Below are 71,688 nucleotides of genomic sequence, written 5' to 3'. Positions count from 1 at the left end.
TCAAAATTGCGATCATTGCTGACTCTGATATTAAAGCTTCCTCCAGAGCCATTGGTTGCCACTGTGAAAGGCAGAGTGAGTTGTTTTCCTGGTTCCGCTGTTCCAACAGGTTCAGTCTAAGGGTAAGTAAAAAGAAAGTAAATATATTTTTTCAATAAAAATCTTTAAATGCCATTATAATCAGTCTTTGCAAACTTTGACTGCACATGAACAGTTTTCATGTGCAGTAAATAATGTGAACCAAAAGGAATGCTGGACGCCATTATACTCTGTGCTTAATAAACAGAATTCAAGAACCTTTTAGAATGGACACATTGACTCTTAGGGTGAGTATCAAGAAAATACACCGTTCCTCCTCAAAATGAGAAACTGTAAAAACCAGTATATATCAATTTTTGTGAACCACGATTGAATTTGATTATTTGCTGGATGGAAATTGCTACGCTGATCTCATAGTCCTTTGCAAATGTTGATTAATTAGCTTACATTATTATTATTATTATTATTATTATTATTATTAGTAGTAGTAGTAGTAGTAGTAGTAGTAGTAGTTTAAGAATATTTTTTTAATTTAAACTTACAGTAACGGTCACAGTTGATGCCTGGAATTGAGTTGGTGACTGTCTCTGAAAGGTGTTATCTGAAGATCTAGAGGAACCGATCTGTCCAACTACACGAACAGTAAACTCTCCTGCTGGGATGGTGTTGAAGGTCACCAAGTACTGCCCACTTGCTACGTCTTCTAGTGTCCCATTTAAAGAGTTTGAACTTGAGGCTTCGACCAGAGACAACTCTGTAAGCTTCACACTGCTGCCACCAATCATGGTCACCAACACCGTGACATTGGTTTCTGAATTAAGGAAAAATAGATTAGAAATATAATCAAAGTTTTTGCTCACAACCAAATTGTTATTATTACGATTATGGAGAGTTGTTCATTTACTTGTTGTAGGCCTGCTGTTTAATACAGCATAGCTTGGATGAGGCCCCTGGGAAAGTTCTACAAAGTCAGAGAGGAAGCTAACCTCACTTTGACCTGGATAGAAAAAGAAAGTAAATTACTCACACTGAACATTTTCATAACCATTAACATAATTTTATTTCCATAATTTATTTATTTAGGAAAGAGCTACAAAGAGAACTCATTTTACCAACAACTTTGATGGTGTAGGGCTGTGTTGAGTTTATACTGAAGTGCCACAGTCCAGTCTGCTCCGAGATGTTTGGTTGCACTGTATGGAAGTTACCAACTCTCTGAATAAGCCCCAACTCACCATTTAGTTCAGTGCTGCTCTGTGAGACTCCTGGGTTAGACAATAGAGAGCATCATTATAAAAGCTTAGCATAGTATTGTGTAATATTGACCTTGCATTAGTTTCTGGGTGTTGTGGTATCTCAGAATGTGATTTTGAGTTAACATAACAATCTACACACCTGATGGACTAGTCAACAAGTAATTTGGAGAGTTGCCTGTGATGTAAATTGTCAGGTTTTGCACAGAAGAATCCACAAAAACTGAGAAGTTTTCAGCTTTGGCTGGGTTTCTTATGGCCTGAAAAAGAGTGACCTGAAGAAGCAGAAACATGAGCGTTACTCATTATATAATATAATATGATACTCATACGACTGTGCTGAGACAATTCCAGCATGTGTGCTGAATTTTACTGATAACATTACAATCCAAAGTTTAATCATAAACCAAACATAAGCATTCAAGGAACAAGCAACATTGCTTATCTTATTGCAGGGCTTGGCAAATACCAAAATAGGATATAGAATTTATATTCTGTAGTTTTGTCCAGTCTTATCCATAAAGAGTATCTGAGGCTGCAGGTTTTTGTTCTTACCAAACCAGAGCGTTTTTCTCAATTGCTTTGGCCCAATTCTCAAATGATAAATAATATTTTCAAAGCAACATGTGTAAATGTCTACACCACTGGTCACTTGTTCACAACAGATTTGAATCTATGCAAATGAATAAGGACAATTGTCTACAATTCGCACAATTACTAAATGTATATGTCTTGCTGATCAAAAATGTACATGTGTTGCTTCTCAGTGAAATAGTCATACTCTCCAAAACATATATGTATTCTTTCATTGTGTAAGTAACCACATGCACTATAGTACATTCAGGTGTCAAAATCTATCAGGCATATATATTTCATAAATATCACTGATATGGAATTTTTGTAGTATAATTTTTGTAAGTGAAATCCCTCACACCCTTGTGTTCATGGATGAGGCTGGGTTGAATCAGGCAACGTACGTGGCTGAAATGTCATACGCCACTGAGCCACAGTAAATGTACAATATAACAATGTGAGCTGCAATATCTGAGAGTGGTGTGAGTACACATATTCCCAATATTGGCCCAGACAACACCCAATACTGTTGGGTGGCCAGAAAGACAGGAGAGACAGGACTTCCAGTAATCCAGTAAATGTAATCACTCATCAGGTGTGGCTCCTGCTTAGTTTCCTGAACAGAAACCTGCAGCAACACCTGCCCTTTGCAGATAAGATTGGACACCCCTGCTGTAGTTGTTTGACTTAATTACTAAAGTAGGCAGAGTGAGGAGGACCAGTGGCTGGAATGATTTGTGCATGTTTTGGGAAGCTTATGCCAAAGAAAGGCCAACTACAATAAGTAAAAGCAGTTTTTTTCTTCTTTTAGTCATCTTCAGTAACATCCAGCCCTCTTCACAGTTGCAGTGGATCTAGAGCCTTATGAGGCAGCAATACACCCTAAATGGGATGCCAGTCCAAGTGATGCTTACAGTGCAACTGAAATGTAGCTGCTTGAGCCATATTTGTTTATATCATTTCTTTAATTACCAGTGTAGATCTGGAGGTAACTGCAATAATGTCAGTAGCCTGGGCCAGGGTTACTTTGGTGACCTCAATAGCCTGGCCCCCAGAGGCCTGAGCCAGGTCGTGGTAGACCTGGTTAAGTGGATTGAAAAGCCGAGTAGAGAATTGCTGTTGGCCATCTATAGCCCCAGCACTCCTTCTGCGACGCCAAGAACCAATGGCATTAGTTAGCATGAAGTTTACCTTCAGATTGGGAAAGGAAGAAGATTTTATCAGTGTTTGGCCCACATTATCTAGTCTTTATTTATATGTGTATAAATATATGATCAGTATTAATCAATAAGTGATCGGTATGGGTTAATTCATTAATTTTTTTTTTTGAAAAATTCTAAATAACGGTATCAGTAGTTAGTTGTGTGTATATGAACATTTGCATGCACTCACCTTAGACTTTGTAATCTCAATCAGTGCTTTCACAGTGCTTTTCAACCATGCATCTTTTGCATCAGCATCAGTGAAAACAAAAACCTCAGTCTGTGGTGGAGATCCAGTGAGGGCGAGCTGGAACACAACTTGTACTTAGTTAAGACTGTCTAAATAAAACAGGTATTAGACTACAGAGATTAGCCCTGCTGCCGCTAGCAAGTCAGCCATTAGCGTGTCTCCACCACTACGGGACTCTGTAATCTGTTTCTTACAGTTCGTTTGGATATTGAGTTCCCTGTTTGTGAGTAAAGACTGGGAACCTGCTATTGTTTATCTGCCTGTTGCTTTGTCCTTTGCATCAACTCTGCCGCCATTGACTGTGTGTAAACTGTTGTGCTCATTAAAGATTCTTAAAGTTGTATCTCTGTCTACATTCTCCGACTTTCTGACATAATCTGAGATGTCGTTGGGCTGGAAATTTTGCTGAAACCTGTCAACCCTGGTTAATATTACATTTAACACAGCTGAAGGTATATTTTAGATTTTACTTTTTACCTTAATCAACTTAAAAAGGTCAACTTTTAAAAAACATGTCTTTGTTAATATCTTTTTAGAATCAAAATTACTTTTTTATTTGAAACGCTAAAAAGATTTTTTTATTCTGACAAATATATAATACAAAAAAACAAGGAATCGTTAATGACATTAAGAAGCTTATTTTAACAACATGACATTTAAAGAACACCCAACAACAGATTACTGTTTTATTGTATCATACCTGGAGTGCTGAGAGACACATTTCAGGAGCATCTCCTCCACCAGTAGCTGTAAGTGCACTGAGATGCTGTTTAAACACATTAGGATCAGTTGTTCTTATAAGTGGGCCATAATCTGAAAGAATGTGTAAGAACAGAGGAACTATTTATTTATTTATCTATTTATTTATCTATTTATCTATCTATCTATCTTTGTTTATTGTTTGAACAGTATTATGCTTTCTCTTCATGATTTTAGCCCTGCTTATACAAAAGCATAGTATCTAATGTTTTTCTTTATACCATGGGCACAGAAAATACTTGTTCCTGATTGCCAGTAAAAATGTTTGAGACCAGAAATTTACCTTAATAAAAAACACAGAGAAATTACTTTCCTATTTTCATTTTCATTCATTTGTAAGTAAGAAAAATGACAACACTCAGTACATAAATGATAACACTCAGTACATAAAGCAACACTGAACACAATGCTATTTTTAACCTTCATGTTTTCGTTGTTCTGTGATATCAGAAATTCTACGTCAGATGTTTTTTTTTTTCTTTTTTTCTTTTTTGCATATACTACAGAGCTCCTTAAATTCTGGAATCTGATTGGTCAGAAAGTGTTGATTAATTAATTTTTTAACAGCAGTTCTGATAGTAGTTCAGGCTACAAGGCAAATCACAGGTTTATATTAATTAATTAATTATATTATTGTACTCGATCTAATATGTTATCATTTAAATAGATACAGTAAATGACCAAAAGTATGCGGACACCTGACCATCATAGCCATATGTGCTTGCTGAACGTGCCATTCCAAAGTTGGGCCGTCCTTTGCTGCGGTAAGCCTCCACTCTTCTGGAAAGATTTTTGCTAGATTTTGGAGCATGGCTGTGGGGATTTGTTTTCATTCAGCCACAAGAGCATTAGTGAGGTCAGGCACTGATATTGGGTAAGGAGCCCTGGGGTGCAGTCGGTGTTCCAGTTCATCCCAACAGTGTTCAGTGGGGTTGAGGTCAGGGCTCTGTGCAGGACACTTGGTTTCTTTCACTCCAACCTTGGCAAACCATGTCTTCATGCAGCTTGCTTTGTGTACAGGGGCATTGTCATGCTGGAACAGGTTTGGGTCCTTTAGTTCCAGTGAAGGGAAACTGTAATGCTACAGCATACAAAGACATGTTGTACAACATACAATTGTGTCCTTCCAACTATGCGGCAACAGTTTGGGGAAGAACTACATACGGATGTGAAGATCAGGTGTCTACGTACTTTTGGCCATATAGTGTAGATTAACCTATTTACCACAGATGTCTAATATGGTTTTCTGTAAGGAGATGTTTATTTAGAATTTATGGAAGGAAGGAAGTCTTTTCAGTTCCTCAGTAACATGACGAGCTATATTTTTTCTTATTAACTTTGTGAAAGCGGAAAAAAGAGGGGATGACTGTTTATAGCTGATACAATATAAGTGATAACAGGAACTCACTTGTTTAATGGAGATTCCACAACATTAACTATAACTACGTAACTATAAATTGATGCATTGATGCAGTGTAAGAGAAACATGATTATACATACAGTTGTAGTGTGCAAAGTAAGAATTTTGTCAGCACAATTATCTATTCCCTGTTCATATTACATTAAAGTCTTGAATCTTACCTATGCATCCAGTATGGTATGTACACCATATTGTAGTAATATAGCAGACTAGTTAGTATGAATATTTTATAAACAACAGCACTCCAAGAATCAAATTTACCAGGGTCATTAAATGGCACGAGGATGTATTCTGAAGGTTGAGCTGCTGTGCCTGTTTTATTGTCAATGATGGATGAAGTGACTCTTCTGACTTCGGCAATGTCATCAGACATGCTGCCAGTGGTGTCGATAACGAAACACAGCACTGAAGTCTGGCTGAGTCCCATTAGTCTGGTGAATGAAAAACCAAGAGGAGTGATGCACATAACTGTACTGAGCAGATAAACCTGGGTTTTCTACTAAAGACTAGGCAGAGGAAATAACTACGAATATGTAATATAAACCCTGACATCTTTAACACTATTCTTGAGGAATCATCAAAGTATTGCTGTGAATAACAGGTGGCAAGATTGAAGCCAGAAAACTACACAACGAGGCAAATGGACATGGCACACCTACTTAAGTAAGCAAGTACATAGTACATACTAAATATGTGTGTTTTTATTTATATCATTGCTTAAATCCTATTTTATACTATTTCTCAGATACCTAAGAAACTCAGAATCTCCAACTGCTGCTCTTATGTCCTGCAGTAGTTCTCTGGTAGCAGCAGTGGCCACTGATGCTGCCAGGTTATGCAGATAACCGTGACTGGAGTCTGAAGAATCCTTATTTATGCCACCTTGCCCCCAACTTGATAGATCAAATGTTCCTCCATGACTGCATTTTCCTTAAGATGAAATGAAATTTTGAAAATACAAAAGATTTCATATGTTTTCATTGTGGTTGAAAATTAAGCAGAATTTAAACAGAAGACAAATGGAAAAGAAATATGAATAAAACAACCATCAGACATTTTTCTGTATCTTCATCTCTAACAAATTACCTTAAACTATTTACCAAATTACCTTTTGGTTTGGACAAGCCAAAGTATCCTGATGTTAGTTGCTGCTGTGCGATGACCGCATCCAGGATGTTTCCTACGCAGACGTCACCATTACAAATCCCGCATGTTTTGGAATCTGGCAAAACAGATAGGAAATGTATGTTGTATGAAATCAGACTTCTCTGTTTTATGTTCAATACAACGTGGTCTGCTTATATATTCTGTGTTGCACAACCTAGATTATTTTCCACTCACTGGGCCTGTATGCCTTTATTTGTCACATATACAGTATATTACTGTACAGCGAAATTGTTTTCTTTGCATATCCCAACTTGTTAGTCGGTTGGTGTCAGAGAGCAGGGTTAGCCATGATACAGCATGATGATGCTATACTGAATCATTACACAACCCTCTAATTCTTAAGTCCTGCCCATCGCAGGGTGTAAGAATGTGCAGGACCTGATCAGGCTGTCAGCAAGAACAGTGCATCTGCAACTACAAATAATTTGCAGTCCTTAAACCCTTAAGTCCTTAAAATTATATAACATTTGAGAGGTCACTAGTGTTATGACCTTACTAGCCCCTAGATCTCGACCCAGTTGAAAAGCTGTGAGAGATTTTGGTGTGGTATGTTAAACAGGGCTCTCTACCACCATAATCAAAACACCAACCAAGGAAAAGTCTTTTAGAAGAATGATGTTCGTCATTCCTGTATAGTTCCAAAGACTTGGAGAATCTCTGCCAATGAGCAATGAAGCTGTTCTTGTGATTTGTAATAAACCGACATGTTACTAAGATACCAAGTTGTTTTAGCTTTACTTTGTCAACCGTCTGTGATTTACAGTATAGGTACATAGACAGACAAACCTACTAAAAACTGGAGTTGTTTAGTGGAGCATTTCATGGTTGACCAAAGTAGATTAGTATGTGTCCTACTGAAAAATCCAGCTTACTCTGACCAGCTACCAGCTGCCATAACACAGCCTAAGCTGGTGGAGCTGGTAGACCATCTTTGCTAGCTGCTAGGTTATTTCCCAGCCTGGTAGGTTATTTTTCTCCTATAGTGAGAAACATGATTAACCAGTCAGGGTTGTGCATTTTTCCATTTCTATTTGAAATACAGACAGGTCCACTCTGAGCTCACAGCAGATAGAAGTTTATCCAAGAGAAAAACAAGCATAGATCTAGAATTCTACTATTTCTAACACCTCATTTTAATCATGTTCAGTGGATCTGTATTGGAAAAGTATTTAAGATTGGTTGATGCCTTAAGAGGGCCTTGATTGATTTCATTACACATTTTTGCATTCACTACTGCTACTACTTTCTGTCATCCACTCAGAGTGCATAAGCTTGTTGCAATTGTTGATAGATATACAAATGTATAACTATATAAATATATAAGTGTACAAATGATCTCCTCCTCAAAAATTAATTCCTAGCTACACTGCTGAGCCGGTAGATGATCAGGCCAACCTGGATTCTTCAGCAAGGTGTATTTTCTTTTTCACTAAGAATAACTTCTTATCTTTTCAAATGTATATTATGCAATAGCACACACAAATTAAAACTGAATGTACTGTACATTCAACAGAAAAACCTGTAACCACACCAACAGAGAAACACCCACACAGTAATCATTTACCTGCTATGTTGCTGATTGGGGTGTCTGGTTTAATCAGGTTGGCATAAGGTTCTGTCTTTCCCAGTTCAATCCAGTTACTGTGACTGTAGAAATCCTTCGAGAAAGACACAAACCAGGGTCAGAATTACAAAATGATCACTGCAAATTCTATTAGGCTGTTACTTATTTATTGTGCCCTAAACTTTCCTATGAAGCATTCTGCTTAATGTCTCTTTAAACTAGGTAGTCTCTTTAGCTATTATAGCAATGTAGTGTAACATCTTTAAATTTATTTAAAAATATGCTATATAGTATCTTCACCTCAATTATTAGCAATACTGCTATTCTACAGTAGCATGGTGACATACCTGCAAAGTGTGTAGGATTTTACCGAGTGCCTCTCGGGCAGCTTGATACCTCTGCTTATTGACACTGTCTTTGACAGTACCAAGTCCTTTAGTAATAAGATCCCGTCCAGACAAAAACTCCTCGTTGTCAAAATGGTAACGTCCGCTAAAAAAATGCCAAAAGTCGACCCAGGCATTGTGATGATTTATCTTATTAATGCTGCTTTGAAAATCTTTGGCTGAATCAGAAGAGTGACAAGCTTCTGCTACTGACTCTACTGTCAGTGGGTCTGGCTGCAATAAGAAAGGCACACAAAGTCTAACTTAAAAATACATTTTTAATAGAAATAAACGTATATTTCAATAAATATAAAAAGTTTTATTAACCAGAATGAAACTTCCTCCTTCCTGGAGTGCTCGCGATCTGCAGATATCGGCCGTTGTCTGTAAAATTGCATCACGAGTTATGTCCTGATGCGTCTTGGGTTTTGACCACGAAGGTATAAAGGCCAGAGTCTGACTTGCCATGAGGATCATTATAAGATTCGGATAGATCAAAGTCTTGATGAGCAGATTTGTGAAAATCATCATCAGCACTGTGAAGAGAAAAACTTGCCATAAATAACCTCTAAAACAGACTTTATATCATTCTTTTACATGCTTTCTATATATTTTTGTCTACACTTCTCAATTAAATATATTAAGAAGCATTATAAGCATTATAATCATAAATCATTGTTGTATACATCATACCTTAAATCTTTAGTCTCTAGATGACTTTAGTGGATCTATGCCCTGTAGTAGTTAAAATTCCTTTGTGCTTTTATGAGTGTCAAAAGAGCGTATGAAAGCCACTCCCATGACCAAACAGAACATACCTAGCATTATGATAACATCTTTTGCTTTAATTTCATGCAGAAATGTGTGATGGTCTGCAATCTACAGACTTCCTTGAACTGAAATAGGTTTCTCTTTTGTATGTGTCTCAACCACAAGTAATATTAAAGTGTTCCCCCCAAAGGAGATAAGAAAGAAAATTGCATTTAAAAATATTCATAGATTTAGAAATAAAAGACATTAATGACACTAAGAACACTTTAAAGTCTTTCCAAATGGATAATTTACAAATGCACAAACAACCAAAACTGCAAGTACATCCATCACTGGGCGAACAGGTAAATACACCAGCAGAGAAATACCTGCAGAACCACACCCTGTTCATTTACTCACTGATCCCTAAACATTAAATCTTGTGTTTTCTTACTACCTAGCACCGAATGCCCTGTTAAACAATTTCATTTCTTTAGAAGAATTTTAAATAATCCATTATAACTCAATTATTAGCAATAACTCTATTCTACGGTAACATGACATAACATTATTCACTTGGCCCATTTTTTAAATACATTAATTGAAAATATTTTAATTTCAATCAGAAATGTGTGAAATATGATTCTGCAAATTACAGGTTTTCCTGAACTAAAAATTGTTCACTTTTTGCATGTAGAAGTAAATTTCTAGCATTTTAAAATCTGGCATTATAAAGAATTACCCCAAAAAGTAAAAATGGAGAAATTAAAGATTCAGTGGAACCACCACACTGACTGCATAAATCTATGTGTATCTTTATAGCAGACATTACCTAAGGTAAAAGACACTTGCGCAGTTTAAACACAAGCCTTAACATCATCATCTCTTCACTCAACTGATTTCTATTTACACTTGCAACTTCCAATTGATTTTCCATCAGTTGGTGTTTTGATAATGGTGGTGGAGACACCTGTCTAACATGTTTCTCCAAAACCTCCCAAAGGTGTGCAATAGGGTTGCAATTCAGTGTGTATCTTACTTAGATGAGACAAACTTGTGAATTAAGATTTACTTGCATTTTAAATTGTGCTATGAAATCTCACCTTGCTCTTGCACTGAACCACATGACTATTGAAAAAATTGCATAGATGTGCTAGTGCGTAGTCCTCCCACGAGCTAATGGTGTGTTCATGGTGCCTTGTAAATGGTAATGTGCAAATTGTAATAACATCATGTCCTGCATTGGGACGATTGATGTGTAAAGTGGAAAAAAAAAAAACATGGACATCTCCATGAAAGTGTGTATGTTGTTTGCTCTGTCATGGCATGTAAAGCTCATAAACAGCTACTTTAACTGCACTTTTACAGTTACAGGCCTGAGTGGCTATTGGCACTTTTCCACTAAAGTGAACTTTTAGGACAGCTGCTACAGCATAAGCAATAACAGGAACTAAGTTGTTTCGTGGACGTTTCACAACATTCAGCGTAACTATAAAAAGTGTCATGTGTCGTTCTTTAGTAAGTTTACCTTGTAATATTTGGCAAATTGTTGTGGGATAAAAGGAATAACACTCCAGGATGTAGGTAAATAATCAACCTTTGGGGGTAATAGTACTCCGTCGTTGATTATTTTCCTATAGCAGCACACCACGAAGTGCATTTTATTTCCTTATTTCATACAACAAGTATCAATTTAACTCCTAAGAAGCAGCTTGAACAAGATAACCTTGTTGCTGTTACCTGTTTACCTTCTCAAAACGGTGATTAGTATGGTCAATGTTATAGATTTAACCAAGTATTGTGTCTGTATATTAACAAGTATTGTGTCTGTATATTAACAAGTATTGTGTCTGTATATTAACAGGTATTGTGTCTGTATATTAACTGGTCTAAAGCCATGCATTATTTTTGCTCCTCATAAGTACTTTATTTGGAAAAACCATGATATTCTTTATAAAAATAAATCTTTATTCTTGAATAACTGGTTTAATAATAATATCTTATTAGTTACCCAATTATTCAATTGACAAGGATTTCTTCTTAAATATTCTGACTTTTTATCCATATATAATATCCCAGTTACCCCAAAATAATTTTCTGTGGTCATAGATGCTATCCCTCAGGATGTTATTTATGCCTTTGCGAAGAACCAGTGAAACATCCACTCAGATCTGTAATTTAGATCCACTTACAGTTTTTCTTGATCGATTTGACACATTTCTCCAAACCCAGGTCACTGCTCTCAAGCAATTAACACAGCCATCTGAACACTTTGCAATTCTCCTTAATAGATTGTAAGCTTTTGTCAGTTTCATACTTTACAAATTACTGGCATAATTTTCGCAAACCACTGTGTACAAAATTTTTCAAACTTTGCGCAGTAATTCGTATAGTCAACCAGAATTTTAATATATCAGGAAAAAAGCAATTGCAGCTTTTTTTTTTATTGGTTTAACACATTTATGTACCATTTTTCCAAACACAACAAAGAAAACTCTGTTATTTCTTAAATTCTCAGTTGCACATGGTATGTTCTCACTTAGTGCCAAATCGATATCTGCTGAGTTATTAATACACACAACACAGGAAATTAAAATTTCCTAATTGTTTACACTGCTATCACAACAACTATAAAAGGGGAAAAGAAAACAAAGACAAAGAATAACCATGAGAACAAGAACAAGAATGAGAAGGGGAAAAGAGAGAAGTAAGAGGTGGTGGAGAGGGTAGAGGACAGGTATTAATGAAAGGGAGAGGAAGAGTGGAAGAGGTAGAAAGAGATGAAGGGAGAGGAGTAGAGGTTGTCGGAAGAGGAGAAGGAGCAAGAAGAGTTGAGGGTGTAGGAAGAGTAGGAAGGGAAGAGTAGAAGGAGAAGAGATGGGTAGAGTGGAGGGCAATGGTGTAGTGGAAAGAGCAAGAGAAGAAAATGTAAGAAGACTTGAACAGAGAAGAAGGGGACAACAGGGTGGAAGAGGAGGGAGGACAGGTAGAAGGATAGGGTACAGACTGATTTCAAATGAAATGAGAGCCATCCTAATTGACCATGTAATAAATCATGGTCTCTTCTTGAGAGAAGCTGAGCAGAGAGTTCAGCCCAACATAAACAGATCCACAGCGGCATCAATTATCTGCACATTTCAGAGGGAAAGCCGGTAAGTAACTATGTCATTCTACTTCTATACTGTACTTAGAGTCTAGTAGTCTAGTTCTAGTTCCCTACTGTAAATGTTCCTACTTGTCCAAACATTTTAGAGAATGGAAGTTTGAGAACATGCAGGTGGACAAACAAGACTCTTTTCGGTTGAACAAGTGGTCCACAATAACGGCATCTACCTCAAAGAAATTCAGCAAAGAATAATACAGGACAATCAATGATTCCATAATATTCACCAGTGCAGTCTTGCCACAATTGAGTGCGTTGTAAGGAGAAATGCCGTCCAGTATCCTTTGAGAGGAACACTATTAGAGTGTAGGAGTTGCGATTCCAGTTTATAAGCCACACAATTACGTCACATTTACTAGCTTTGCAATATGTGTTTACACTACATGTGCTGTAATTGTAATTGTAACACACTTGAACAAACTGGAATCACAACTCCTACACTCTCATTGTGTTCCTCTCAAAGGATAATTCGTATACCTGCTTTTATATATATATATATATATATATATATATATATATATATATATATATATATATATATATATACACACACACATAATATATATATATATATATATATATATATATATATATATATATATATATATATATATATATATATTAGGTTTTTTTTTATTATTATTTTTTATTATTTTTTATTTTAGTTTTTTTATTTAAGATCATGTTTAGGTGGCTGTGTTAATTGTTTTGAAATCAGTTACATTAATTTGGAGAAATGTGTAAAAGAAAGCTCAAGAAAAAATTTTAATACTGTATGAGGGAAATTGTGCTTCATTTCTCTTCCCTTTGCCCAAAAGAGAAATTTTCAAAGAGAAATTACAACCCCTGGCAAAAATTATGGAATCACCACACTTAGAGCCTTTTTACTTTATAGCAAACAAACAAATCACAGATATGACACAAAAAAGGTTTTGTTCAATAGCTTAACATTTTGGCTTTGTGAAACATACAGCAAAAAAATTCAGTGACATTTTTTTTATAATGGCATGTCATCTTCCAAATCAAGTAGAGGAAAAAAGTATGGAATCACTCAATGTTGAGGAAAAAATTATGGAATCATCTTTTAATTTCCATTTCTAAAACAAATACCGGGACACGTTTAAACATGCTAATTAGTCAGCAGTTAAAAGGGAGTGCTTACACACCTTAACGAGCTGTTGGACTTGACTAATTGAAAGGAAACATGGCTCCAACGAGAGAGATGTCAATTGAAACATTGGAAGGGATTATAAAACTCCTTCAACAAGGAATTTCAACATGGAGTGTGGCCAAAGAAGTTGGTTGCTCCCAGTCAGCTGTGTCTAAAATTTGGGGCAAATATAAACTTAATGGGAAGGTTATAAAAAGAAAACATACAGGCAGACTAAGGAAGACGTCAAAGCATCAGGATAGAAAACTCAAAGCACTATGCCTTGAAAATAGAAAATGCACAACAGAACAAATGAAAAACAAATGGGCGGAAACAGGAGTCAATGTTTGTGACAAAACTGTAAGAGACCGGCTGAATGAAATGGGATTCACATATAGAAAAGCCAAACGAAAACCAGCACTAACACCTAAACAGAAGAAAACAAGGTTACAGTGGGCTAAGGAGAAGCAATCATGGAGTGTGGATGATTGGATGAAAGTGATATTCAGTGATGAATCACGAATCTGCATTTGCCTAGGAGATGATACCGGAACTTTTGTCTGGTGCCGTTCTAACGAAACATATGAAGATGACTGCCTGAACCAATCAAATTTCCCAACTCATTTATGATATTGGGTTGCATGTCAGGTAAAGGACCAGGGGAGATGGCAGTCATTACCTCAGCAGTCAGTGCACAGGAGTACACTGAAATTCTGGACACTTTTCTCATTCCATCCATAGAAAATAGGTTTGGTGATGATGAAGTCATTTTTGAGGATGACAATGCATCTTGCCCCAGAGCAAACAGTTTTAAAGCTTTTTTTCAGGAAAGGCATATCAACTCAATGACATGGCCAGCAAACAGTCCGGATCTCAATCCAATTGAAAATTTATGGTGGAAAGTAAAAAAAACTGGTCCATGTTAAGGCTCCACCCTGCAAAGCTGATCTGTCAACTGCTATTCGAGAAAGTTGGAACCAGATTGATGGGGAATATTGTTTTTCATTAGTGAGGTCTATGCCTCAAAGAATAAAAGCCAGAGGAGGAGCAACAAAATACTAATTGTGTTTTTTTGTTGATGATTCCATAATTTTTTCCTCAACATTGAGTGATTCCATACTTTTTTCCTCTACTTGATTTGGAAAATGACATGCCATTAATAAAAAAAATGTCACTGAATTTTTTTGCTGTATGTTTCACAAAGCCAAAATGTTAAGCTATTGAACAAAACCTTTTTTGTGTCATATCTGTGATTTGTTTGTTTGCTATAAAGTAAAAAGGCTGGGTGAACATCCTCTAAGTGTGGTGATTCCATAATTTTTGCCAGGGGTTGTATAACCATTCCATATCCAGTATAATATCCTGTTGGGAGAATTATGTTACAAATATTAAATGGAAAAAAAGACAGTTTGGACAATTCCTTTAAAATATTTTATTACAAATAAAATTTGAGGAATTAATTACAAATTACTACATAGAATTAATCATGCTAAACATTTCATGCAAAGATTTTAAAAAAGATATGAACACCAGTTGCTCATTTTGTGATGCTGATATAGAAAATGTTTAACATTTATTTTGGATCAATCTTTTCATAATTTTAGCTGTAAAGTTTCACATTCTTGAAAGCAAATGAAATAACAACCTCTCTTTTTTTGTTTATAAACAAGAGTTTAAACATTATTTGCTGAGTATCTCAGCTTCAGCCGGTGCTAAAGCATGTAAGACTCTTAAAGTTCTCTTAGGCGGGGAATTTATAACTTACCCTCGAGTTACGTCTTGCGCGCATCTTTGGTGCTATGCGTCAGGTGAACGCTGATTGGTTGGCTGGGAAGCTTATTGTCTGATTGTGTACCCAGAAATGGTTTGATGAGACATTGTGACATTTCTTCCAAGGGTTTAAAGAAATTAACATTAATATTGTTTAAATCAGAGTAATAGTGATCAAAGGACATCTGAAATGTAAACAATAAAATGTGAATTAATAAAGTGTAAACATTAAATTTTCCCTCATCAAGTACTTTCCATCTTCTGTAGACAAGCTCATGCTATGAAACTGCTTTCTGTAGTCTGTTTAAAACCATGAAAAGCACTTTGTAAAAATCTCAGTTTAAACATTTCCAGACGGGTGACTTTAATAAAAATTTCTTCTGTATGATAAAACTCTCGCACTGAACAGTGAGTATACATGAACACAAGTGAGTTTTCCCCCTGTGCTTTAATGTTTCCCATACAGTGATATGATCTGTATCATGATATTGTGTTAATATAAATATATTATAAGTGTGAGGCTCTTTACTGGTAGTAGTTCTTTATAATGGCCGGTTTAATCCTGCAGGATCGCACACTTTACTTTCTCTTTCTTCTAACAAATTCCTAATAAACACTCAGTGTAGGTGATGTAAACCAGAGCAACTCAATAAAAATAAAATCTAAAGCATCCGTCATTTAGTGAAGTGCTTTCAGTGAAAAAAAAAAATATTATAATCCTAACCAAGATTATATATTCTTAGTTCAGGTATAAATCCTGCTGTACTATCCTTACTTCTACCTAAATTAACACTGGGATTTAACCTATAATTCAGTACAAAAATATGTAAAAAGTGTAAAAAGTTTCTCAAAATATAGACAGTGATCAATATATAGTTTTGACAAAGTCATTTTAACCATATAATGGAATAAATGGTTAAAATGACCTTGTCATTATCTGTAAATCTCTTTGCACTTATATTTTGGAAACAAAATAGACTGTTTCTCCCTTATACAACTGCAAAGTATAGATAAATGGCATACTAATACTAAAAACCTTATAAGCCTATATTGCATGTATACATACTACACAGTAATAGTGAAGAACTTCAGAAGCTTTTTTTTTTTTTTTTTTTTTTACTTTGCATATGCATGACATTACCTAGTAATTTAAAAATGCATTCATATTTTAAACTTTTACAGCATGGGAAGAAGAAGAAGCCTTTATTTGTTACATATACATTACAGCATAGTAAAATTCTTTTCTTTGCATATCCCAGCTTTTTAGGAAGCTGGGGTCAGAGTGCAGGGTCAGCCATGATACAGCGCCCCTGGAGCAGATAGGGTTAAGGGCCTTGCTCAAGTCCTTAACCGTCAAACCACCACTGCCCCCATGAGTGTGTCAAAACTATTGATTAAAACAAATCTGCATGTAAAAGCCTTCTGATAGGTATTTAATTGACTAGCTTAACATAAGAGTTATTCATGTGCATTGACATTGAATTATTCACATTAAATAACAGCAGACCCTCAATAAAACACTAATACATTTAGAGTTGAAAATCACTGAGTATAGTAGGTAAGTAAGATTTCCTTCTAGTTACTTACTGACTTGGTTAGAATGTATTTCATATATTCGCTACTCACTCTGTATTAAAGGATTACTGAACAGATATTATGCAGAGCTAAATATGCTGATATTATTCCATTTAATTTTTTTTTTTAGAGCTGCATGAATCGGTAAATTGAGACTCCTATATTAAGCCAAAGGCAGACTGGTAAAAACAAGCAAAATTCTGCACCATAAGTGAGGATGCTTGGTGCAGCTGTAGATTTGAAGCAAGTGGCAACATTTCCCACTGTATCCACAGCAACCAGCTCCAAGTCTCGGAAACAGCAAGATGAGCTGTAGACTGCCGTAGTGACATTCACGCCTGTGGCATTGAGCACGCTGGTGGTGCTGAGTGTTCCTTTGCCCTTGAGGACTCTCACACTCTGAATACCTGACCCATCAGTCATGTTGGCAGTGAGGTACCATGAGGAGAGACTGCAGTTGTCTGAGCAGTTAGTATTTACGGTAACTGCCTCACATACTGGAGGAATAATATCTTTTACCTTAAAGAAGTAGAAAAACAGTTAAATTTCTACACAAGTTGTCTATAATGGCTATATATATGATGACTATAGATATGCTCTGAACACCCTTCATATGGGGAAATATTCACACCCACACACACCCACACACACACACAGTTCTGAAAACTACAAAAGTATGACTGAAATATGCTTTTTGCACATAACCATATAAGCAAAGTTATAGCATTTTAAATTCTCGTTAAAGTGGAAAGCGAGAAATGATTTAAAGATTTAATTCTGGCTGTGGCACAGGATCATCACTGACATCTTGACAGCTGGTATTTAATTACAAACTGAATTGATTAGGCTTATGTCAATTTCATTATGGAACATAGCTATCCAAAAACATCATCAAAGCATGCCATTACATTACATCTCTGTATGAGGAAATCACACATAGCTTGCAAGTTTTTATACATCTTTAGGCAGACTGATTATTTTTACCATCATTTTTACCATATGTTTTCTTCAAGTTGAGGTGTCAAAATATGGTATAGGCAGAAAAAAACGTTTTGTCCAAAATCTGATATTTTCTCATTTTTGAATGTTTGCCAGATTCCAGGCAAAGTGACATCCGCTGGGTTTTCCCAGACTGCCACGCATATCAGAAATGATCAGTTCAGCAATGGTAAGAAGGTGTAATGTAATGGTCAGCTTTGAATGCTAAATGGCCTTCTGTACAACAACTGAATTTAGGAAATTACAATTTTTCTGGCAGAATCCTGGAATATTTAATGTAATGTGAGTAATTACCGGAGCAACAATAGTAATGCGCTGCACAGCGTAGTTGAAGTCGCTTCCATCTGGTGCTTCAGCTTCAATTGTCACAGTGACGTCAGTTCCGGAGGAAGTATTTTCAGGAACAGTCAGAGTTACTGTACCATTCGCACTGCCCCCACTCTCGAGAGTTAAGGATGTGTTAAAGAGAGTGTCAAAATTGCGATCATTGCTGACTCTGATATTAAAGCTTCCTCCAGAGCCCTTGGTTGCCACTGTGAAAGGCAGAGTGAGTTGTTTTCCTGGTTCCACTGTTCCAACAGGTTGTGTCTGTCAGTATATAGAACGAAAGTAAAATTTTAATTTAATTTAATTTAATTTAATTTAATTTAATTTTAATTTTAATTTTAATTTTAATTTTAATTTTAATTTTAATTTAAAAATTAACATATGTATTATTATTATTATTATTATTATTATTATTATTATTATTATTGGTCAAACACAGATGTTGCATAGGAACCCTATTGTAATTGTATGTTTTCTTCTTCTTAGTATTATTATACTTTGATATGGGAGTCTTTGGCAGCCCATAAAACTCTTGGTATGCTTTTTATGAAATTTGACACAGTGAATTCTGAAGCATTGTTAGAGTATCCATTAGGATCTTGGTCACTTCTCTGACCAAGGCCCTTCTAGCCTGGTTATGGCCAACTCTAATAAAAGTCCTGGTGCTTCCAAACTTCTTCCATTTTACAAAGCTGGAGCCCACTGTGCTCCTGGCAATATTCAAAGCTTTAGAAACGGTTTTATACCCTTGCATAGATCTATGCTTTAAAAACAATTTAATCGTAGAGGTATACAGAGAGATCCCTGGATTTCCTAACTTGGTTCTTGGTTTTTGACACGTAATGTGAATTGTGGGATCTTATACGTACAGATGTGTGTCTTTCTAAATCATTTCTAATCAACAGAATTTGCCAGAGGTGGACTCCAGCTCCAGGACCCGAGCTCAGTTTGGATTGTCTTAGCCAAGAGTCTGAATACTTATCTGAATAAGATATTTCAGTTTTTGATTTAGAATTAATTTGAGTAAAATTCAAAAACATTTTTACTTTGTGATTATAGATGATTGTGTCTAGATAAATGTCCAATTTCATTTTAAATTGAAATTAAGTGAAGGTTTATCCCAGCAATAGTGTGGCATATTGAGACCAACTTTGTACATGAGTGAAGGACAAGGACCTAGAAGTTTTGACTAAATTTACCTCTATGGGGCGCTATAATTCAGAGATTAGTAAAACTGCTCATAACATTTGAATGGTTCAACATACAGTCTTGATTCTTCATCCTCATATTTAATTGCCAAGATAATCCATTTTTGTGAACCTTGATGTCATTTGATAATTTACTGGATGAAAGTACTGTTTTGATCTCACAGTTCATAGCAAATAGTTAATGGATTGATTGACTGGTTGATAGTTTTTTGTTAACAGTGAAAACATGAGTAAACCAAAAGTAATGGTGGACTTTATTATTATTATTATTATTATTATTATTATTATTATTATTATTATTATTAAGTTTGAGTGGGAATTTCTTTGGATTCGAACTTACAGTAATGTTCACACTTGATGTTTGGAATTGAGTTGGTGACTGTCTCTGAAAGTTGTAATCTGTGGATCGAGAGGAACTGATCTGTCCAACCACACGAACAGTAAACTCTCCTGCTGGGATGCTGTTGAAGGTCACTAAGTACTGCCCACTTGCTACCTCTTCTAGTATCCCATTAAAAGAGTTTGAACTTGAGGCTTCGACCAGAGACAACTCTGTAGGCTTCACGCTGTCCGCACCGACCATGGTCACCAACAGTGTGACGTTGTTGTCTGAATTAAGCAAAAAATAGAGAAGAAACATTAGTTCTAAATCAGAGTTAATTGATTATCACTTTTGACAAGTTGTTCACTTACTTGCTGCAGGCCTGCTGTTTAATTCAGCATAGCCTGCATGAAGCCCTTGTGAAGGTTCTACAAAGTCAAAGAGGAAGTCAACCTCACTTTGACCTGGATAGTGAATAGAAAAAATACAGTAAATTATTCGCTGACAATGTCTGAACATTTCTGGAACCATTAACCTTTTTTTTCCATTTTTGTCATTTATTTTTTCACAGCTGAGAAGGACATATTTACAAAGAGAATTGGGAAGTGAAACATAATGATTTTACCAACAACTTTGATGCTATAGGGCTGTGTTGATTTAATACTGAAGAGCCACAGTCCAGCTTGCTCTGCGACATTTGGTTGCACTGTTTGAAAGTTACCAACTCTCTGAATAAGCCCCAGAGCCCCATTCAGTTCACTGCTGCTCTGTGAGACTCCTGGGTTAGATAATGGCATCATTATAAAGGTTTAGCATAGTATTGCATAATATTGACATTACATGAGTTTCTGAGTGGTATCTCAGAATAAGGGTTTATTGGTTAATTTCCCAATCTACTCACCTGATGGACTAGTAATGGTGTAATCTGGAGAGTTGCCTGTGATGTAAATTGTCAGGTTTTGCACAGAAGAATCCACAAAGACTGAGAAGCTTTCAGCTTTTGCTGGGTTTCTTACAGCCTGGAATAGAGTGACCTAGAAGCAGAAAAGTGAATGTTCACTGAAAAAAAATAATTCATAGGGCAATGTATAAAAATTAAGGGTAGAATTTCCACTTAAGTAAAATAGGTAGCTTTTACATATTAATAAAGTCCATGTTACTACAATAAATTAAGTTCATAAATGTTTAAATTAATTTAAACTTAATTTAAATATGTTGACCCGTTAGTTATTTTTTCAGTATTGCTCATTACTCAATGCTAATATGAATCAGTTTAGTTAAAAACAACAACAACAACAACAAAAAAAAAAAACTTGCAGGTTTTTATTCTAACTATTCCATATCTCTTTCCACCTGTTAAATCAGCTGATCTAGGCCTTAAATGAATTCTATGGTGTGGCTCCTGTCTGCTTTGAACAGAAACCTGCAGCTTCACCAACCCTTTCATTATTTACTAAATAATTTATGCATGAATTAATAAAGTGAGGTGAAACAATGGCTGGACTGATTTTTGTTCGTGGGAAGCTAAGCCAAAGAATGTCAGCTTAAATTATTGAAAGAAAAACATCATCAAAGCATGTCAGTGATGGTAACATTCCTTCTTTCATTCATATACATTAGGTGCTATATCCTGTTCTGGGTCACAGTGGATCTGACACCAGGAATATACCCTAAATGGGGTGCCAGTCCAAGTCATGGTTATAATGCAACTAAAATTTAGCCACATAAGGTAGCATTATGCTATTATCAAAGTATTCCTTTAATTACCAGTGTAGATCTGGAGGTAACCGCAATAATGTTCATAGCTTGGGACAGTGTTTCTTTGGTGACCTCAATAGCATGGCCCCCAGAGGCCTGGGCCAGGTTCTGGTAGACCTGTGAATTGAAAAGCTGGGGGGAAACTTGCTGTTGGCCATCTGCGCGCTCGACACTCCTTCTGCGACGCCGAGAACTAGTGGTGTTAGTTAGCATGAAAGTCACCTTCAGATTGGGAATGGAAGAAGATTTAATCAGCATTTTGCCTACTTTGCCTACTTTATCTCATGTTTATATAAATGAATAATAACTGATCAATACATACTAAATCATTTAATAAAATTCAGAAAAATTCTAAATAATAGCATGAATAGTTGACGTGTGTGTATGAAGATTTTCATGTACTCACTACAGACTTTGTTCTCTCAATCAGTGCTCGCACAGTATTTTTCAACCCTTTATCTTTTGCATCAGCATCGGTGAAAACAAAAATCTTTGTCTGTGGTGGAGATCCAGTGAGGGCGAGCTGAAACAAAAAGTATGCAATGATTGTTACTTATATGTTTGTAGTTCATCAAGGCTTTGTAAATGTTACTAAACAGATATGACTGACTGACAGACTGAGTGAGTGACTGACTTATTGATAACCTGAGTAACTGACCGATAGACTGACTGATTGACTAACTTACTGAATAACTGAATGACTGGCCGCCTGACTGATTGACTGACTGACAGACCAACTGACTGTCTGAGTAACTGAGTAACTAGCTGACTGATCAACTGACTGACTCAGTGACTACATGACTGAATGGTTGACTGACTGAATTACTGACAAACTGAATGACTGGTTGACTGACCAACTGACTGACAAACTGAGAGACTGACTGACCAACTGACTGACTGAGTGACTGTCTGACTGATTGTCTGAGTGATTGACTTACTAACTGACTGATTGACTGATTGAGTGGCTGACTGAATGAATGACTAACTGGCTGACTGTGGGACTGACTATCCTTCTGATAAACTGAGTGACTGAATGACTTACTGACCAAGTGAGTAACTGACAGATTGACTGAGTGACTAACTAACTTGCAGTATGACTAACTGATTAACTGAGTGACTGGCTGACTGACCCACTGACTGACAAACTGACAAGTGGCTGAATAAACCAATTGTTGAAACATTCATGTGCAGGCATTTCTTGGCAGGAAAAGTCACTAGTGTACCCTGTCTATCTATAAAAACAAATGAAAGCAATAAAAGAAGTCAATATTAAATAAACAGTCTCAACTTTAAACATAAACAACCAACTTAAAAAAAAGTTAATTTTGCCTTGGCTTATTTTTGACATATTTTTCTACAAAGTATATTACATCTCTTTTTGAACATTAGAAGATTACTTTATCCTGCAAAATACATAATAGAAATGAATCCAGGAATCAATAATGACATTAAAAAAACTTATTTCAATAACATGATATTTAACGAACACTCAGCATGTTAGCATTATGATATCATACCTGGAGTCCTGAGAGACACATTTCAGCAGAATCTCCCCCACCAGCAGCTGTAAGTGCGTTGAGTTGCTCTTTAAACACATTAGCATCAGTTGTTCTGGTAAGTGGGCCATAATCTGAAAGAATGTGTAAGAACAGAAGAAATGTGTTTGTTTGTTTGCTTGTTTATATCAGTCCATTGTATTATGTTACTGCTTTCTCTTAATCATTTTGGCCCTGTTTAGATAATAATGTACTATCTAACATTTTTCTTTATATGATGGCCATAGATAATACCTATTCCTGATTTGCAGTGAAAAAGACAGGGACCAGAAAATTACCTTAATATATAACATAGAAATTGGTTTACTATTTTCATACAATTTTGTTTCATATTAACAACATATTGTTTTTAACCTTCAGCACTTCTGTTAATTTCTGATATTAGAAACCCTATGTTGGGTGTTATTATATTACTTAGATCAGAGCTGTCCATTCTTATACACAAAAGGCCAGTGTAGGTTTTCATTCCAACCAAGCAGAAGCCACACCTGAGTCTACTGAAAACCAAGATCAACTGATTAAACTGGTGGAATCAGGCGTGGCTCCTGCTTGATTGGAATGAAAACCTGCACCCTTACCGGCCCTTTCTGGATAAGATTGGGCACCCCTGACTTAGATAATACCTTAGATAAATTCAACGGCGCTGTAGAATTCTCAATTCTGACTAATTTGCTATAACAGTAGTTCTAACTGTAGTGATGGTGGTGACACTTTTTCCAGCTGTGGCTTCTTTTGGAACTAGTTTCATTGATGGCGTGAAAATAAACAAAATGTTGTGTTTGGACATATTGTGAAAAAATGGAATTGCGTAAAAACGGAACTCACTCCGTCTTTATCTACTCTGTCTAACAATATCTGCATGTTGGGAGAAACAGTAATGCTGTTTGTACATATGCTTGCTTTATATTTAAGTAAAGCATTGCTTATAAATATTTTATTAACTCCATCACACACTATGCTGTTACAAGAAGCTAAACTCCTTCCCCCAAACACCCTACAAACAGCTATAATATTAAATACAGCTATAAACAATCATTTCCTGACCAGCCTCTTTATTTTTTCTGTAGAATTAGAAATGTATTTTTAAAAAAGGATGTATTCTAAGAATCAAACTTACCAGGGTCATTAAATGGCACCAGGATGTATTCTGAACTTTGAGCTGCAGTTCCTGTTTTACTGTCAACAATAGATGAAGTAACTCTCCTGACTTCGTCAATATCTTCGGACATGCTGCTAGTGGTGTCGATAACAAAACACAGCACTGAAGTCTGGCTGAGTCCCAGCATTCTAGGGGATGACAAACAAGAAAAGTGAGACACATAACTATGTCACTACTGAGCAGATAAACCTGCAGAGGCAGAGGAAATGACTACAGTGCCACATGACTTTAAAATGTGTGATAAACCCTGACATCTTTAAGGTTATTCTCAAGGAATCAAAAAATTATTGTTGTGAATAACAGGTGGGAAATGTGACGCCAGAAAACATCACCCAAAGAGGCAAATGGACATGGCCCACCTATTTAAGTAAGCAAGTACATAGCTGTGGGTATGTGTGTGTGCTATTATTTATATCACTGCTTAAATCCTTTTTTATAAATTGAAAGACTTTCTCAGATACCTAAGAAACTCAGAATCTCCAACTGCTGCTCTTATGTCCTGCAGTAGTTCTCTGGTAGCAGCAGTGGCCACTGATGCTGCCACTTCATGTAGATAACCATGGCTGGAGGTTGTAGTATCCTTATTTATGCCACCTTGTCCCTGACTTGATAGGTCAGCATTTCCTCCATGACTGCACTTTCCTTAGGATGAAATGAGAATGTGAAGATACATAAGATGGGATATATATATTAAATTAAACTGAATTATTTTAGAGGGCAAGTGGAAATGAATAAAAAGTATTTGACAATTTTCTGTACCTTAATCTCAGACCTGTTACCTCTGACTTTATTTATCTGCATAAACTATTTAAAGCATTACCTTTCGGTTTGGATAAGCCAAAGTACCCTGATGTTAATTTCTGCTGTGTTATGACCTCCTGCAGGATGTTTCCTACGCAGACGTCATCAACACATTTGCTGCATGTTTCTGAATCTGCCAAAACAGAAATGAAAAGTATGTTGCATAAAATCTGATCACTCTGTTTTACTTTCATTACAACATAGTCCTTATATATTCTGTTGTGCACAACCTAGATTAATTTCCACGTAATGGGCCAATATTCAGGATACTTAGCTTGTTAGAGATTTTCAATACAAAGTTTCCATCGCTTGGAATGAAGTTTTAGAATATGCTTTACTGGTTTCTGGAAAACTTGTCTATAGACATTTTACAGTATCATACTATATTACATCATTACACAACCCTCAAACTCTTTCTTGCCACTGATACGGGGCATAAGAATCTCTGCCAAGGAGCATTGAAGCTGTATTGGTGGGTTGTGGTGAACTAACACCTTACTAATACAATTTATGTTGATTTTGTCACTCATCTATTTACAGGTAGACAAACAAACTGGAGATAGTGTGGTGGAGTTTTTCATGGCTGACCAAAATAGATTAGTCTGTGTCCTGCTGAAAAAAGTAAGTTATTTTCCAGCCTCCTTTTTTTTTTTAATCAAACTGATCAATACATGTTTGATATTTTTTAATTGCCCTACTGTTATGATATTTTCTTAAAATAATGTGCACAAGATGTAACATTAGAAGCTGTAATTCAGAAATTCAGAAACTCTTTCCTAAAACCAAAAGATATTCTGCCAGTTTGACCAACTCGGTCTGAATTCTTTGGCAACTGGTACAGAGGCATATGTTACAACAGTTTCAAATGCTTACCTGTGGATAAATAACATAACACATATATAGTTCAGCTTATTATATTTGTGTCAAATAGCATTGTTTTATGAAGTAATTGCGCTATAATGATGAACAAAAAAATTATGATTCCATTAACCGTCCCAAATATCAAATAAATGCCTCTCTTAGTTTATTTAATCACATTTTACTGGCGAACAGCTGCTATGGTGAAAAACAGAATTAACTAATTAGAATCATGAATTTTTCAGTTTTTCAGTGTCTGCTTGAAAGCTACTAGCTAGCTCCAGTCTGAGCTCAGGAATATCAAGGTAACAGCAGGTAGAGATTTAAACAAGAGAAGAACAAGGGCAGACATAGCTTTATGAGATAAAATGTCATTTTTCCATATCTAGCATTCCTCTTTCATTCATTTTCAGTAACCTCTTTATCCTGGTCAGGGTTGTGGTGGATCGGGAGCTAATCCTGGGGACACTGGGAGGAAGGTTGGAAAGTAACCTCTGATAGGATACCAGATTTTCCAGCAGATTGAATCTTCTTTTACATTAAGAATACCTTAATGTCTTTTCAAATGTATAATTTGAATAAAAATAGAACACAGAAACCAAAACTGAAAGTACATGGTAGTGATAGAACAGGAGAAACAGGTAAACATATGAGCAGAGAAACACGATCATTTACCTGCTATGTTGCTGATTGGGGTGTCTGGTTTAATCAGGTTGGAATAGGGTTCTCTCTTTCCCAGCTCAATCCAGTTACTGTGACTGTAGAAATCCTTAGAGACAAACCAGGGTCAGAATTACAACACAGTTACTGCATTACATCTTTAAATTTATTTTATAATACTCAATATATCTTCATCTCAATTATTAGCGATTTTGCTCCTTCTACAGTAACATTGTGACATACCTGCAAAGTGTGTAGGATTTTACCAAGTGCCTCTCGGGCAGCTTGATAGCTCTGCTGCTTGACACTGTCTTTGACAGCAGAAACTCCTTTAGTAATAAGATCCCGTCCAGACAAAAACTCCTCATTGTCAAAATGGTAACTTGCAGTAAAAGGATGCCTAATGTCCACCCAGGCATTGTACATTATTATCTCATCAAGGCTGCTTTGAAAATCTTTGGCTGAATCAGATGAGTAACAACTTCCTGCCACTGACTTTACTGTCAGTGCACCTGGCTGCAATATGAAAGGCACACACAGTCTAACATAAAATATATTAGAAATATATTAGAAATATATTTCAATAAATATAAAAAGTTTTATTGACCAGAACGAAATTTCGTCCCTCCTGGAGTGCTCGCGATTTGCAGATATCGGCCGTTGTCTGTAAAATTGCATCACGAGTTATGTCCTTATGCGTCCTGGATTTCGACAACAAAGGCATAAAGGCCAGAGTCTGACTTGCCATGAGGATCATTATAAGATATAGATGGCTCAATATCTTGATCAGCAGATTTGTGAAAATCATCATCAGCACTGTGAAGAGAAAAAACACTTGGCATAAATAACATCCAAAACAGACTTTATATCATTCTTTTACATGCTTTCTATATATTTTTGTCTACACTTCTTAATTAAATATATTAAGAAGTATTATAAGCATTATAATAATGTACCTTACCTTAAAGCTTTAGTCTTGAGATGACTTTAGTGGCTCTATACTCAGTAGTAGTGAAAATTCCTTTGTGCTTGTGCCTTATGCAATCGTTATGAGTGTCAGAAGAGTGTCTGAAAGCCACTCCCATAAAAAAACATAACATACATAGCATTATGATAACATCTTGACCCTTTTAAGAATACACTGTTTGAACATTTTAATATGAATATTTTAATTTCATGCAGAAATGTGTGATGGCCTGCAATTTATAATTTACAGACTTCCTTGAACTGAAATAGGTTTCTCTTTTGTATGTGTCTCAACCACAAGTAATATTAAAGTGTTCCCCCCAAAGGAGATAAGAAAGAAAATTGCATTTAAAAACATTCATAGATTTAGAAATAAAAGACATTAATGACACTAAGAACACCTTAAAGTCTTTCCAAATAGATAATTTACAAATGCACAAACAACCAAAACTGCAAGTACATCCATCATAATGGAACTGGGCGAACAGGTAAATACACCAGCAGAGAAATACCTGCAGAACCACACCCTGTTCATTTACTCACTGATCCCCAAACATTAAATCTTGTGTTCTTTTTAAATTTATTTTTAAATACCCAGTATATCTTCATCTCAATTATTACCTATACATTATCCACTTGGCCCATTTTTTAATACATTATTTGAAAACATTTTAATTTCAAACAATAAATGTGTGAAATATAATTCTAAAAATTACAGGTTTTCCTGAATTTAAAATTGTTCACTTTTGCATGTATCTCAGGCAGAAGTAAATTTCTAGCATTTTAAAATCTGGCATTTTAAAGGGTTACCCCAAAAAGTAAAAAAAACAGAGAAATTAAAGATTCAACTGAACCACCACACTGACTGCATAAATCTATGTGTATCTTTATAGCAGACATTAATCATAGCCTATAGACTGACAGGCTACAAGTCCCGCCCATCCAAAACAGTGTCTGTCTCATTACCTGAGGTAAAAGTCACTTGCAATTTCCTTCCTTTTGAACCATTCTGTTGTTCATCTACTTGTATTTTGGGTCGCTGTCTTTTTTGCTTTATCCAACATTCATCAAGGTGATGGAGCACTACCCGCACATAGATGCACACAGATAGCTAGGTAGCTACTGTAGTTTTATATAGCCTTTATGCAGCTGGACACCTCGGTGTGTGTTAAATATGGCCAAATTTCTGAATGGAGAATGGACTGTGAGAAGATAAGGATTCTCGGTATCGTAGTATTTGTAATTGCAACATAGGAAGCTGATGGTTAAAACTAGAAGAGTGCATTTTCCTGAAGAATATGCAGAGTGATTGTGCAGCATAAGCAAGGTACTGCTGTCACTAATGTGGGTGTTGCTAAATGGTCGCTATAGTTTTCTAGGTGCTTGATTGGGTGTTGCTAGGTAGCTGTTGTGGTATTCCAGGTGGTTGCTAGGGTGTTGCTAGGTGGTTGCTACAGAATCCCAGGTGGTTGCTAGGGTGTTGCTGTGAAATTCCAGTTGATGGCTAGGTGGTTGCTAGGTGGTTGCTAGAGTATCCCGGGTGGTTGCTAAGGTGTTGCTAGGCAGTTGCTATGGTATCACAGGTGGCTGCAAGGTGGTTGCTATAGTATCCCAGCCGATTTCTAGAATGTTAGCCTGTTAGGAGCCGTGGCTCAGCTAAATGTTTTACCATAAATGTTAAACCATGTGACATTTTTAGGGTAGAGTATCTGCTAACTTTCATGATTTGCTTCTTTCAGATGGTAGACGAAACTAGTCAGTAGCTGTTGTGAACAAGTCATTATTCATAAACATTTAACGCAGTGGTTCTCACTGCATCTCAGGGTCGTGACCCTAAAGAGGGTCGTGGGCCCTTTATGATTGGGTTGCGGACTGCTGGAAGGAAAAAAAACATTGCTAAATGCAAATGATAAAACATGAAAATTGAAAAAAGAAAATGGAAAACCGTAGAAAAACATGGTGCCAATTCATCTGTAAACAATTAGTGCTAGCATCGATAAACAGTGAAATTCCCTCTTCCTCAAAAAATATGGAAAAATGGTAAATGAAAATATGACCTGGATTACATAAAATATTGCTTGCACAGAAGATAAGCATGGTTTATGCAGACCACAGATTCAAATGGCATTTAGTGACAAAACACTCAAGCCATAAAGACATAAAGCCTGTTGAGGTTTTCAAAAGAAGGCAATGGGATCTGGACACATCTCAAAAAATTTTCAAAAATGTGTGCACTGTTCAGGAGAAAACACTTTGTACACTGTACAAACTCACTCATCGCATTGCAAATTTAAAATTGCAAAAGAATCATCAGGTTTGCCTTTGATTTGCACAGGCTATGATTTCAGCTCTCTTCTTGTTAAATCTCATTGTTATGTTTATGCATTTTAATAGTCGTGTTTTTTTCAGACTGGATGTACAATTTGTAATTCAATATTTGGGTCAGTGTTTGTTTTTTAGGCTAGGTAAATTGCACTTACTCAGGATTATGTTTATGCATAAATTTTATGTTTATAGTGGCCCATTTTCATATTACTGTCATGCGAATAATTAATTTCGCACTGTATTACGCATATGCATTGCATTTAATAAACTGATATTTTCCATTGTAAATATTTATGAGGCATGTGATGTAAATGACTTATTTCCTGTTATCTCAGGTGGTAAATTAATATTTTCCCACTTTTTTAGCCCTATGCAATGGATAATTATTAGTAGTATTAATAACATTCATATGATGTCCAGCATAACATTTTGGTCCTGAAGCAAATCCAGTTGAGAACCACTGATTTAATGTATGTCATAGCAAATCAAAAGAACATAAAGTACAAGAATGCGAATGAAAAGAAGACAGGAAAAATCAAGATGTAGAGAAATTAAACACAGTTAATGAATATGCAAAACATGGCTCAAATAACCTTATACGAGTTAAGTAACATCCAATCATCACCATCGTCATCATCTGTAAATCTGATTTCAATTATAGTGCCAGCATGTAATTGTTTAATTAAAAACTAAATGCACTTACATTTTAATAAGAGACTGTTTATCCCTCATACAACTACAAACGTTAACTCTATACTAGAACCTACGAGATTAACTCTAAACTAGAACCTGAAACCTTAAAACCCTACACTGCATGTAGGTATACTACATGGTAATAGCAATGAACTTTTTTATATTTTACACTTGTCATATAAAACTTAAAATTATAACTTGGCAAAACAGGCAAAAAACTTTTGATATCTCTTTCTTTCACAAACTTAGCATTTACTGCTTAATATATAAAAGCATTACTGAATGGGTATTATATACACCCAAATATTCTGATCTTATTCACATTCAGATATTTTTTCTTAGAGCTACGCGAATTGGTAAAGTGAGGCTCCAATATTAAGCCAAAGGCAAACTGGCAAAATCAAGAAAAATTCTGCACCATAAGTGAGGATGCGTGGTGCGGCTGTAGCTCTCAGAGATTTGAAGCAGGTGGCAACATTTCCCACTGCATCCACAGCAACCAGTTCCAACTCTAGGAAGCAGCAAGATGAGCTGTAGACTACCGTTGTGACATTCATCCCTGTGTCACTGAGCACAGTGGTGGTGCTGAGTGTGCCGTTTCCCTGGAGGACTCTCACACTCTGAATACCTGACCCATCAGTCATGCTGGCAGTGAGGTACCATGAGGAGAGACTGCAGTTGTCTGAGCAGTCAGCATTTACAGTAACTGCCTCACATACTGGACGAGTAATATCTGTTACCTTAAAGAAGTAGAAAAAAAGTTCAGTTTCTACACAGTTGGTCCCCAGTGACTTGTCTGTAATGACTATAATGTGTGGCAGCCTGTGAAAACCCTACACATGGTGAAATTTTGACATTTTAAATTCTGGTTAAAGTGAAAAAGGGAGAAAACTTCAAGATTTCCTTCCAACTGTTGCACAGGAACATCATTTTGACAGCCGGTGTCTGGTTACAAACTGAATTAATTAAGCTGATATGCGTTTTGTTATGGCATGTGGCTATCCAAAAATTATATCCAATATAATTTCCAATAGTAGGATATCCAATATCTAAGTATGACATTCACTGTGTTAGGAAATCACACTTAGCTAGCTAGGTTTAAGACATCATTAGGCAGACTGACTGTTTTTTGCCAGAATTCAGCCACAGCGACATCCAATGGTTTTTCCCAGACCGCCACATATGTAAGAGATGAGTATCAGTTCAGCAGTTATAAGAAGTTACTAATCAGCTTTGAAATCTTTGAAATGACATTCTGTTCAACAACTGAATTTAGGCACTGATAATTCCCTTCATAGAATCCTGGAATATTTAATGCAATGTATGTAATTACCGGAGCAACAATAGCAATGCGCTGCACAGCGTAGTTGAAGTCGCTTCCATCAGGTGCTTCAGCTTCAATTGTCACAGTGACATCAGTTCCGGAGGAAGTATTTTCAGGAACAGTCAGAATCACTGTACCATTTGCACTGCCCCCACTCTCGAGAGTTATGGATTTGTTAAAGAGAGTCTTAAAATTGCGATCATTGTTGACGCTGATATTAAAGCTTCCTCCAGAGCCCTTGGTTGCAACTGTGAAAGGCAGAGTGAATTGTTTTCCAGGTTCCACTGTTCCAACAGGTTGAGTCTGAGGGTAAGTAGAGAAAAATTAAATATTTCCCTAAAATTAACATATTAAAATTTTTGCAAACTTTGATTGCACTTGATAAATGATTATTTTGATGTCATAACCCACACTGATTGACTGGTTGTTTTTCATGAACAGTAAATAATGTGCACCAAAAGTTACATTTACACCATTTGGCAGACACCCTTATCAAGGGTGACTTACATTTATCTCATTTATTCAACTGAGCAGTTAAGGGCCCAGCAGTGGCAGCTTGGCAGTGCCAGGGATTGAACTCATGACCATCCAAGCAGTAGGCCAACGTCTTAACCACTGAGCTACCATTGCTGAAAGCAATTAAGGAACAAGCAAGGGTCATCGGCACCCTATTGTAAATGTATGTTTTCTTCTTCTTCTTCTACTTTGATATGTAAGTCTATAGTGGTCCATAGAACACTTCATATGCTCTAGCACCACCAATAGGGCAAAGTTGCATGTATCTTAATACAGTGGGTTCAGAATGTATTCAGATCCCTTCACTTCAATTTACTATATAAAATAACAAATGTTTAATGGATCTGGGCTTTAGCTGGGCCACTCCATGACATTCTGGGACTTGTCCGTAAGCCATTCCAGCATTGTCTTGGCCATATAGTGTATACTGTATATACAGTGGGGGAAATAAGTATTCAACACCTCAACAATGTTTTTCTTAAACATACTTCCATTGCAGCTATTCACATGAAATCTAGATCAGACATTGGTATTAACTCAGTAAAACTACATAGTTAAAGAAATCTTAATATTCATTCTATAAAAAAATGATACTGATACATGATCATGAATTGTGATAGGATGTGCTGTATTGTCTGAAATGTTGAGAATTATAGAGTTGTTCACAAGGAAGAAGTTTATATGAGAAAATGATTGATGCAGGGGTGAAAATTAAGAATATTCTCTTGCTGTCCTTCTAAATCATGTTCACTCAATTGAATTTGCCACCAGTGGACTACATTTCTCAAGTTTTCAAGTCATCTCATGATAATCAAAGCAAACAGGAACTGATCTCAATTTGGAGTGGCTTAGCCAAGGATAGGAATACATATCTAAATAAAATATTTCAGTTTTTGATTTTTAATAAATTTGCTTTGTAAATATGGATTATTGTGTGTAGATTAATGGCCAATTTAATTAACTGAATAGAAGTGAGGATATATCTCAGCAACAGTGTGACATATTCAGACCAAACCTCATACCTGAGTGAAGGACAAGAACCAAAGGGACTCCAAGAAGGTTTGTCTAAATTCACCTCAAGAGGGCACTACAATTCACAAATTAGTAAATAAGTTCTCATACTGTAACTTCAGAACTGTTCAACCTCAAATAATGATTCTTCTTTCTCTTCTTTCTCTGGAAAGTGCTGAATGTTCTCCACGTAACAATTTTGTGATATGCCAAGCAGGGTGCTAGCCATTTTGAGTCTTAGCAAAAACTTTTTTTTGCTTCTTCTCCACTAAACCATCATGAAATTTGGATCATGGAAATATCAGACCAATCTAATTTTTTTTATATGTATGATGGTTTGTCCATAATGTGCAAACAGGTTTAAAAGTGAAGTGGCAAAAAAGCAAGAGAGGACATATCTAGGCAATTGTCTCAGCAATAGTGTGATCCAATAGGAAAGGTGTCAACAAAAGAAATTTTGGAAGAGACAAGAAAGAAGAACAAAAAAATACATATATCAGTTTGGAAATGGTTACTAAGACTCTGGGATTCCAGCAAACCACAGTGAAGAACATTGGGCCAAAATTCTCCAAAATATCTCCAGTTTTTGGAACTGTTTGGTTACAGTTGTTGCTGGTTGACTTCTGCAAGCATCCCTCTGCCAGCCAACCCCTTAGTCAAAGGCTCAGCTGTGCCCAAGGTTGAGTCTTTCAGATTCTTATAGACCACCATCACTCACTCATTGAAATGGGCCAACAACATAACCACCATCCTCAAGAAAGCACAGCCAAGTCTGTTCTTTCTTTGACAACTCAGGGAGCTCAGTGTATATTGGTCCGGAAAAGACTTTACTAAGTCATCATAGAAAGTGTGCTCACTACCTCCATCACAGTCTGGTTTCCCTCTGCCTCTTCCATCTGCAAGACCAGACTGCAGGGAACTCAACAAACTCCCCAAAATTAAGGACCTATACACCATCAGGGCAAATTGGAGGGCAGTGAAAATTGCTGCTGACATGAAACATCCAAGTAACCACCTCTTTGTCAAGCTGCCATCACAGAGGTGTTACAGGTCCATCATCTCCCAAGCTATACGCCACCTTCAGTTTCTTTCTGGACACTATCCATTTACTCAACCACTCCATTCCATAGCAACTCTTACTGAACCATAGCAACTCTTACTGAACCAATTTTTTGCATTGCAGTTTGCACACACTGACATCTTGTCTTATGTCCTGGATCTGGGCAATCATTTGTGTCTACTGCACTGTCTGATCCTGCTACACTGTTTTTGTTGTACTGTCTATTGTTGTTGCTGCACTGTATGTTTGACATGTGCTAAATGTTGTACACTGGCACCAAACCAAAACCAATTCCTCTGCAGGCCCCAGAAAGCCAATATTGCTTAAACTAAAATAAAAAAACAGGTAACCTGATTCATTCACACACTCTGCATCATTGGACTTCTGATCACAATTAAAATCACAAACACTTCATAGTAAATAAAGTGTTTCTGATTTTAATTGTGATCAGAAGTCCAATGATGCAGACCGTGTGGAAGAATCAGGTTACCTATTTTTTTATTTTAGTTTTCGTAATATTGGCTTGCCGTGTTGAATTTTGGAATTCGGAGTTTGAGACCAGTGGTGATGTAAAAGAACCCCACAAAGATCTCACTTGAGCTGAATTATTCTTGGTCTACATCTGGGGCATGGGCCTGGACCATCAGGATGTAGGAAATTCCTGATGGATCAATGGATCTAGAATGCCAGAACCCAACTGTGCTCCTCTGGGACATTCCCTTTCCAGTCAATGAGTCCAGGATCTCCTTAATAAACATGCTGGTTGAGTAGGTCCCTTTGCTAGGGGACAGTGGACCATAGGGTTTAATCAATACACATGGAATGTGGGTGTAGGCAGCTGTGACAAGTTGACATGCGACATCATTGATTCATTGGAGAACCTTGAATGGACCAGTGAACTTGTGAGACAGTTTTCTATAGCTTTGATCCTAAAGATCTCTTGTGGAAAGCCAGACCCTGTCCCGTGGTTCATACCTGGTGTTTCTCCTGTGAGGCGATATGCGACATCCTTGTAATATTTTGCTACATGCTTGAGATGCTGGTGCATGGTCTCCCTAAACTCTTCACTCCACTGAAACCACTTGTTAACTGCAGGGGAGTCAGTGGGATTCACATGAATGACATTTTTTTTGCTCTGTTTATTTCTTGATCAGTGTCCCAGGAAATGGCACCAACAAATAATGACTCTGGCAGAATTCTCTGGAAGAATTCTGTACCCTCCTTTCTGGGGCCTGCTGGGTAAATTTGTGACAGAACATCTACTTTTGTCTTCTTGGAAAAAGGAAGATATGAGATTGTGAACTGGAGTCTGGAAAAGAATGAGGCTTATTGGGCCTGTCTGGGGATTGGTCTCTTAGCAGTCTCTAAGTACATGAGATTCTTATGATCAGTATGATCAGCTCACCCTTTTGAGCTGATTCTGCTTATCAATGTCAGCTACTCCAATTTAATAAAGGCCTTTTATGCTTAACCATGTGAGTGCCTTGGAATATTTTGTTGTTTCATCTGATATTTACCTCTCATATATCCAATGAGCACCAGTGGCTACACAATTGTTTACACCCCTGTAGCACACCCAGTTGTTTTGTTTTGGAAGAATGTCTAGTGTATGTTTGATGAGTTACAGGTGTAAGTGATCAGAGGTTTGGTGATGGAAAGCGGGTGAATAAATCGGATGACCTGGTTTATAGATCTTGGCATTGATGGAAAATTGATTTTGGCCATATAATCTTGCAGCATTGAATTCTGACAATTGGAGTTTGAGCCTGAACTCAGCTCTGATGTGATACCAGTATAATCAAGTCTTGTGAAACTTTCTTTCATTTCATTCTTTCGATAATTTACTAGTTGGAAATTATTATTATTATTATTATTATTATTATTATTATTATTGTTATTATTACTATTATTATTATTATTATTATTATATCCAGTATGTTTGAGAGAGGATATTTTTTTATTGAAACTTACAGTAATGGTCACATGTGATGTTTGGAATCGAGTTGGTGAGTGTCTCTGAAAGTTGATATTTGTAGATCTAGAAGAATTGGTCTGTCCAACTACACGAACAGTAAACTCTCCTGCTGGGATGCTGTTGAAGGTCACTAAGTACTGCCCACTTGCTACCTCTTCTATTTTCCCATTAAAAGAGTTTGAACTAGATGCTTCGACCAGAGACACCTCTGTAGGCCTCACACTGTCCGCACCAACCATGGTCACCAACAGGGTGATATTGGTGTCTAAATGAAAAGGAAAACACAGCAGAAACATAAGTTTTTATTTAGAGTTGACTGATTATCACATGTAAAAGGTCGTTCACTTACTTGCTGCAGGCCTGCTGTTTAATACAGCATAGCTTGAATGAAGCCCTTGGGAAAGTTCTACAAAGTCAAACAGGAAATCAACCTCACTTTGACCTGGATAGTAAATAGAAAAACAGTAAATATTTTTGCTGACAATGTCATTTTTGTAATTTATTCATTCATAGCTAAGTAACAGAGTTCTACAAAGAGAACCGATTTTACCAGCAACTTTGATGCTATAGGGCTGTGTTGATTTAATACTGAAAAGCCACAATCCAGCTTGGTCTGAAATATTTGGTTGCACTGTTTGAAAGTTACCAACTCTCTGAATAAGCCCCAGAGCCCCATTCAGTTCACTGCTGCTCTGTGAGACTCCTGGGTTAGATAATAGCATTGTTATAAAAGTTTAGCATAGTATTGCATAATATTGACATTACATGAGTTTCTTAAAGGTATCTAAGAATGACAGTTATTGATTAATTTCCCACCTGATGGACTAGTAATGGTGTAATCTGGAGAGTTGCCTGTGATGTAAATTGTCAGGTTTTGCACAGAAGAATCCACAAAGACAGAGAATATTTCTGCTCTTGCTGGGTTTCTTACAGCCTGGAATAGAGTGACCTAGAAGCAGAAAAGTGAGTGTTGATCATTAACTTAGGAATATATATATATTTTTATTTTAACACAGCATATCAGCTCATGCAAGTGTGCTAAGCTTTAATGATAACAGCAAACTGTACAGAAATGCAGAAATCAAGCATAAGCAGAGAAGAAAGAGTGTGCATGATATGTCAAGACTTAGTACCAATTATAGGATATACTAAAATACCAAAATAGGATATAGAATTTATAGTCTGTAGTTCAATCATGTCCAGTTTTATTCTTAAAGAGCTGGTGAAGCTGCAGGTTCCTACTGTTTAAATAAGCTGATCTAGGACTGTTTGTCTGGTTGCTTCATAATTTCCTCTTCAAAACCATCGACTTGTGTACTAGACCCCTTAACGACACATTTCCTCATACAGATACTTCCAGAAGCAAGCAAACCTCTTTTGAAAATAATTACCTCCTCCCTTAACACTGGCTATGTAATTTTTTTAAACTAGCAGTTATCAAACCCTTGATTAAAATACCTAATTTTGACCCTTGTCAGCTGTCTAACTATAGTTACTCCTGAGGATAGCCCCACATGGATAGCCTAATGTTTGCTGTGAGATTTACTGTGAATGGTAACACATGGATACCCTAAAGACTGCTGTGGATGGATTCACTTGCACAAGATTTCACTTACTGAAAACAGTCTACAATGAAAAAAAAAACTCATTGAATTTTCTTAATTCAAATGCATACATCAGTTCCAAGTAAATGAACTGAGTTAGATTAAAGTAATTTGTTTTCATAAATCCAACATGATTTGATCATGTATTTTCAAAGCCCTGAATAAAATCAAACCCTGCACCCTCATGGCTCATTAGCATGCTGAGGCAGCAGCGTTACCACTGCACTGTCATTCCTCAAATGAGCTAATCAGGTTAATTTAATACTGTATTTATTTCTTCCTGTCAGTGCCAACAACCTCATGAGATTTTAATCAGATTTAATTCAATCTAGTAATTAGAAACTTATTTAAATTAAATTTAGTATAAGCACTGAAACTAAGTTTTGATGAGAAATGTAATTTTTATGTAAACTGTATGTAATATGTTCTCTCAAATCTGATTGACTACATATTCCCTTTTTTCAGTGTCTTATTCATTATACAGACTTAAAGCTAAAAACTCTAATGAAGTAAAAATGATGCTCATACTGAAGATCCTTTCAACACTGTCAGTATTGTTTGAATTAATAGTATACATTTGTGGATGAGTAATGACTCATGATTGCACTATCTGATGTCACCCAGAAGAGGATGGGTTCCCTTTTGTGCCTGGTTCCTGGTTCATTAGGGATCTAAATCTAAGTTAATATCCATTAAATATTGTTGAAAACACTATAAAAATAAAATTTTATTTAATTTAATTTACAAAATAATTTATGCATTATTTAATAAAGTAGGCAGAGTGGATTGGAACAGTTGCTGGACTGATTTTTGCAAGTTTGTGGGAAACTAAGCCAAATAATGTCAACTACAATTAACTGAAAGAAAAACATCAACAAAGCATGTCATTAATGGTAACATTCATTCTTTCATTCATCTTCAGTAACTGCTATATCCTGTTCAGGGTCACAGTGGATCCGGAGCCTATCCCAGGAACACACCCTAAATGGGATGCCAGTCCAAGTGATGGCTATAATACAACTGATATTTAGCTGTATGCATTATGCTATTATCAAAGTACTTCTTCAATTACCAGTGTAGATCTGGAGGTAAACTCAATAATTTTAGTAGCTTGGGACAATGCTCCTTTGGTGACCTCAATAGCATGGCCCCCAGAGGCCTGGGCCAGGTCCTGGTAGACTTGTGAATGAAGCTGAGAGGAAACTTGTCCATCATGCTGAGAACTAACTGTGTTAGTTAGCATGAATGTTACCTTCAGGGAAAGCAAGAAGATATAATCAGTGTTTTGCTTATATTGTTTCATGTTTATGTAGATATGTCACAATGAAGGCAAGATGAATACATGATTGGATATACAGTTTATAGTTTAGATCATTTTATAAAATTTAGAAAAATTCTAAATCAACAGTATCAGTAGTTTGCTCGTGTGTATATGAAAATTTGCATGTACTCACTACAGACTTTGTTCTTTCAATAAGGGCCTGTACAGTATTTCTCAACCTTTTATCTTTTGCATCAGCATCGGTGAAAACAAAAATCTCAGTCTGCACTGGAGACCCAGTGAGGGCAAGCTGGAACAAAAAGTATGCTATGATTGCTACTTGTATGCTTGTAATCAGTCAAGACTAAACAGGTATTATGCAGGGGCCAGCCTAGAACAGGAATTAGACTGATTGATGGACTGACTGACTGATAGAATGAATAACTGAAGGTGAGACTGACTGACTGATGGAATGACTAACTGAGGGGAGACTGACTGACTGATCAAATGCTTGAATGACTGACTAAGTGACTGATTTACTGACTGTTTAAATGACTAAATGACTGACTGACATTACTAAGCAAGTGAGTGAGTGAGTGAGTGAGTGAATGACTGACTCACTTACGCACAAATTGAGTGACTAACTGACTTACCTACTACCTGAATGACTGGCTAACCCTAACTCTAACCCTAACCTGGCAGACTAACTGACTGACTGAATGAGAAAGTGAGTAAGAACAGACTGACTGAGTGAGTGACTGACTGAGTGAGTGACTGACTGAGTGAGTGACTGACCGGATTAATGACAACCTGTGCAATTGGCTGACTGACAGACTGAATGAGTGGCTGAATGACTGAGTGAGTGAGTGAAGAACTGATTGATTGACTGACTGAGTGACTGAAGGACTGAGTGAGTGAGTGATTGACTGACTGACTCAGTGAATAACTGACTGATTGACTGAGTGAGGAGCTGACTGACGGACTGAGTGAGTGACTGCCCTACTGACAAACTCAGTGACTTACTAACTGAAAGACTGAGTGATTGACTGACTGACTGACTGACTAAGCCTAAGTGCTCAGTTCTATGGTAGCTTAAAGGGCTAGACACCCCCAAAAAAGAAAGTCAACTTTAAATAAAACTTAAATAAAAAGTCAACAGACACCTTAAAAAGTCAGCTTTAAATAAAAAGGCTAAACTTTAAATAAAAACAGCCAACTTAAAAAAAATTGCCGACTTATTTTTAAAATATAAGTAACTTTTTTTTTTAAATGCCAAAAACAAAATCGAAATGAATTGAGGAATCATTAATGACTTTAAAAAGTTCATTTAAATAACGTGACACTTAAAGGGCACCCAACAGCTAAGCTAATTACTGTATCCTACCTGGAGTCCTGAGAGACACATTTCAGGAGAATCTCCTCCACCAGCAGCTTTAAGTACATTGAGTTGCTTTTTAAATACATTAGGATCATTTGTTCTTGAAAATGGGCCATAATCTGAAAGAATGTGTAGGCAGAGAGGAAATTTGTTGTTTGTTTGTGTATGTAAATGTATTGTACCATGTTATTGCTTTGTCTAAACCATGTTAGCCCTGTTTAAGTAAAAAAAAAGAGCAGTATCTAACACATCAGAAAATACTCTTTCCCGATTTGTGGTAAAAAAAAAAAAAAAATCTGGCAAGCAGAAAAACCCAACTAAGTAAAGCAGCATTCCATATCATGTTGTTTTTAACCCTCACCACTCCATTAATTTCTGATATCAGAAACACTGTGTTGGGTGCCATCTTATTATCTTACTTATACCCAGGGGCTTAAGTGAGCCAAAATGATCCAGAACAGTGTTCTGGCACCCTCAGTAACTTGGAGCATGGGTGTACTGCGGCATTATGGACAAAAGGAAACAAAATCATGGTCACTGCCTAACAGAAAACAATAAGGTCTGACTATGTTCCAGGAAGAATGTAAGAGTCGATAACGTTTCATCTTTAACTGTAGTCGTCTAGTTTATTGTCCACAGTGTAATCTGACCCGAGATGTGCACACACTGCTTTATTTAAATTTTTGCCAATCTGTATAAATTCATTCCAATTGCAGTTTCCTAAAATGTTTATATGTATCCTTAACTGAACAGTCTGTGCATGCAGGGAACGAGATTTAGCAAGGTGAGTGTTGCCAGTGCTTGAGGCTGTTGCAAGTTATCATGTTGCAAGTGTTTTTAATGAGTTTTAATTTATGTCTGTCTCAGAAAAACATCAACAAAATGTGATTATTGAGCAGACAGAGAATAGAAGAGTTATGACCAAAATAAAGTTGGTCAGCTTTTGATATTTTATTTTATTTTATTCCTCAGGGAAAGCATAGTGACAAAAAACATACCGTCCATGTGCAGAAGGCACATACAGATAGGAAAGTAATCAAACACAAAAGATTTACATAGCAGTTATTCTTATATTTAAAAGATGATTAAAATAATTATCCATATTTCAGTTGAATTGCTCTCTATTCCAATGACTATACAGTACATGAACAATATCTAAATTAAATATTATCTTTAATTAAGTCCTTATCATGTCCTTATCAAAATTGGTTTGGCTCCCAGACCTGCTACAGGTTTCCCCTGATCAAGCAGGGGCATACTGAATACCTGTGAGTATCCAAGGGAGTAAATATTATACATTGGTGGATTGTGGCTGTAATCAAATCTCAATCCACTGAAGTCAGTTTGAGGCATTGGGTAGAGCACAAAGGGTGAAGGTTAGATGTGCACACCCACTTGTGCCCATTACTGTAAATTTCCAGGGCCAAAAGTATACTATAGAGGCAGTTTCTAGTCCACGCCTCACCCATCCATTAATTCTGGGGACAAACTGGCCAAAATTCAAGGCACTGTTAAGGGGAATGCTTGTGGTTAGGTCCTGCAGTTAGGTAGCAAAGTGTGGGATATGTGCAGGTTTCCCTGCAGAGGCAGAGCTGGGACTGTCAGTGGCTGCTCCCAGACGAGAGGAACCAGGAAGTGAGGGAGACTCTTCGCCCCAGGGGATTTCCCCCTAGAGCAGTCCCTGAGACATCCCTTTGACCAAGTGAGTGTAATCAATGATCAATTAATACAGTTGGGGGTCACACTATCCTACCCATTCTCTTCTGTTATTAAAGATAGACTTTTTTAGGTGATGTAGGACACTCAACAATGGAAGAAAGCACCCAGTTGCTGGTGCCAAAGGGAAATGCTTTTCTGTGTGGTTCATCAGGATAAGACTTTAAACCTTCTCATGCCCTTTTGTATTGGCTGGGCATTCATGGCAGTGTCTGCAGTTGGTGTGTGGCATGCCATGAATGTCAGCTGAAGAATAGTCTGGCCACCCCAAAAAAGCCATTGCACCCCTGTCCATCAATTGAGGTCCACTTCAAAAGCGCTGTTATGGACATGCTCTTTTTGGAAAATAATCAACAACAGAGTGGTGTGATGTGGCACGATGCGAAGTTACTATTACCACCCTGAAGTGCAAAGGAAGAATTTCATTGTAGTGTGCAACTGTCTATACCCTGTATAAATTATAATAAAATCTTACATATGTATTTAATATGCACAGTATGCAATCCCATACAATTGTTCTCTCACCAGCCTCTCTTTTTCTCTCTGTTGAAGTTAATAATAGCAATTCAATATAGTATACTATTTAGAATGAATCACTTTTAAAGAGAAATCAAACTTACCAGGGTCGTTAAATGGTACCAGGATGTATTCTGAACGTTGAGCTGTAGTGGCTGTTTTACTGTGAATGATGGATGAAGTAACTCTCCTGACTTCTTCAATGTCTTCAGACATGTCGCTAGTGGTGTCGATAACAAAACACAGCACTGAAGTCTGGCTGAGTCCCATCAGTCTGAGGGATAAGGAATGACACATAACTGTGAAACTGCTGCTAAACAGGTGGCAGAGGAAATAATTAGCATATTAACTGCTAATATAAGTTTAAAATGTGTGATAAACCTTGACGTCTTTAACACTATGTTTGAGGAATCATCAGAATCCTGTTGTGAATAACATGGAAAAAGTAAAGCCAGGAAACATCACCCAAAGAGGCAAATGGACATGGCACACTTACTTAAGTGAACAAGTACACAGGAGTGGGTATGTGTGAATACTATTATTTATGTATATAATTTTTTAAATCCTATTTTATCAATTGAAAGACTTTCTCTGATACCTAAGAAACTCAGCATCTCCAACTGCTGCTCTGATGTCTTGTAGTAGCTCTCTAGTAGCAGCAGTGGCTACCAATGCTGCTGCTTCATGTAGATGACCGTGGATGGAGTTTGAGTCATCCTTATTTATGCCACCTTGCCCCCAACTTGATGGATCAAACTTTCCTCCATGACTGCATTTTCCTTAGGATGAAATGAAAATGTGAAGATAATATACAAAATAATTGATTTGTTTCTCAGAATGAATAAAATTCATATAAATATTTTTATTTTTATAAAAATTAATATTCTGGTTAAGTGACCACTGATGCGACCACTGCTCATCGGATTTTTGTTGTATCTTGTTTTTGCTTTATGATTATATTATTATTAGTGTTAGTCTTTTTTATGATTACTTCTTTTACTATTACACACATCACAAGTCCTATAATGTGCAGTCACTAATTAACCAGATTTTTCCATGATATTGTACAGGGACATCTCTTTATAAAGCTGGATTCACCCTTTATCTGGAGGTTACCTTCACCTTTAGGCCCCGTATTACTGGATTATGCCCTCTATTATTATGTAAACTGTTTCACAATTTCACAAAAATGGATTTTACTAAATTGAGCTTGCTAGCTACATATACGCTGTGCCTGCTACTTTACAGGTGTTAGCTGAGCCCTCGCCACTTCATTTCACTCTGTGGTGCCTGGCTACATATCAAGTAATTCTTCTCTTTCTTACTGTGTTGCTCTGCTCCTGTTGGTTAGTCTTGGGTAGGTGGTTTTGACCAATGGTGGTGGTAATGGTATAGATTATAGCTTGTTATGGCAGTTGCCTGAGGGAGACTCTGAGTGGTCGCATCAACATAAACCAATTTAAACTACATCTATGAATGCCAAGTTTGCCGTATTAAAACACCAGCTCATTGAACAATAAGGCACCACTTATTTCCTAAATAATTGTGAAACAAGCATTGACTTAATGTGTCTAACTGAAAGTTAGGCAATGGCCTAATGACTTCTTTGTTCTGAACCAATCCACATGCCCATAGTATCAGTATGTGGATAAACCATGTAATACTGGTTGTGGTGGTGGGACAGCGCTTGTGTTTCATTCTAGTTACAAATCCATGCCGGCTATTCATGTAACATCATTTAAGGGTCTTGCTTTTAATGTTACTTGACCTAAGCTGTTTTGGTTGTTTGGTTGTTTTAGCTTACCTTTCACCAAAAAGATCACTTGTTTTTATCAAAACGCTATCTGAACTTGTCATGGCAACCTTAGACATTTCTCCACCAAGCCACAAGATGGTGCCACCCGGACCGGTGCTTTACTCAGCATGTAAATTTTCCCACTAGCACTTTGGATATTGTGTGATCCCTAGGTATAGTGGCATGGATTATGCTATCTCTGATTATAAGGCTATACTGTTTAATTTATCTTTTCTCTCTACATCACAAGGACATCATAAGCATAATGTCATCATAATGTCACCTTCAGAAACTTAGCCTCTCTGCCTTAACGAACATGCTTAAGCAGTTTTTCAAACCCTGAGACTCTATCCCCAGAGCAATAATAAATCTATTACCCTAAATCAACTATCTTCCCTCAGAATAAGAGCTGTGACCTTCACTCATTCTGCCCCGTGGTTCATTCCTGAATGGCGCCAAATGAAAACACCTTGGTAGAAAGACAGGCCTGGCAGAACTTGTTTACAAAGACCATGTTTTACAGTTCAAAGAGGCAATTAAGAAAGCCAAGACTGACTACTATAACACTGGCAATGGAAATGCGCAGTCCAGATCACTCCGATTCTTAAAAAGCCAGGACTTGACACTGAAGATTATACAAACTTTAGATTCATTTCTAATGCACCTTTTCTGGGCAAGGTCCTCAAGCATGCTGGAGCAGCTCAGCTCAAATAACAGCTAAGAACTTGTTTGAGGACTTTCAATCTAGGTTTAAGTGATATCACGGTATTGAACCTGCCCTTGTCAGGGTAATAAATGACTTGTTGGTTGCAGCTGATTGTGCCTTGCTGAACATACACATTCTTTTAGACCTGACTGCTGCTTTTGACAAAGTATCCCATAATAAACTTATGCACTGACTGGAGAAGATGGTTGGCCTTACTGGTGCTGTACTCACCTGGTTTCTCTTTCTGACCAACAGCAATGTTTTAATTGATGGGTTTAGGTATGGCCTGTCACACCTCTCTCACGGTGTTCCCAAGGCTCAGTTCATGGCACTCTTGTTCATTTTATGTACTCGCCAATATCAGAAGTTGACATGGTCTGTAATTTCATTGTTATGTTGACGATATGCAGATTTACATGCATCCACCCCAGCTCAGGTTAGAAATCTGTGTGTCACTTTAGATTATATAGTGTCATATAGCATGAATCTCATATCAAAAATACTGCCAAACCAGCTTTCTTTCACTTTAAGAACATTGCCAGACTATGCCCCACCCTTTCCCTCTCTACCACAGAGACACCGTTCATGTGTTTGCCACATCCAGGCTTAATTGATGCAATGCTGTTGTTTGTGGACTGCTGGCCCAGGGTCTGAACAATCTGTAGTATGTGCAGAACTCAGCTGCTAGGGTTCTTACCACATTAGACTATGTGAACACATCACCTCCACAGTTCAAAAGCTACATAAGCTCCCTGTTTGGTTTCGTATACAGTACAAAGTACTTCTTCTGATATTTAACTCTGATATTTATATTTAACCAGCATGGTCTGGTCCCTGCCTACTTAGCTAGCCTCCTCCTTCCACACTCATCAGCACACACTCTCAGATCTTCAGCTCGTCTTCTCACTGTCCTTTCCTCTCGGCTCCGCACAATTGGAGATAAGGCTTTTTGTGTTGCTGTCCCAAAACTATGGAACCCTCTTCATCTCCATCCCTCCATGCCTGCACTGCCCTTGCCCAATTTAAACACAAAAAAACCCACCTTTGCCTTTTTGCTTTTCCACCTACCCAATGACATACAGCATGCATCTTTTATTCTGTAGAACACATTTTAGTTTGCTATCTTTTTTCCCCACATAGTTGTATAATATGCAATTTTTCCTTAATTCCTTTTTTTGTAGTTGTACTGTTATTGTATTGTTTGATTAATTCCTTTTATTTATTTATTTTTTAATTTTACTATTATTATATTATTTAACATTTTTTTTGTATCTCAGACCAATTACCTCTGTCTTTAATTAACTGCTTAATCTATTTTTCACATTACCTTTTGGTTTGAAGAAGCCAAAGTATCCTGATGTTAGTTTCTGCTGTCCAATGATCTCTTCCAGGATGTTTCCTGTGCAGTCTTTGCCAGTACAAGGCCGGCAGGTTTCTGAATCTAGCAAAACAGATGAGAAAATTTTTGATTTCCAGATAATGGGCCAGCAATTGAGATACCTTATGCTTAGCAATGGATACACTAAACAGGATTTTAAATACAGAGTTTCCATTGCTTGGAATGAAGTCTAAGAATAAGATTAACTGGTGTCTAGAATACTGGTGTCAGGGACCACTGAAGCTGTTCTGATAGATTCATAGTGAACCGTCACCTTACTAAGACCATTTACAGGTACAGGACATGGCTAGGATCCATGTGCAGGAGGTTTATTTCACACATACCCAACTCAAAAAACAGAGTCAAAACAAGCAAGGGTCAATACATATATACTGTATCACAGGGCAGTCTGAACAATTAGGGAGAGCCAAAGAATAATTAAAGTCTAGCCACAGGTCAATACATGATATCCACAGATATACCATTAAGAAAAATCCAGAGGCCAAAATCCAAATGGGTAAATGTAATTAATGTAGTGAGATTAACTGTCAGTAGTGCCTTAAATTAGTTGTCATTATGCCCTAAATGATTAAATAACACCTTTATGCCATCACTACTCCTACTACTGTATGAAGAAAAAACAAACAAACAGGTAAACACATCAGCAGAGAAACACCATATAACCACATGGGTAATCATTTACCTGCTATGTTGTTAATTGGGGTGTCTGGTTTAATCAGGTTGGAATAAGGTTCTGTGTTTCCCATTTCAATCCAATTACTATGACTGTAAAAATCCTTAGAGAAAGACATAACCAGGGTCGGAATTACAAAACAATCACTGCAAATTAAAGGAGGCCTTGTTGGTTATGAATTAAACCCTAAACATTAAGCCTTGTATTCTAATTAATAACTACCAAGTAATTAAACTAGGTCATCTCTTTAGCTATTATAGCAGTGTAACACCTTCAACGTTATTTTAAAATATGCATTATAGTGTCTTCATCTCAATTATTAGTGATTTTGCTCCTTCTACAGTAACATAGTGCCATACCTGCAAAGTGTGTAGGATTTTACCAAGTGCATCTCGGGCAGCTTGATAGCTCTGCTGCTTGACACTGTATTTGACAGCAGAAACTCCTTTAGTAATAAGATCCCGTCCAGACAAAAACTCCTCATTGTCAAAATGGTAACTTCCTGTAAAAGGATGCCTAATGTCGACCCAGGCATTGTGTTTATTTATCTTATCAATGCTCCTTTGAAAATCTTTGGCTGAATCAGATGAGTAACAACTTCCTGCCACTGATTTTACTGTCAGTGCACCTTGCTGCAATATGAAAGGCACACACAAGGACTAATATAAAAATACATTTTTATTAGAAATAAAGTTATATTTATAGACTTTTTATTAGAAATAAAGTTATAAATATAAAAGGTTTTATTAACCAGAACAAAATTTCGTCCCTCCTGGAGTGCTTGCGATCTGCAGATATCGGCCGTTGTCTGTAAAATTGCATCACGGGTTATGTCCTGATGCTTCTTTGACTTTGTTGACAAAATCTCAAAGGCTAGACTTTGACTTGTCATAAGGAACATCATGAAATATATACAGATCAATGTCTTGATCAGCATATTTGTGGGTATCATCATCAAATCTGTGAAGAGAGATAAAACACTTGGCATAAATAACTTCCAAACATAATAGGTGCTTTCTGAATATTTAAATACAGTGGGGTCCAAAGGTCTGAGATCACTAGTGAAAATGCTTCTGTTTTGCATTCTTTTCTAATTTACTACAATTTTGATTACAAATTATATCACTGACAGCAACTTGAATGAAAAGTAGAATCTTTGAAATATTTACATTAATTTCAGAGTTTCTTAGTATTTGGTACGTCCCCTTTTTTCTTTAATGACAGTGTGCAATCAAGCTGGCATGGACTCCACAAGTTTATACAAAAGCTTTTGATCCATTTCAAAGATCAAATCCATCAGCGTGTCGTCTGAACACATGATTTAATAGAAGAGATTAGGCATGAGGAAAACTGACCTTTTGTACAAAGCAGTTAACATGGTCAATATCACATATTTACTTACATTTAAATAGGGACCTAGAAATAGTGCAGAATTCTGAATATTAAATATTCAAAATTAAACATTTACCTATTTTGTTTTAAATATTTCAAAATTCAATGTGGTCTAAGACTTTTGGACCCCACTGTATGTATTTCTTAAATAATTACATTAATAAAACACTATATAGTAGTGTAAATCATACCTTAAAACTTAAAGTCTAGATGACTGCAGTGGACTTCTGTAGTAGTGAAAATTCCTTTGTGCTCTCGCTTTGTGCAATACTGTAAAAAAAACGGCTGTGAAAGCCACACCCATAACGAAACATGATAATATCACTTTATGATATCAATATATATTTTTAACCAGAATTTAATCATAGCTTACAGACTGACAAGATAATCAAGGCAAGTCAAGACAAGTCAAGTCACCATTATTTGTATATCACATTTAAAAGACAAAAAGTGTTGGCCAAAGTGCTGTACACCATCTCAGCAAAATCAAACAACAGTGAAATAAAACACTAAACAAAATTAGATGAAAGTATAGAAAAAAATAAAAACTAAAACGGTGTACCAAAGGAGAAATAAAAACATTAAAGACAAAACCTCTAAAAAGTTTATAAATTGGATTTAAAAATATCCACAGTGGGGCATGCCTGTTCCATAATTTTGGAGCTGTAACAGAAAAGTTCAGTCACCTTTGAACTTCATCTGGTTCCATGGAAAAGTTAAAAGTAGCTGGTTAGATGATCTTGAGGTATTTTTGAACACAAGGCATCCTATTTTTTTAGTACAAACTTTGTTATAGATTTTTATTTTATGACTTCTACATTACTGATTCAGTACAAAAACCTTTTAGATTTCCAAACATTAGTTCCCCTTCAGGAACTCGAGCTGCATCGAAACGCTATGGGAATACCTTCAGCGTGACCGCGCTCTGAATAACATGTGTAATCAGTCCAATGGATGGGCGAGACGTCACGGGCGGGGTGACGTAGCGACCCGGAAGCATAAAAGCCCGAGCGGCAAACGCCGCGCTAGCTTTCTGTCATTCAGCAAGCGATCTGTGTGATATTGTCTGTCTATTGTTTGTCTTTCTGTGTTGTCTGCGGCATGCCTAAGGCCAAGGACAAAACGAAACATAAACGGGGCGAGAGCGGACAGCATTTTAGGCTGTGTGTTCCTCCCTGCCCGCGTTATATTACCGGCGGGGATACACACAGTCTTTGCGTTGTCTGCTTGGGAGCGGAGCACGCAGAGTCGGCTCTCGAGGGAGCCGGCTGCTTGCATTGCGAGCGTTTGCCGCTGCGCGCGCTTCGCTCCTGGAAGGCTCTCTTCGAGGAGGGAGCCTTCACTCGCATGCCTCGCGGTGCCGGCCCCGCTTCTGCCGAGGCAGAGCGGCGGTTGCGCTCGTGGGGCTTGCAGATGGATCTGGCGGAGGGAATGGAGACGGGCGAGTCCTTTTCTCCTTCCTCACCCTCCAGATCCACTGTCCGCTCTCTGGGTTCGGAAGCCCGCTCTGCGGTTTCTTCCCCCCGGGGAGCGGGCCCGGCGCTCCACCTGTCTTCCTCCGAGGAGGTTGATGTGGAGGGCGCCGACTCTGATCTGCCGCAGTCTCCTCAATATGAGGAGCTGCTGGAGGTGGTTTCGCAGGCCGTTGCTAAACTTAGCATCGACTGGCCCGCTGAAACATGGGTTGACCCGCAGGGGTCGAAGCTAGGTGAGCGCTTCCTGCGCAGTAAACCGCCACCTCCACGCCGGAGCCTGCCTTTTTTCCCCGACCTCCACACTGAGGTGTCAAGGTCACGGAGGAGGCCTTTTTCGGCCCATTTATTCAGTCCCGCCTCCTCTTACTATGCTAACGTGGCGGGGCTGGACCATACTGGCTACAGGGCGATGCCCAGGGTTGAACAGACCCTAGCTAGCTATCTGTCCCCTGGTGCGGCATCGTCCCTGAAGGCTCAGCACTGCCCACCAAGCCAAGTGTTACAGGCGTACCAGGCCGACCTGCTCAAAGAGCTGGATGAGCATGGGGAGATGCCGTCTGAGCATGTGACGGAGCTCAGGCGGGCCGCAGATCTTTCTCTCCCCGCCACCAAGGAGACCGCCCGTGCTATCAGCCGGTCTATGGCAGTCCTGGTGGCGGCGGAGAGACACCTCTGGCTGACCCTGTCCGACATGAAAGAGAGGGACAGGGTCATTCTTATGGACGCCCCGCTGGCGCCCTCTGGTCTGTTTGGTGACGCTGTTAGCGGTTTCTCCCTCGCCGCTCTCTGGCTCGTGGGGCTGCTGGGTGGGGGCAGCCCCCTCCGTGTACTGCCTCCTCTCACAGGGAGGCACAGAAACAGAGGTGACACGAAGACAGATCTGAGGACTGTTCTTTTTTCGAAGAGGGCCGCGGCTAAGAAGCCCTGACGCCTTGGGCCCAGGGCTTCCGAGGGCGGGCCCCTCTGGGGCGGGACGGTGTACACCTCATTATACGGTGCCCGTCTCGCCTCAGTGCCCTCGGGAGGTCGATCTGCCAACCCTGCCACCTATGGTGCTTCAGGGCACAGCGGTCTCCGGCGAGTGTATCTCCCAGTTCTCGCCCGGGAACGTAGCGGGTCTGGGAGGCTTGCGGCCTCTTTGGAGGCCTTCGGAGCAGCTAGTTCGGTCATTCCCTGTCGGTTCGCCGCTCCAGGGCACCACGGTAGCTGCTCTCGCCATACCAGAGGTCAGTCTCGAGAGGCTGATCCCCTTAGTGAGCTATTTGGCAGTGTGGAAACTTCTGCCGAATGTGTCTCAATGGGTCCTGCGTACTGTAGAGAGAGGCTATTGAATTCAGTTCGGCTCTCCTCCGCCTCGCTTTTCCGGGGTTCTTCCCACTCTGGTGGGTCCCGAGCAGGCTCTGGTAATGGAACAGGAAGTACACACTCTCCTGAGGAAGGAGGCCATCGAGGTGGTCTCTACTCACGACAGAGAGTCCGGGCTCTACAGCCGGTACTTCATTGTTCCCAAGAAGGGTGGAGGGCTGCGTCCCATTTTGGACTTGCGGCAGTTGAACCTCTCAGTTCAGGATGCTCACGGTCACACAGGTCGTGTCTCAGATCAGCTCCGAGGACTGGTTTGTCACGATCAACCTAAGAGATGCTTACTTCCATATCTCCATCCTTCATCAACACAGGAAGTTCCTGAGGTTCGCTTTTGGGGGCGAAGCTTACCAATATCGGGTTCTTCCGTTCGGCCTAGCACTCTCACCCCGCACCTTCACGAAGTGTGTGGATGCTGCTCTGGCTCCTATGCGGCTCTGGGGCATCCGCATACTGAATTATATCGACGACTGGTTGATATTAGCTCGATCGGAGCAGATGGCGGTTTGACATCGAGATGTCGTTCTCGCCCATATGAAAGAGCTGGGGTTAAGACTAAACGACGAGAAAAGTGTGCTTTCTCCAGTACAGAGAATCACTTATCTGGGTGCGGTGTGGGATTCGACCACGATGCAGGCACGCCTGTCTCCTGCTCGGATCGAGTCGATCCTCACAGCAGTCATGAGAGTGAGAGAAGGCCGGTCACTCACTGTGAAGCAGTTTCAGAGACTGCTGGGTCTGATGGCAGCTGCGTCCAACGTAATACCTTTTGGCCTGCTGTACATGAGACACCTACAGTGGTGGCTCAAGACCAGGGGGTTCTCCGTGAGGGGAAACCCGCTCCGCATGATCAAGGTCACTCGGCGGTGCCTACGTGCCTTAGACATGTGGAGGGAACCTGGGTTCTTGTCTCAGGGCCCGGTGCTGGGAGCTCCTTGTCACCGCGTAATGCTAGCGACGGATGCATCTCTTGCCGGATGGGGAGCGGTCATGAGTGGCCGCTCTGGCCGTGGTCTGTGGAGCGGCCACCATCTCACTTGGCACATCAACTGCCTGGAGATGCTGGCTGTGTTTCTAGCACTGAAACACTTTCTCCCGGACCTAAGAGGTCGCCACGTGTTGGTGCGCACCGACAACACGGCAGTGGTCTCTTATATCAACCACCAGGGAGGTCTGCACTCGCGCCCCCTTTACAGGCTGGCGCTCCAGATCCTTGTGTGCTCCCAGGGGAAACTCCTCTCGCTGAGAGCAGTTTATATCCCTGGCTGTCTCAATATGGGAGCAGACGGCCGATGCCGAGGGAATGGAGGCTCCACCCCGAGGTGGTGGAGCAGATATGGCGTATGTTCGGCTGAGCTCAGGTGGATCTCAGGAGACGTCGCACTGTCCCCTCTGGTTCTCTCTGACTCATCCAGCTCCCCTAGGACTGGATGCTATGGTACAGAGGTGACCGAGAACGCGTCTGTACACCTTTCCCCCAGTCGCTCTGCTCCCGGGAGTTCTGGAGAGAGCGCGCCGGGACGGGGTCCGCTTGCTGCTAGTAGCCCCGTTCTGGCTGGGCCGAGTATGATTCTCAGACCCGATTTCCCTTCTCGACGGCTCTCCATGGGAGATTCCTGTCAGGAGGGACCTCCTCTCACAGTCGGGGGGCGACATCCTTCACCCCTGCCCGGAGCTGTGGAAGCTGTGGGTGTGGCCTCTGAGGGGGCACAACTCAGAGCTTCTGGTCTCTCAGCCGAGGTTGTTGAGACCATCCTCCAGTCCAGAGCTCCCTCAATGAGGAAACTGTATGCCCTGAAGTGGAAACTTTTCACTTCCTGGTGTGGAGACCGCCGGCTCGACCCTGTTCACTGCCCAGTTGCTACAGTGCTGGAGTTCCTGCAGGCCCGTCTCTTCACAGGGCTGACCCACTCCACCCTGAAGGTCTACGTGGCGGCTATTGCGGCCTGCCACGCCCCCCTTGGTGGTCAGTCAGTGGGCAAGCACCCCCTGACCAATTGCTTGTATGCTTTGGTCCCCCGAAGAGGGGTCTTCCTGCTACCAAGCAGACCCTCAGCCGGTGGATTGTGGAGGCCATTTCCCTGGCTTATGAGTCCTCATAAGGCGTTCCCATAGCGTTTCGAAGCAGCGTCTTGTTGCCTCAGGGAACCATGGTTACATGCGTAACCTGGAGACGTTTTCCAGCACAAAATTAAATGTTACAGAAAAATCTTTGTATGTCAGTAAAGAAAGCAGCATATTACATAAGAGACCACTTTTCAGACAAAAAAACATAATGAAGGCTGCTGGATTTTGCTGCAAAACTTAGAAGCAAATGTGACAGTCAAAGACTCCATGAGAACTGTGGCTGGTTCTGCAAGATGCTCAATGAAACTTACAGCTAATTTCCTTATAAAACTGCACAAATTGTACCCGAGACTACTATTTTTTTTTAAAGCAAAGGATCGTCACGCCAAATATTGACTTTGTTTCATTTATTACTGTTTACTGCTCTTTATAGTATTTTTTAATGTAGAAACATTTAGTTTCATTATATTTGAAGGCATCTTTGCTCTACAGCATTTCTTTGTATGTGCCTAAGACTTTTGCACAGTACTGTATAACTGGGTGCCAAGCTGTGCAGAGTTAACAAATGCTCAGATAACAAAACCTTGGACTCTATTCTGTATTTGACTGTGAAAGGAGGCCAGGACAAGAGAGATGCTCTCCCTATCATAATACAAAACTTCATTTTGGACCAGTTTAAAACTTTTACATTTTTAAAAATTGTGGGTCAGTCCATCTCAAGTGGTCCAATAATTGTAAAGTTGGTTGCTTGACCGTTTTTAATTTTTCAAATTTTTTTTTTGAGTGATTACCTCTATGTATTGGCATTGCAAAACCACCAGCTGCCATCTTTGTGTCATGGCACACAACACATTTTGGTTATACAGATGTTTAAGGAAACCTCAATATCTCGGCTCCAGATGGTCCTAGCAAAATGAAAACTGATCTCTAGAGCACATCACAATATAGTAGAAAATATAAACAATTGTTTCCCCAAGCTGCCTTTCCCATTATAAATTGAAACAAAAAGTGGAACTGTGAGCAATCTTGAGCATTATATTTAGACTTAAGTTCTAAGTCTAAGGATCAAGAATGTGCAAAATGTTTATATACGTACATGTACCTTGATCAGTTTTTGTTCCAAGGAGCTAAGACCACCCAGAGCCGAGATATTGAGGTTTTCGTAAACAGCTGTATAACCAAAATTTGACGCAAACATGGCAGCTATAGTTAAACTTGGTAAAAAAAAAAAAAAAGTGGTTTTGCAATACATAGAGGTAATCACTAAAAAATAAAAAAAAAAAAAAAAAAAAAAGGAAAATTAAAAATGGTCAAGCCACCTGTATTGGACCACTTAAGGTAGAATGACCCAATGGCAAAGCACATTTATAGATTTATAAATGTTTATAGATTATTATCAGTTGCTATTATCCATATTAACCTGCTTTAGTATTATCCTGAGCTGACAAGCAAATACCTCTATATTTGTAACATATTTGTAATTAAATGTCATTAGTAATACTGAGAACACTTTAACGTCTTTCCAAATGTGTGCTTTACAAGTGCACAGGCAAACTGAAACTGAAGGTACATCTGTAGTAACAGATATCTGGAACAGTTAGAAGAGATAAACACACCAGCAGAGAAACACCCGTATACCCACATTAAGAACATTAAGAACTATGTTCAGTTTACTACAGAGCAACTGATATCCCAATGAACCAGGTCATCTCTTTAGCTGATATACCTTAGATACACCTTTATCTCAATTATTAGCAATTTTCTTTTATTGTACATTAACATTGTGCCATGATAAGTCTTTGATAATGTGCCATGATAACACTCATTTGACCCATATTTTAAATATATTATTTGAAAATATTTTTATTTCAAACAGAAATATGTGGTGGCCTAGGAAAACAATTGTTAACATTTTCTACTATATACAGCATAATTCTGAAAACTTCCTGAAATGAAAAATGGTTCAGTTTTGCAGGTATCTCAGGCAGAAGCAAATTTCTAGCATTTCAAAATCTATCATTTTAAAGGGTTACCCCAAAAAGTAAAAGGGAGAAATTAAAGATTCAACTGAACCACCGCACTTATTACATAAACCTATGTGTAGCTTTATATCAGACATTAATCATAGCCTATAGCCTGACAGGCTCATCCACATCATATCCTGAGGTAAAAGTCACTTACGAGTTTAAACACAATCCTTATCATCATCATCTCTTCACTTGACTGATTTTTATTTACACTTCCAACTTCCAACAGATTTTCCATCAGTTGGTGTTTCGATAATGGTGGTGGAGACACCTGTCTAACATGCTTCTCCAAGATCTCCCACAGGTGTTCAATAGGGTTGCAATTCAGTGTGTGTCTTACTTAGATGAGCCAACTTGTAAATTAAGATGCACCCACAGTTTAAATTGTGCTTGTGGAGACTCCTATGAAATCTCACCTTGTTCTTGCACTGAACCACATAACTATTGAAAAATTACTGACCTTTTCACAAGTTTTTGAACATGTGTAGTACTTAAATGATTGTTTAGTGTTGGCGAAAAAAACAAAAAAACAACTGGTGATGGCAATAACATTTTAATACATTAAACAATTGATTGACAGTAACATCGGAAATTCAGATTATATAAATCATAATGACACTTGAATATGGACATAATATAAGTTTTTGATCATGTTTAACCAGTTACAGTCAAACTTTTCAAGTTATAGCAGGATGATATAACAATAAACTCTGTTGGTATTCTCTGTCTGACAGTGTCTAAGTACTTACTTACTCTCTGCTGTGGAATTCTCAGCCACATTTAACACATTCAATCTAAATACTTACCCACTTATTAACACAACACCTCGCCATCTCTTTACATTGCAGCACAGTAATAGTGTGTTGACATGAGAGCACTTCAAATCTATGTCTATCACAAACACATCTGATGCACATTGTAAATGATGTTTTACAGATTGAACTTAACACAAGGTGTCTGCAGTAAATGTGTGTATCCCCCCCCCCCAAAAAAAACCCTCATAATCCTGACCAAGGTCACATTCATTAACCTGTGTTTAACCTATGTCCCTGCTAAGCACAGATTTACTCCTATCTGCACTATGAGCAATTTCTTTTGAGCAAGACTTCCAATCATTTGATGTTCTGGAAATCTGATGTATGAAAACACGCCTCTTGGGATAAGCCTAGGAGAGTACTGTATATTGAAAATGAAGGTAAAATCAGTCGTGAAGGGTGGGATCCAAAACTTCATTCTGAATCTAACCTGATTTTTGTGCATCTCTGTTTATTTGGTCTTCTCTAAATCATTAAATAGCCTAAATGAATTGTAAGGAAGGAATAAAATACAATGGTGCATGCTTCAATCAACACTTTCTGACCAATCAAATTCAAGACTTCAACAATGCTGTGAAAGTTAATTATTTCAAATGAAGCTTGTGTTTGCAAAGATTTTATGTCATAGCAAATCAAAAGAAGGGAGAAATCAAGAAAATGAAGGAAAAAATTCCTAAAACATAGACAGTAATTAACATACAGTTTTGAGGAAAAAGGAAAATTAAACACACAATGCAATACATGGTTCAGATACCTTGTACCCATTATGTAACATCCCCTCATCATCTGTAAATCTCTGTAAATCTGTAGATTCAAGTGCTGGCATGTAGTTAGGTTTAATTAAAAAGTAAAAGCTCTTAGTACAGTTTGGTAATTAAATAGACTGTTTATCCCTTATAGAACTGCAAACAAGATAAATTCCATACCAGATCCTGAAATCTTTTAAACCTATGTTGCATGTAAGCCTACTATAAGCCTACTATAAGCTTACATTGCATGTGCATGACATTACCCAGTAATTTAAGAATTTTACTCATATTTTAAATGAGTGGTATAAAAGTGAAAATTACATGAGTATGCAATGATTAATGGCATGGAAATTAAATTAATGAATATCTATGTGCATTGAAATAATCGCATAAAATAATAACAGACCCTCCAACTAAAAATAATACATTCAGTGCTTTTTTAATTTATGCCATTATATTATATATATATGTATAAAATTTATTAAACAGTATTACATTCAGAGTTTAAACTCTGAGTAGAGTTTAGTTTTAAATTACTGAGTGTATTAGGCAAGTAGAATTTCCTTCTAGTACATACATGCAGACTTATAGTGATATAGATCAAAAACATTTATTGAAGATTGATGTGTGTGTATTTCATTTATAAGTTTGCTCCTCATACTGTATAAAAGCATTACTGAACAAGTAGTATGTAGGCCTAAATATGCAGATATTGTTGAAATTCAGATAAATGGAGCTTTGTTTGTTTGTTTTTCTTAGAGCTACATCAATTGTTAAAATGAGACTCCCATATTAAGCCAAAGGCAAACTGGCAAAATAAAAAAAAATTCTGCACCATAAGTGAGGACGCGTGGTGCAGCTGTAGCTCTCAGAGATTTGAAGCAGGTGGCAACATTTCCCATTGCATCCACAGCAACCAGTTCTAAGTCTCGGGAACAGCAAGATGAGCTGAAGACTGCCGTAGTGACGACCATGCCTGTGTCACTGAGCACGCTGGTGATGGTGAGGTTGCCATTGCCCTGGAGGACTCTCACACTTGGAATATCTGATCCATATCCACCAGTCACGTTGGCAGTGAGGTACCATGACGACATGCTGCAATCGCCTGGGCAGTCAGCCTTAATGTTAACTGCCTTGCATACTGGAAGGAAGAAATCTCTCACCTTAAAGAAGAAAAACAGTTAAGATTCCACACAAATTGTGTTTAGTAACTTGTCTGTAATGATTATGATGTGTGGCAGCCTGTGAAAACCCTACACATGGTTTGACATATACATGCAAATATAGAGAAGTAAAACTACAGATTTTTCTAAATAATAAATAATAATCCTATATCATCTGCATTTTAAATTCTGGTTAAATTGAAAAAGGCACAGACTGCATTTAAAATTTAAATATATTTTGACAGCCACTATTAAAATTACAAACTGAATTGATTAGACTTATGTCAATTTTGCTATGGCATGTAGCTATCCAAAAACATCATGAAAGCATGACATTCACTGAGGAAATCACACTTAGCTAGTAAGATTCTACACATCTTTAGGTAGACTCACTGTTTTTACCATTGTGTTTGTACCCAACATGATCTTTCTAGAAAGGTTAAAAAGTAAATCAAACATTGGTTTGATGGAATATATTTGCTTTTTTTAAATTGATGTATCAAAATAACATATTTTGAAAGAAAAACATATTTTGTCCAAAATCTTTGTAACATTTTTGGATAATTTCCAAAATTCAGCCACAGCGACATCCACTGGGTTTTCCCAGACTGCCACACATTTCAGAAATAATGATCAGTTCAGCAATGGTAAGAAGGTGTAATGTAATGGTTAGCTTTGAAACCTAAATATCCTCCTGTTCAAACAATGAATTTAGGCACTGACAATTCCTTTAACAACATCCTGGAATATTTAATGTAATGTGAGTAATTACCGGAGGAACAACAAGAAGACGTAGCACAATGTAATTGAAGTCACTTCCATCAGCTGCTTCAGCCTGGATCGTCACAGTGACATCAGTTCCAGAGGAAGTGTTTGTAGGGACAGTCAGAATCACTATACCATTCGCACTGCCCCCACTCTCGAGAGTTAAGGATGTGTTAAAGAGTGTGTCAAAATTGCGATCATTGATGACACTGATATTAAAGCTTCCTCCAGAGCCATTGGTTGCAACTGTGAAAGGCAGAGTGAATTCTTTTCCAAGTTCCATTGTTTCAAAAGGTTCAGTCTGAGGGTAAGTAGAAAGAAAATACATTTTTAAAGAAAACTTTGATGTTGCTTGGTAAATTACTATTTTGATTTCATAGCCCAAATTTGAAAGGTCAGTTGTGATGAGCAGAAATTAATGTGCACCAAAAGAAATTAAGGGAAAAGCACTTAAGACTTTTACCTGTCTAAATTCAACTGAAGGGGGTGCTATAATTCTTCACTTAATAAACCTGCTCATAACTTTTGAACTGCTTAACATCAGATCATGATTCAACTTTCCCTTGATACCCTGGATGTAACAAATATGTGTTTTGCCACACAAGAATTCAACCATTTTGAGTTTTAACAATATGGTTTTTGTTTTTTCTACTTCAAATTTTGTCCAATCCTCACAAACAAGTGCTGATGGTTCTGTCTTCTTGTCTTCCTCTGTCGCTATAGGGGTGAGGTGAGAGAGTGCCTATCTATCTATCTATCTATCTATCTATCTATCTATCTATCTATCTATCTATCTTTATTTCTTTATTTAAATTAATAACATTGAATCAAGACTGGCAAATTTTGAAAATAACTATCAAGGAAATATACTGTTCACCCTAAAAATGAGAATATTTATGCCAAGCTAATCAGTTTTTGTTACCCTTTTATGGAGCCTTGATTTCATTTGATAATTTACTTGATGGAAATTAGTATTTTGATCTCTTAGTCCATTTGACTGGTTGATTTTCATTAATGGTGAAAAAAAAAGAAAGCCAAATTGTAATGGTGCACTCAACTGTATAACAATAAGTGATATTATATATATAATAGTAATAATAGTGGGGTGAGTGGGGATTTCTTTGAATTCAAACTTACAGTGATAGTCAGTCTTGATGTTTGGAACCGAGTTGCTGACTGTCTCTGAAAATTCAAGACCACATTTGATAAGAAGCTGGCCTTTCCAACCACACGAACAGTAAACTCTCCTGCTGGGATGCTGTTGAAGGACACCAAGTACTGCCCACTTGCTAACTCTTCTAGTATCCCATTAAAAGAGTTTGAACTTGATGCTCTGACCAGAGACAACTCTGTAGGCCTCACATTGTCCCCACCAACCATGGACAGCAACAGGTTGATACTGGTGTCTAAATGAAGGGAAGGCAAGGCAAGCTTTTTTAAATAGCACATTTCATACACAAGACAATTCCAAGTGCTTACAAATAAACAGAAAGTATAGAAGAACAATTGATTTAAAAAGAAATTATAAAATTTATTAAAAATATAAACGTTAAACTGAAATGAATAAACATGACTAAAAAAGTGTCAAGTGCATAAGATAAAAGATAAGAAGATTGAATAGCAATGCAGTACCACCCCTGAGCTCTAACAACAGTGCTTTATACTTAAAAGTTTGATCAAATAGGTAGGCTTTTAGTGTCAGTTTAAAAATATCTAGTGTTGGGACACTTTTAGATATCTAATTTTAAAATAGATATGCAAAAAAGCACATTTTACTATCATTTCACAAAGAGGTTTATGCATCATGCATTCACAAGGGGCCCTCTTGTGGTGTGAAAAGAATAGGTAACTAATGTAACTAACGTCAGAAGATCACAAAGTGGCAATCATGAAGTGTTCATATCTGGGGCGAAAAAATGCAAAAAGAAAAAAGCAGAAGAGGAGAAATGGACCGAAATAATGGTAGGAAATTGATGCTGATTCATTGAATGTAATCAATTTGTCCATTTTTATGCTTCTGCTTATTGATATAGTACACAGTAGCTAGCTAGTATCTAGAGCATATATGTCAAACACAAGGCCTGCAGGCCAACAGCCTTGTTTCAGTTGACCCGTGTGAACAAAAACTATTACTGAAATGGCTCGTAGCGCAGTACTGCTCAACATCTTCACTCAATCCAGAATTTACAGCAGATCCATAACGTAGCAACTACCATTGTACAGCGTGCAAGCTCACATCTCTCAGTGCTTAACTAAAACCCTATATACGTGTTACATGGTTACTACATATACACGTTTTTTCTACCACGGCTGGCTTGACCAAGGTCTGAGTGTGGACTGTTTGCTGCACTTGATGTAAGTCACACTTACATTGTGTGTTGTGCTGGCAGTTGCGTAACCAGAAATGCATTTCGGTGGTATATTGAAATATAAAAATAGGCTTGTGAGATTGTGTATAAAATGCCATAGTCCTACAGTGGCCTCTTAATTATCACTGATAGACGATAGTATCGCCTGTGGCTTTGAGAGGTAAAGGAAGGGGGCATGTTAAGACATACATACATCATTACAGCGAAAAAAACACCAGAAACTGGTTACGAGTCTTAGCTGTAACTAAGCTCATTATAATCAAGTTACTTCAGTATGTGTTGAACAGCAGTGGAGATACTTATTGAATTCCTGTATACTGAAGTAGCCCTGATAAACAACACAAAATAATATCGCAACTGTTTTCCTGATCTGTAAAATTTAATTTGTAAGTGCGAAGTGCTCCTGCATTTCAGCTCGATGTCAGAGAGCAGTAGGACTGGTGATAATCATTAATCATTTAAGGCACAAACTACAGTCAAACAATCTATCTATATTAGTAATGTTTCCATAAAATATCTTTATGGCAGTTTCACTGAAAATGATTAGAACAACATGTTAATAATAGGGCAGAATTACTCCTTATATTACAAATCCTCATCTACTTTTCTTTTGCAGTAAACTTCAGCAAGCTACTTCACCTGCTCGACTTCTATATCTCTGTGCTTATAGTGGAGCTATAGGGCTACTAGCTTTCAAACAGAAACAGGAAAAATGCATCATCCCAATTGGCTAATCCTGTTTCCTTATCACAGAAGCTGGTATTGAATAATATGTGATTAAACAAAGGAATGCATTCATAAATCATTTATTATAATCACTACAATAAACATTATTAACTAATAGTGCATACACTTTAATAGTTTCTTTTAGCCCTTCTGTTATAATATCCAATTCTAGCCTCAGATCCTAACTTATTGGTGTTAGTCAATATGTTAAATAAGTAAGTTTTTAAAAAATTATAGATATCTATTATGGCTCTTGAGGGTCTCACAAAAATGCTGATGTGGCCCAGGCAGAATTATATATCATGTACTTTATATAATATTATTTATATTGTATATGTTTAAATGTTTTGTCAAGAAATCTCTAATCATGAATGTATATATGAGGTAGAATGCTGATTTAGCAACTGCTTTGAAATCACTGCTAAAATGAGGTGAGAGTCCTTTAAAACAGGTTATGAACCTGTTCTTTTGATTTGTGGACTTTAGAGTCAAGATAACCAGCAAGTCTACATCTCTCATTTTTTCCCAAATAATATAATCTTTATTTAGTTGTACAAAGTTTAGGCACACTGGGTTTGTTAAAGGCATTGACTGTGAGTCAATGGGACCATAGTCATGGTGGTGACAGAGCCAGTGAAATCTGAGTTTCAGCTGCATAGCTGTGGTAAATTATTCTATAGTATTGTAAGATTTTAATGGGAAAAGATGGAGTAGAAACATAGGGAAAGTTTTTAATCAGAGTTAACTGAATATCACTTAAGAAAAGTTGTTCACTTACTTGCTACAGGCCTGCTGTTTAATACAGAATAGCTCGAATGAAGCCCTTGGGAAAGTTCTACAAAGTCGAAAAGGAAGTCAACCCCACTTTGACCTGGATAATGAATAAAAATAACCATTAACAAACTTCTTCATTTTTGCCATTTATTTATTCACAGGTAGGCAGGACAGGTCCACAAAGAGAACTGATTTTACCAACAACTTTGATGGTGTACGGATATGTTGAGTTTATACTGAACTTCCAGAGTCCAGCCTGCTCTAATTCATTTGGCTGCACAGTGTCGAGGTTACCAACTCTCTGAATAGGCCACAAGGTCTCACTGCTGTGCAGTTTGGTGGAGCTCTGTGAGACTCCTGTGTTAGACAATACCATTATTAAACGTTTAGCATAGTATTGCATGAGTTTCTGAGTGGTATCTCAGAATGAGGGTTTATTGGTTAATTTTCTGATCTACACACCTGTGGGACTAGTGATGGTGTAATCTGGAGAGTTGCCAGTGATGTAAATTGTCAGACTTTGCACAGAAAAATCCACGAAGACTGAAAATGTTTCAGCCTTTGGTGGGTTTCTTACAGCCTGAAATAGAGTGACCTGAAGAAGCAAAAAAAAAAAGTGTTGCTCATTAAAGTTTTTTCCCTACTATACTATATTTTAACACAGCACTGAGACGAATCATGCACGTGTGCTGAGCTTTAATGACAACAGCAAATTACAGAAATGCAGAAACCAAGCATGAGCAGAGAAGGAACAGTGCACACAATATGTCAAGACCTGGTAAATACCAAAATAGGATGTAGAATTTATAGACTGTAGTTCAGCCATATCTAATCTTATCCATAAAAGCTGGTGAAGTTGTTGGTTTTTGTTCCTATTAAGCCAAAGCCAAATCTCCCTCCACCTGTTTAAATTAGCTGATCTAATTTAATTAAAAATAATTTAATCTTTCATTATTTACTGAAATATTTATTGACTAAAGGTGGCAGAGAAACAGTGGCTGGACTGATAAAAATAAAATAATAATATAAAATAATTGAAAGATAAACATTATCAAGGCATCAAGTGAGTGTTATATCTTTTATATCCCTCTATATCCCTAAGTGGGATGCCAGTTCAAGTCATGGTTATAATAGGACTGAAATTTAACCATATGAAGTAACATGATTCAACTATCAAAGTATAATTTTAGTTACCATTGTAGATTTGGAGGTAATTGCAATGATGTTTGAAGCTTGTGTTGCGTTGTTGACCTGAATTACATGGCCCCCTGAGGCCTGAGCCAGGTCCTGGTAGACCTGTACATTGAAAGGCTGAGGGGAGACCTGCTGTTGGTCATCTACGGGCTCGGCACTCCTGCGACCCCGAGAGCTATCGGAGTTAGCTATTATGAAGCTAACCTTCATAGTGAGAAAGAAAGAAGATTTAATCAGTGTTTTGCCTACATTATCTCATGTTTATATAGATGTGTCACAATGAAAGCAGGATGACAAATAAATGACCAGTATGGTTTTAAATCATTTATTAAAACTTTGAAGATTTCTAAATAACAGTGTCAATAGTTGGCTTGTGTGTTTACGATGATTTGCATGTACTCACTACAGACTTTGTTCTCTCAATCAGTGCTTGCACAGTGCTTGTCAACCATTTATCTTTTGCATCAGCATCGGTGAAAACAAAAATCTCAGTGCGCGGCGGAGATCCAGTGAGGGCGAGCTGGAAAAAGTATTCAATGATTGTTACTTGTATGCTTGTCAAGATAAATGGTACTAAACAGGTAATTTGCAGAACAAACTTTCTGACAAAATGAGTGACTAAATGACTAAATGACTGACTGACTAAATGAGTGATTGGTTAACTGACTGATTAACCGACTGAGTGACTGATTTACTGACCTACTGACAAACTAAATGAGTGCGTCAGTGACTGACTGAGTAACCAACCACCTGAATGGCTGACTTACAGACTGACTGAGTGACTTAGTAACCGGAGTCACTCACTTACTGACTTACTGATTAACTGAGTGACTGATCAGTGAATTGAACATGCATGGGCATTCCTTGAGAGGAATAAGTGACTACTACACCATGTCTATCTATACACTATACGGATGTATACACCTACACACAGGTGGCTAATCACTGAACTTACGCTATGGGTTAGTTCAGACTACAGGCCTAAGTCTCCTGAAGAGCTAGGTACCCAAAAAAACTTAAAAAAAAAAAAAAAAAAAAGAAGGCAGTGTTTCAAAAAAAACATAAACCTTAAATAAAATGAAAAATATCAATTTTTAAAATTCAATTTTAAATAAAAATAATCAACTTTAAACAATAAATCAACTTAAAAAAGGCAGATATAAGTAATTAAATTTAAATACAAAAGTTAACGGATACCTTAAAATAAAGCAACTTTAAATAAAAAGACTTAACTTTAAATGAAAACAGCCAACTTACTGACTGACAGATTGAGTGACTAACTGAGTGAGTGAAAGACTCACTGACAAACTGACTGACTTTTGAAAAAGTTGATATTTTTGATATGGAAGTAAGTAATGTTTTTCTACAAATTATATCTCATCTTTATTTGAATAATTTGTAAAAACAAACAAATAAATAAAAGACTTAACTTTAAATACAAACAGCCTTTTAAAAAAGTTGATTTTGCCTAGGCTTATTTTTGATTTTGAAACTTTTTTTAAAATTTTCAAATTATATGACATCTCTATTTGAATATCTTTTTTTAATTTTTTTCAGAAATGTTGCAGCCCAGCGAATTACTATCTCATACCTGCAGTCCTGAGAGACACATTTCAGGATCATCTCCTCCACCACGAGGTACAATTGCATTGATTTGGTCTTTAAACACCTTAGGATCACTTGTTCTTGTAAGTAGGCCATAATCTAAGAGTTTAAATATAGAGGAAGCGTGTTTGTATGTTTATACCAAAACTAAGTAAAACAACATTCCACATCAATTTTTTAACTTCATGGTTTCGCAACAAAAATAACTTGCTTTTCAAGTTGCTTCATTTCTTCCATTAATTTCTGCTATCAGAAACACTATGTTATTATTTTATTGATTCCAATTTTGAATTTTCAATTCTGACTATTTTGACAATTTTGACAATTGTGACTTTATGTTTTGTGATAACAGCAGCTCTGACAGTTGTACAGGTTGCAAGTGAAATCACAGGTTTATGTTAATACGGCATGCTATTTAAAATTAATATTTTTATAAACAAGCAGAGCTTCAAAAATCAAACTTACCAGTGTCATTAAATGTCATCAGGATGTATTCTAATGGTGCAGTGCTTTTTCTACTGTTAACGATAGATGAAGTCACTTTTCTGAGCATGGCAATGTCATCAGACATGCTGCTAGTGGTGTCAATTACAAAACACAGTGCTGAAGTCTGGCCGAGTCCCAGTAGTCTGAAGGATAAAAAAACAAGCATATAACTGTGCTAAAGAGGAGGCAGAGGTAGTAATTACCATATCGAGTGCAAAGATGTGTCATAAACCCTAACACTATTCTTGAAGAATCATCAAAGTGTTGTCAATAACAGGTGGAAAAAAGAAACATCACCTGACAAGGCAAATGAACATGGCACACCCACTTAAGTAAGCAAGTACATATCAGTGTGTATGTGTGTGCTATCATTTACATCATTATTAACTCCTGTTTTAGTGAGAGATGATACCTAAGAAACTCAGAATCTCCAACTGCCTCTTTAATGTAATCCAGTAGTTGTCTGGTAGCATTAGTGGCTACCAATGCTGCTGCTTCATGCAGATAACCGTGGCTGGAGTCTGAATCATCCTTATTTATGCCACCTTGCCCCCAACTTGATAGATCAGCTTCTCCTCCATGACTGCACTTTCCTTAAGATGACATGAAAATGTAAATATACAAAAGATTTGATTTGTTTATCAAAGTGGATAAAATTGGTATAATATTTTTCTTATATACATGACTTATTTATATTTTTAAAAGCAGTACCTTTTGGTTTGGATTGGCCAAAGTATCCTGATGTTAGTTGATGCTGTGCAATGACTGACTCTAAGATGTTTGATGGGCAGCCATCTCCATAACAGCTCTTGCATGTTTCAGAATCTGGTAGAACAGAAATTAAAACTTATGGTGTACGAAATCTCTCTCTGTTTCGCTTTCATTTCAACATAATCTACTATATATTCTCTTGAGTTTCCATTACTTGGACTGAACTCTAAGAATAAGCTGTACATGTGACAGTAAAACTGGTCCTGGTAGTATCATACTAAATTCATACTAAATTTGGTAGTATCATACTAAATTCCATCATTACATACTGTAGCCCTCAAAATTCTTTCTTGTCCCTGTCACAAATATGATTCCAATAACATTCGCCACATTTGTGTGTTGACTAACAGTTGCTATGGTGAAAAACAAGATTACCCAAACAGGATCACACATTTTTTTTCAGTTTCCAAAATTTAAGGTGTATCTGGAGTGATGGAACAGGAAAAACAGGTAAACACACATGCAGAGAAATACCCTTATACACCCTGAACGCCGTGTTCATTTACCTGCTATGTTGCTAATTATGGTATCTGGTTTAATCAGGTTGGGATAGGGTTCTCTATTTTCCAGTTCAATCCAGTTACTGTGACTGTAGAAATCCTTAAAGAAAGACATAACACAGGGGCAGAATTAGACCTTGCATTCTGCTTAATACATAGCAACTCAATTCAGTTTTGGTTCTTTTAACAATGGACATTGTCACAAAGCAGCTTTACAGAAATATATAAATCCTGGATATAAACTGTAAATGTATGAATTTATCCCTAACGAGCATGCCAGAGGCGATAGTGGCAAGGAAAAACTCCCTGAGATGACATGACAAAGAAATCTTGAGAGGAACCAGACTCAAAAGGAAACCTATCCTCATCTGAGTGACACCGGATAGTGCAATTCTATTACTGTATACTATGTAGTCAAAAAGTTCTAACTGTGTTAACAGTAACTTGAATATGAGCATCAGAGTCATTTCTAAATTGATTATAGTTTTAAAATAAAGCAACCAGAGTCCCATTAAACCAGGCCAGCTCTTTAAATATAACAGCAATTTATTTTAAAATACTTATTATATCTTCTCAATATCATCTCAATTATTAGCAATACCACAATTCTACAGTAGCATGGTGACATACCTGCAAAGTGTGTAGGGTTTTACCAAGTGCCTCTCGGGCAGCTTGATACCTCTGCTGCTTTACATGGTTTTTGACAGCAGAAACTCCTTTAGTAATAAGATCCCGTCCAGTCCAAAACTCCTCATTGTCAAAATGGTAACTTCCAGTAAAGGAATGTTGAACATCAACCAATGCGTTGTTCTTATTTATCTCATTAATGCTGCTTTGAAAATCTTTGGCTGAATCGGATGATTGACAAGCTTCTGTCACTGTTGCTACTGTCAGTAGGACTGGCTGCAATAAAAAAGGCACACACAGTCTAATATAAAAATACAAATTTTATAATCAGAAATTTTTTTTAAATTTCAATACATTTAACAGTTTTGTTCACCAAAACAAAAACTTTTCCGTTCTTGAGTGCTTGTGATCTGCAGATATCAACTGTAGTCTGTAAAATTGCATCACGAGTTATGTCCTGATGTGTCTTGGATTTTGACAACAAAGACATAAAAGCCAGAGTCTGACTTGTCATGAGGAATATTGTCAGATATAGACAGATCAATGACTTGATCAGCAGATTTGTGGTCATCATCATCAACACTGCGAAGAGTAAAAAAAAAAAAAAACAACCTTGGCATAAACAAACTGGCACAATACAAACTTAATATGTTATTTGCTTCCTATATATTTCTATATTTCTTAATTAATTACATGAATAAAACATTGTAGTGAAAATACTGGAATTTTATATCTTAAATCATACCTTAAAGCTTTATTCTTCTGATGACTGCAGTATAACTATGCTCTGTAGAAGTGAAGATGTCTTTGAGCTTGGGTTTTGGGGACTAATTATGAGTCAAAAAAGTTATGAATGCCACTCCCATAAGGAAACATGATAACATCACACTGTGATAAGATCTTCGCCCTTTAATGCATAAATTATTTAAACATATTTTGTTCTATATATAGTTCAGAAAACTACAGCCCTTCCTGAACTGAAATATTTTTGCACATATCTCAACCAGAATTTCTAGCATTTTAAAGGGAGAAAACTGCATTTAAATATTCCTCTGAACCACCATACTGTTTGCTTAAAAGCAATCTTTTTTTTTGCACTTAATTTAGTATGTAATATATTATATATACAAAATAATGCACTATAAGAACTATGTATAACTTTATATCAGCCTACAGACTGACAGGCTATTCAGACGCCCCTCCCATCCAGCAGTAATTCCACATTTAATAACAATTTACTTTATAGAAAAAGGCAAACAACAATTTAAAAATTATTAGAAACCACATCTCTTATGAAAAAGTATCTCAGTTGCAAATATCTTAACCTATTTTACAATTATCCTGAGCTGACAAGCTGTAGAAAGCAAACATCTCTATATTTGTAACTTAATAAATCAGCTTAATGACACTGAGAACACCTTGATGTCTTTTCAAAGTGTATCAGTTGCACATGCAAACTAGAATAGAAAGTACAACTGTAGTGATGGAACAGGAAAAACAGGTAAACACACCATCAGAGAAGCTAGTTAATGAGTCATTTAAAAAAACAGTTCAGTACAGTAAAAGAGAAGATTTCAAACTGTTTACTGTTACCTGTAGATATAATGTAGAATTTCTCTATACCCACAAAAATATAGTAGATGCAGATGTATGGCTTACAGCCATGCTAAATGATTTCAGATTCTTTCAGAGCCATGCTAAAAGGTTTCAGATCCTCATACAAAATGTAACACAAGACAAGGAGAAAATGAGGAAACCCAAACAGTTTTTAAATGATCATTTCAGGAGCAACAACTGCAACCAGACGTATGCGGTGGACTTGCTGTACTTCAGATCATTGTCTTAGTGCATAACCCAGCTGCACTTCAGATCACGGACTGATGACCTAACATTCTCCTTCCAGACTTTCTGGTAGAGAGCAGAATTCGTGTTTCCGTCAATTAATTGAAGTCATTCAGGCCCTGAAGCAGCGAAGTATCCCCACACCACCACACTACCACCACCATGTTTCACGGTTGGTATGACGTTCTTACTGTGAAATGCTGTGTTATTTTATGCCTGATTTAACAGGACCCATGTCATTCCAAAAATTCCAATTTTGCCTTCAGGTTTTTCTTGCTTAGCAGTGGTTTTTGCCTTGCAGCTCTCCCATGGATACCCAGTCTCCCAATTTTGCCCAGTCTCTTTCTAATGGTGGAATCACAAACGCTGACCTTTATTGGAGGTGAGCCAAACCTGTAATACCTTAGATGTACCTGTGGGTTCTTTTGTAACTTCCTGGATGACTTATTGATGTACTTTTGGAGGAATTCTGGTAGGCTGGCAACTTCGGGAAAGATTTGTCACTGTTCCAAGTTTTCTCCATTTGAAGATAATGGCTCTTACTGTGGTTTGCTGGAGTCCCAGAACCCTAGAAATACTAAGCCTTCTAACCTGACTGATATGTTTCAATAATATTCCTTCTAATCTCCTCTGGAATTTTCTTTTGATCGTGGCATAGTATGTTGCTTGTTGAGACCTTTTAGCCTACTTCACATTGCTACAAAGGTTCTATTTAATGATGTTTAGATTCAGCAGTGCTGGCAGTAATCAAGCCTGGTTGTGTCTAGACTAATTGAACCCAATTATCAATTAAATTTGTTTAATTGGTTATTAACTAAGGTTGATTTTCTTTCAGATGAATGATAAATGATTACATAATGTTATAAGTGTTAACGCACATTTGCCCTACTCTTTTCAGACATTATATGCATTTATATTGCATCGTGGTTGAATTCTGGAACCTGACTGGTCAAAAAGTGTGCACTATTTTTTGTATAACAGCATGGTTTGAACAGTAGTTCCCGCTTGTGTATAGGAAGTGTCACATAATCTAAGAGTAATAATAAACAGATTTTTAAATAAATGTGCTGTTCAAGAGAGAAAAAAATATACAACTGCTGATGAGTGGAACGCTTTTTGTTAGGGGACATTTATGCAACATTTATGGAAGGAGTCTTAAGTGTAACAGTCACAGTGATTTGCAATGTGCTCAGAGGAGTTTATGGTTTATGGTTCCTCTGTAAAATGCTCTGATTCTTTTTTTTTTTTAAAGAGAGAGAGATGGAGATGTTGGTGGAGGAATATTTGTTTTTCGTGTCTACAGACCTCTTCAGAAAGAGATGTGCATGCAACCTTCATGCAAAAGGCCTGAATAGCCAAGCAACCTGACACTACTTTGTTATAATCTGACTG

The 71,688-nt window shown here is 37.4% G+C and overlaps 4 protein-coding genes across 5 annotated transcripts in view; all 4 read right to left on the bottom strand.

Moving 5' to 3' along the window:
- The window catches only part of LOC113542482 (von Willebrand factor A domain-containing protein 7), a 17,515-nt gene extending 4,705 nt beyond the window's left edge, over positions 1 to 12,810 (bottom strand). The window contains exons 1-15 of one of the 2 annotated variants that reach the window (XM_026940064.3): positions 12,754 to 12,810; positions 8,941 to 9,149; positions 8,575 to 8,847; positions 8,228 to 8,321; positions 6,605 to 6,718; positions 6,246 to 6,426; positions 5,758 to 5,927; positions 4,018 to 4,130; positions 3,258 to 3,374; positions 2,838 to 3,056; positions 1,435 to 1,567; positions 1,152 to 1,304; positions 944 to 1,036; positions 582 to 850; positions 1 to 116 (exon numbers count right to left, since the gene is read on the bottom strand). The exon at positions 1 to 116 is cut by the window's left edge and continues 178 nt beyond it. In XM_026940064.3, the coding sequence (XP_026795865.3) occupies positions 1 to 116; positions 582 to 850; positions 944 to 1,036; positions 1,152 to 1,304; positions 1,435 to 1,567; positions 2,838 to 3,056; positions 3,258 to 3,374; positions 4,018 to 4,130; positions 5,758 to 5,927; positions 6,246 to 6,426; positions 6,605 to 6,718; positions 8,228 to 8,321; positions 8,575 to 8,847; positions 8,941 to 9,144 (2,249 nt within the window). In that variant the 5' untranslated portion in view covers positions 9,145 to 9,149; positions 12,754 to 12,810. Of the gene's footprint in view, positions 117 to 581; positions 851 to 943; positions 1,037 to 1,151; positions 1,305 to 1,434; positions 1,568 to 2,837; positions 3,057 to 3,257; positions 3,375 to 4,017; positions 4,131 to 5,757; positions 5,928 to 6,245; positions 6,427 to 6,604; positions 6,719 to 8,227; positions 8,322 to 8,574; positions 8,848 to 8,940; positions 9,150 to 9,306; positions 9,391 to 12,753 lie in introns of those variants that run through there. The other variant, XM_026940056.3, reaches the window with a different exon arrangement.
- Positions 12,811 to 15,093: 2,283 nt separating this feature from the next.
- LOC113542496 (von Willebrand factor A domain-containing protein 7-like) lies at positions 15,094 to 27,748 on the bottom strand. Its single transcript, XM_026940077.3, has 16 exons — positions 27,631 to 27,748; positions 27,277 to 27,485; positions 26,913 to 27,185; positions 26,685 to 26,778; positions 25,171 to 25,284; positions 24,812 to 24,992; positions 24,309 to 24,478; positions 23,153 to 23,265; positions 22,042 to 22,158; positions 21,645 to 21,857; positions 20,779 to 20,911; positions 20,503 to 20,655; positions 20,249 to 20,341; positions 19,896 to 20,164; positions 18,315 to 18,608; positions 15,094 to 17,540 (listed from the first exon to the last, which is right to left on the bottom strand). Exons 2-16 carry the CDS (start codon positions 27,478 to 27,480, stop codon positions 17,148 to 17,150), a joined length of 2,814 nt encoding a protein of 937 aa, XP_026795878.3. The 5' UTR covers positions 27,481 to 27,485; positions 27,631 to 27,748; the 3' UTR covers positions 15,094 to 17,147.
- A 2,657-nt stretch (positions 27,749 to 30,405) lies between these two features.
- LOC113542501 (von Willebrand factor A domain-containing protein 7-like) lies at positions 30,406 to 49,225 on the bottom strand. The gene is made up of 16 exons (XM_026940088.3): positions 49,171 to 49,225; positions 48,339 to 48,547; positions 47,947 to 48,219; positions 47,597 to 47,690; positions 46,843 to 46,956; positions 43,613 to 43,793; positions 43,119 to 43,288; positions 40,789 to 40,901; positions 39,598 to 39,714; positions 39,216 to 39,395; positions 37,356 to 37,488; positions 37,090 to 37,242; positions 36,889 to 36,981; positions 36,536 to 36,804; positions 31,987 to 32,280; positions 30,406 to 31,393 (listed from the first exon to the last, which is right to left on the bottom strand). The coding sequence occupies exons 2-16, from the start codon at positions 48,540 to 48,542 to the stop codon at positions 30,998 to 31,000; spliced, it is 2,784 nt and encodes a 927-aa protein (XP_026795889.3). The 5' UTR covers positions 48,543 to 48,547; positions 49,171 to 49,225; the 3' UTR covers positions 30,406 to 30,997.
- Positions 49,226 to 56,456: 7,231 nt separating this feature from the next.
- LOC113544150 (von Willebrand factor A domain-containing protein 7) lies at positions 56,457 to 69,307 on the bottom strand. Its single transcript, XM_026942811.3, has 16 exons — positions 69,200 to 69,307; positions 68,828 to 69,036; positions 68,458 to 68,730; positions 67,834 to 67,927; positions 67,268 to 67,381; positions 66,969 to 67,149; positions 66,536 to 66,699; positions 66,057 to 66,169; positions 64,869 to 64,985; positions 64,466 to 64,669; positions 63,734 to 63,866; positions 63,470 to 63,628; positions 63,276 to 63,368; positions 60,540 to 60,808; positions 59,410 to 59,703; positions 56,457 to 58,637 (listed from the first exon to the last, which is right to left on the bottom strand). Exons 2-16 carry the CDS (start codon positions 69,029 to 69,031, stop codon positions 58,248 to 58,250), a joined length of 2,802 nt encoding a protein of 933 aa, XP_026798612.3. The 5' UTR covers positions 69,032 to 69,036; positions 69,200 to 69,307; the 3' UTR covers positions 56,457 to 58,247.
- Positions 69,308 to 71,688: the final 2,381 nt, after the last annotated feature.

This window comes from Pangasianodon hypophthalmus, chromosome 3, assembly GCF_027358585.1.
Source record: "Pangasianodon hypophthalmus isolate fPanHyp1 chromosome 3, fPanHyp1.pri, whole genome shotgun sequence".
In the NCBI taxonomy this organism is placed as follows: Eukaryota; Metazoa; Chordata; class Actinopteri; order Siluriformes; family Pangasiidae; genus Pangasianodon; species Pangasianodon hypophthalmus.
This window is presented reverse-complemented; position numbering and strand designations above follow the sequence as displayed.

Bases quoted from the DNA above. Each gene is read 5' to 3' on its own strand.
- LOC113542496 (XM_026940077.3), bottom strand. From the start codon at position 27,480: ATGATGATTTTCACAAATCTGCTGATCAAGATATTGAGCCATCTATAT. The intron at 27,186-27,276 runs GTCAATAAAACT...TTCATATTGCAG, and splicing joins AGGGACGAAATTTCGTTCTG to CCAGGTGCACTGACAGTAAA. The intron at 17,541-18,314 runs GTAATTACTCAC...TACTTCTTTAAG, and splicing joins GCATTACTATTGTTGCTCCG to GTAAAAGATATTATTCCTCC.
- LOC113542501 (XM_026940088.3), bottom strand. From the start codon at position 48,542: ATGATGATACCCACAAATATGCTGATCAAGACATTGATCTGTATATAT. The intron at 37,243-37,355 runs GTGGGAAATTAA...TATCTAACCCAG, and splicing joins CACCATTACTAGTCCATCAG to GAGTCTCACAGAGCAGCAGT. The intron at 32,281-36,535 runs GTAAGTTTCAAT...ACTTACCCTCAG, and splicing joins CATCACATGTGACCATTACT to ACTCAACCTGTTGGAACAGT.
- LOC113544150 (XM_026942811.3), bottom strand. From the start codon at position 69,031: ATGATGATGACCACAAATCTGCTGATCAAGTCATTGATCTGTCTATAT. The intron at 68,731-68,827 runs GTGAACAAAACT...TTTTTATTGCAG, and splicing joins ACGGAAAAGTTTTTGTTTTG to CCAGTCCTACTGACAGTAGC. The intron at 64,986-66,056 runs GTATGAGATAGT...TACTTTTTCCAG, and splicing joins TGTGTCTCTCAGGACTGCAG to CTCGCCCTCACTGGATCTCC.